This window comes from Molossus molossus, unplaced genomic scaffold, assembly GCF_014108415.1.
Source record: "Molossus molossus isolate mMolMol1 unplaced genomic scaffold, mMolMol1.p scaffold_m16_p_3, whole genome shotgun sequence".
Classification (NCBI taxonomy): Eukaryota; Metazoa; Chordata; class Mammalia; order Chiroptera; family Molossidae; genus Molossus; species Molossus molossus.
In genome coordinates, this window is record NW_023425366.1 from 109,137,208 (window position 1) to 109,209,296 (window position 72,089).

Consider the following 72,089-nt stretch of genomic DNA (forward strand, 5'->3'; position numbering starts at 1 on the left):
TTCGAGATCTCATTGCGGGCAGGCTTAGCCCAGTCTGGCTGAAAAATGTGCTTCACTCCCACCGTATTCCCATCCTCAAACCTGTGCCCACAATTACTCACAGGCTCTGTGTTGTCTTTATCTTAATGTTCCTTCATGAGTCCTAGCATACATGTCCCCAGAGCCAGAAGGGAGGAGAGATTGTGAAGGAGGCGAAGGTTGGGGTGGGGGAGGCTCTTGTGCCAGGGGGAAGGAAACATGCCTGGGTCGTGCAGTCGTCTGCCACGCAGCCAAAGCTCTCTCCGGCTGGCCGTGGCCGAAGCAACTCCAAACACCCAGCACGGAGCCCCAGCCTCCCTCCCCCAAATAAGACAGCAGTGATTCAGAGAGGCCTTGAATCCTATGGGATAAAGTTTGAAGGGTCACAGTTACAGCATCGCTGCTGGGAAGACGGAGCCCAGCCCTTCACTAGTGCCTTAGTCCTTCCCAGCTGCTATAAGAGAATATCGAGGACCGACACGTACTTTATAAACAACAGAAATGCAGTGCTCACAGTTCTGGAGCCTGGAAGACCAAAATGAAGGGGCAGGCAGATTTGGAGTCTGGTGAGGACCCTGTTCCTGGTTCACAGACACCCATCCTTTCGCTGTGTCCTTGCTTGGTGGAAGGGGCGAGAGAGCGCTCTGGGGTCTCTCTCATAGGGCACTGATCCCATTCATGAGAGCTCCACCCTCATGACCTAATCACCTCCCAAAGACTCACTTCCTAATAGCATCATTGGGGGTTAAGTTTCAACATATGAATTTTTTGAGGGGGGGATCACAAACATTTAGTTTCTAGCAACTAGAGGCCACCTTGGCTCCCTAGTTAGTATTCAGCAGGAAGAAATGATAGAAAAGAGGTGATGCATAAAGTAGCATTATCTGAGCAACTGGTGTTTTGTATGCATAGCCAAGTTCCAGCTATGACGTTCTCACAGTGCATCCATCTCCCTGGCTACTCACTGGAGAAAAGATACAGCTTAAATGGTTTTGCTATTAAATAAAAGTGAGAAAAATAAGCAATTAAGTAAAAACACTGAAAGTGGAAACAAATAAATCTAAGGATAGCAGGAGGAACAAATGAAAGATTAAAGCAGACACAAACAAATTAAAAAACAGAAAAACAAGCCTGGCCGGTTTAGCTCAGCAGTTAGAGCATCGGCCCACAGACTGGAGAGTCCCGGGTTTGGTTCCCGCTAAGGGCACGTACCTCAGTTGCAGTTTGTCCCCGGCCCCGGTTGGGATCGTGTGGGTGGCAACCGGTCGATGTGTCTCTCTCACATTGATGTTTCTTTCTCTCTCTTCTCCCCTCTCTCTCTCCCACTCCATCTGAAGATAAATGCAAAAATGTCCTCGGGTGAGGATAAAGAAAAAAAAAAAGAAAAGAAAAGGAAAGAGAAAAACAATAGAATTCATGATAAATTAAAGAGCTAGATCTTTTATTTTTTTATTTTATTTTTCTTATCCTCACTGGAGGATATTTTTTCTATTTTTTGTTCAGATAAAGTGAAAGGAAGAGAGAGAGAGTAACATCGATGTGAAAGGGACACATCAAGTGGCTGCCACCCACACGACCCAACCAGGGCCGGTGACAAACTGCAACCGAGGTACGTGTCCTTAGTGGGAACCGAACCCGGGTCTCTCTGGACCGCAGGCCGACATTCTAACCGCTGAGCCAAACCAGCCAGGGCAGAGCTAGCTCTTTTAAAAGACTCATAAAAGAGACAAACCTCTGGCAAGGTTACACTAGAAAAAAATATAAATAGCACTAGAATATGAAAGGGACTAGAAACAAAGACATGGAAGAAGATTAAAGTTAAGAGCATACTGTGTTTGAATTTATGCTGATAAAATAGTAATCAAAACAAGGCAACAGAATTCACTCCAGAAGAGGTAGAAAAATCCAGCTGGAGGGGAGATCCAAGACGGCAGTGGACTGGGTGGACGTTACACTCACCTCTTCCCTGGGCCAAACAGGAATTGCAACTAAAATATAGATCAACCTGCATAAACAACTGAAGGCTAGGTGGGTAGAAGTGTTATAACCAAGGATTTACAGAAGACGCCACAGTGAGACCTGTAGAAAGGGCGGAGACGTGAACAGAGCTGGCCGGGCTCCCACGGTTGGTGGCTGATTCCAGAGGGATATCTCAGCTGCAAAGATTCCACCTGAGGAATGTGGGCACTGCCTAGCCCAGGGCACCGGAGCTGGGAAGAGGTGCCCACACAACATCAAACTAAGAAGTTTTTGCACAGCGAAGGAAACCATCATCAAAATGAATAGACAACTCACTGAATGGGAAAACATATTTGCCAGTGATACATCTGATAAGGGGTTAATATCCAAAATTTATAAAGAACTTACAAAACTCAACACCAAAAAACCAAAACAATCCAATAAAAAATGGGCAAAGGACCTGAATAGACACTTCTTCAAAGAGGACATACAGATGGTCAACAGACATATGAAAAGATGCTCAACATCACTAAGCATCAGAGAAATGCAAATTAAAACTACAATGAAATATCACCCCACACCTGTCAGAATGGCCATCATCAATCAATCAACAAACCAGTGCTGGCGAGGATGTAGAGAAAAGGGAACCCTAGTAGCTGCTGGTGGGAATGCAGACTGCTGCAGCCACTGTGGAAAACAGTATGGAGTTACCTCAAAAAAAAATTAAAAATGGAACTGCTTTTTGACTCAGTGATCCCTCTTCTGGAAATATTTCCAAAGAAACCAGAAATACTGTTTCAAGAGAATATATGCACCCCTATGTTCATAGCAGTGTTGTTTACAATCACCAAGATTTGGAAGCAGCCCAAGTGTCTATCAGCAGATGAGTAAATAAAAAAGCTGTGGTACACTGACACTATGGAATACTACTGGGTCATAAAAAATAAATCTTACCTTTTGTGACAGCATGGACGGAGTATTATGCTAAGTGAAATAAGCCAGTCAGAAAAAGACAGATTTCATACGATTTCACTTATATGTATAATCTAATGAACAAAACAAGCAAACAAACAAAATAAATAGAACTAGATTCAAAGATACAGAAAGCAGACTGACGGCTGTTAGAAGAAAGGGGGTTGGGGGCTGGGTGAAAAGAAGTGAAAGGATTAAGAAAATAAACAACCATAGACACAGACAACAGTATGATTACCAGGGGGAAAGGGTGTGGGGGAGGAAAGGGGGGATAAATGATGTTGGAAGGAGACTTGACTTGGGGTGGCGAACACACAATACAATAAACAGATGATGTATTATGGAATTGTATACCTGAAACCTATAAAATTGTATTAACCAATGTTACCCCAATAAATTCAATAAAATTTATTTTAAAAAATGAAAAATCCAACTGAACCAAAAGTCATCCAATAAACTGATCAAGAATCTCTGCTACTTGGATGAACTACAAGGGCTCAGAGGACTGGAGTGGGGATGGAGGTGGGTGGACAAATTCTGCCAAACTTTCTGAGAAGAGATAATGTCTATATGATTTAGTTGGTTCCAGAGCATAAAAGAAGTTTCAAAGGGTCTCATTTAATCTTACAAAATTAACCCGAGCCTGGTAACCAAACGCTGAGAAGAGAGACACACAGATAGACATACCAAGGGAGAAAACAAGAGCAACACCAGCCGAAGTTATTTACGGGGAGGGTACTGGGTTGCAGTGTCCCCCAAATCCACATCCAACTGGAACTTCAGAATGTCACCTTATTTGGAAACAGGGTCTTTGCAGATGTAATTATTAAGATGAGATCACACTGGATTAGGGTGGACCCTAAATCAATAACCGGTGTCCTTCTAAGGAGAGGAGAGGACACAGAAATACACTCAGAAGGAAGGAGGCCCTGTGCTGATAATAGCAGAGATTAGGGCGACGAAGATACAAGTCAAGGAACCCCAAGGTTTTCGGGGGTGGGGAGGCAGGTAACATGGGGAAATCTTGGTCAAAGGGCACAAAGTGACAGTTACGTCCGATGAATAGATCTGGAGATCTCATGTACAGCATGAAAAAAATCCTGTTTACTGACCAAGAACCTGTGAACAACCCAAATGGCCAGTAACAACAGGGTTACTGAGCAAACTGTGGTATGTGCATAGAATACAATATTACAGAAGAGCCCAAACAAATGAATGACAGCCACATGCGACAAGTCCTAACAATAAACTTTCATGACATTTTTTTCCATAAAGTTAAGAGCAAAATACATACACACATACTTTTTTGGAATGCATATCATACTTATAAGAAACAAAGTGACTAGACAAAAAAGAAAGCAAGGAAATATTGAACACAAACCGGAAGGAGGGTTGGGAGGTGAGGAAGTAGGGTGAGGGGTGAATCTACATGGTTATATGTAAGTTATAATCTTATTGGCAAGGTTCTAGCTTTTGGGGGTGGGGGGTAGCTTCATGAGTACTTTCTGTACTATTAAATATAATAAGCTAAATAAATAAAAGCAGATCATGCATGAGTCAATGGTGAAGTGTGTTTCATGAACCAAGGATGATGATTACTCTGATTCTGTGTGCCAGTGGTCCAATAAGAAAAAAAAAAAAAAAACTCATGTCAAACAAAAGTTAGGATAGGACATGGGAAATGAGACTGTTAGTGGAGGAAACTTGGGAAGCTTGACTCTGGATGACAGATTGAAGATTCAGTTTGAAGGGATAGATCCAAGGTTTGGAGCATCAACTACAAGTCACATACAAAGGTATCTCCTAAACTGCCCGACCAAAGAAGTTAAACAGACCTACCTGGAGAACGTCTTTCCTTTTACAAACATTTTCTTCCATTTCAAAAGTACCCTCTAACACCACTCAGCGAAACCAGGGAAGAGCCCAAAGATCTTCAACAACTGAGGACACGGGTTCTGTGGCTTTTCAAGATAACTAAGCTCTCTCATCTGCTCCAAAGACTCGTCTCACGATATCTTATTCCTACAAGGCATTAAATGTGAAATAAGGCCTCGCCTGGCGGTTTGCCACAAAGGATACTTTTACAACTTCTGTAACCTATGCTCGGAGCCCCCAGAGCTCTGGAAGGCGTATCACGCTGCTTTGAGGGTTTGGTCATTTCCAGGCAATGAGTGTATGCTTTTGAAATAGGAGTAATCTTTACTGTACTTCCATTATTCTACAAATACACAAGCTGGCTCTGCTTTTCAGACTCTCAGATCTGGAAAGAACCACGACCTGTAACTCCAACCTCTGGGCCGTGTTCTATAGTTCTGGCACACAGTAGGCACTTCAATGTTTGTTGACTAAACTGGCACTGTTTTCCAAATAATGATTTTGAAGACCCTGGGTTGCAAGAGAAAACGCTTGTTGAGTGACACATTCTTTCTACAGATCACATTTTATACAGCGAAAAGTATAAAATATGTCTTTATGGGGCTTTGTCAAAAGAATAGTTGAAATTGGGGACTGTCTCTGGAAATTAAGGACACAACCATTATATGTGAGACCAGCCGCAGCCGCCATGGCAGGACATATCTTCACAGTATAGACAGAATCCAGGGAGTCGGAAAATAACACACTCTCCCTCTCCCCCGATTTAGCAACAGCGACCAAGAAATTACAAGATTAAGACAAAACCCTCCTAAGTAAGCGACCATCTCATTAAGATGACAGTCAAATTCTCCCAGTCACTTTGACGTATATATTGAATCTGTTAGTCACAGGATAGCAGCAAGAACAGACACACGGAAAAAAGGAGGAAATGATTCAGATCTTTCTCAAAAGCTTCTTGGTCAGAAGCAAGTATTGGTGAGAGAAAAGACCAAGAGGAAGTCACATTTCCCGTCCACTCAGGGCATATTATCTGAGAGGAGAAAAGTCTCGCATACTTTGCAGAAGGTCATAACCAAGTTCGGGCATAAACACGTCCATATTTTCTCAGTTGAGTTTGTTTACATTAAAAAGAAACCTCTGGCCTACCCCTCCTCTCATTGCTGCTCTTTCTTTTATTAGCTCCACCTGCCAAAGGACTTCATTCATTTTTGCCGTCTAAGCACATGTGTGTTCACAGCCCCCTAAATTAACTCACTTGCTGGTTTGCTCGTTTTCAAGCTGTAAGTCATTTCACGTGTGTGTGGATTCTGCCTGCACAGCCCATCAGCCAAGCTCTTTCTTGGCTTGACCTGACTTGTATCTGCTGAAGTATGAAGGCACCTGAGGCGTAAACAGACTTCTCCTGTCTCCCAGCTTCCCGGGAGAGGGTGGGGCAGACACAGAGAAGGCGCTTCTTTTGTCTTTTGCTACCCAGCATCACTCCCCACTCCAAACTTCTTGCCAACCTATGCTTTGCCACCTCCATTCAGTAAAAATGAACAACTCACCTACCAACACACACTCTGGGAGTGTGGGATCAGCGTATCAGTATTCGATGATATGACACTGAGTCCTTCAGGCATGTCCCCTTTGTCTGTGTTTGCACCCAAAAAACACAGCAACAGAGGAGGAAGTGAGGGTGTGTGTATTGATAAATCACAATAAAACTAGGTTGCCCCCCTCACTAAACTGTTAGCTGTATTTATTTTCTTATTAAAAGCCTTTGAGGTATAAACTTAAATAAACTGCTCATACGTAAAGTGTACTGTGCACGTTGATGATTATTGGCATTGGTATATGTTGTGAAACCATCACAGTAGAATCCCTAATATTTCTATCAAGGCAAAACGAGTTGCCTTGTGAGGATGGCCAATTTTTTGCCTTCAACTTGGAAGCCCTTTAGGTTGTAAGGGAATTTTAGCTCGTCTGGAAGCCCAAGGCTTACCATAGGGTCACTGATAGTACTTAAGAAAGCACGCCCCCACCCCCACCCCCAATCCATCTTTTCCGCAGGGGGGAGAAAAAAAAATCTCTGCAACCAACAAAAGACTTGAGACTTGCAGTCTGACTCACCCTGTCCTGGGGCGCATACTTAGGCTCTGATAAGAGGCAGTCAATCTGTCCTCCCTTTGTTTATAATGAGTCATGCTGGAAATCAGGCAGCTACTTTTTTTTTTTTCTCCCCCCTGTCATGGTTAGGCAAGAATCAGAGGGAGATACAGCCGCATTCAAAATACAGTCATCCTTAAAGTGTCTGGTGACTCCAGCGTGGCTGGGTTAGGACCTGTGACTCAAGGGGGACGCCTACCGGTGGAGACGAGGAGCGCCGCGTCTTGGCGTTGATCTGCCTTTCTTCCCACACCTCAAGGCTTAGCGAGTTACGGATTTGCGAGAGAAATGGGAAGAAGCAGCTGACTTTTTTTGTGTTCATCCTGTCCCCTCGTCCCCCCCAATTATTAGTGACAGAATGTGAGTCACAACTTTCAGGTTATGCCCACACTGGAGCAATTAACCACATAATTGCTTCAATGATGAACCTTCTCCAGCTGCAACCCCGCCCGTGGTGGAGCTCTGGGCTGGGGGCCAACAGTCTTCAGCGGCACGAATTGTGAAGGCCCAGGTTTAACAAGCCAAAGTTGTGATTCTTTTAGCCAATGCCTTCTTGGCACCGATTCGAAGGTCCCACACACACGTCCCGATGGGAGCGTGGGGGATGTTTCAACCAGCATTAATGTCATGATCGAGTCAACATAAAGTAGATTCATCTGCTGTTTCAATGTATTATGGCAAAGGGCTGCTTTGAGAACAAATCACCATAGCAACTCAGCCACCCCAGTTACAGTGAGCTCAGTACAACCAAAATAAAAATCCTTACCAAGTCTTGGGATTGGCTAGTGACTTTCAGTTTCCAGAAGACATTAGCCAGCACATATTTTGGTTTCATAAATTGCTGAAAGTAATGTTTTAAATAATAATAAAACTGTACAGCCAGGTTACAAACAGAGGGGTTCCAGGCCATGCCCTCTGCCAGCTTAAACACAAGCAGACCTCACTGCCAAACAGCAGCATGTTGTTAAAATAGAAGGCTTCAGCAAAGGCCTCAGTGTTACTTAATTGTGACTTACCAGTCCCATTCCAAGTTGGAGGTACAGGGTGCTATGAATGCTGGTTTTTAAGAAGAAACAAATCAATAGAAAAACAGGTTTTCTGTTGATGTGAAAGGGAGAAAAGCAAACCTACTCTTTTTTCCCTCCACCCCCAACGCTAGGTTTTGGTTCCATTAATTATCTGTTCCCTCCCTAGCATCTTTCTTCACACCCCGCTCTGTTTCTTCCTTTTGATCACCAGCAAACAAAATCACCTCTGATGTGTTGCTCACCCCCTTCTCTGTTTCTGCATCTGCGCTGTCCTATGGCTTCCAGCCCTCAGGCGGGCGTGTGCCCGTGGGCTCCCTGGACCACCATCCAGGGTGATCAGCGTTCTGCATTGCTGTGTCCTGAGACCTCAGTGTGAGTCACTCCCTTGATACTCTCTCCTGTTTTTGATCCTGGTTGTTGTATAATTCAGAAATTTCTTCTTCTTTTTAAAGATGTTTTTATTGATCTTTTTTAGAGAGAGAGAAAAACATTGATGTGAGAGAGAAACATCAATCGGCTGCCTCCTGCACACCCCCCACTGGGGATCGGACCCGAAACCTGGGAATCGAACTGGGACCTTTCAGTCCAAGGGATGATGCTCAGTCCACGAAGCCACACTGGCTGGGCCAGAAACGTCTTCTAGTAGTCTGTCTACTCTATCTTCTCGCCTCCTAAATTTAGGAACTGTCTAAAGTTCCGTATCGTATTTCTTTGCTTTTAACCAGTTGTCTGATGTCTTCGATTCTCACGTCTGTCCAGATGCCTACTTCATCTTAAATTGGGACGGTCTGTCTGCCTGATTATTGATGATCTCAAAATCAACTTGATAAAATTGAATTTAATCTTCTTCCCAACACAATCAGATCCTTCTCTAGATCCTGTTTCTGTGAACAGCTCCATCATTTTCTGAGTTTTAAAAGCTCGGTGTTATTTAGACTCTTCCTAGGCATATATTTTCATTGCCACATTTCATAGACTGTCCTTTCAAGATTCTTTAGTTTATGTCCTTCTTTTCATTTTCAAAGCTCTAATCTTAGTTCTGGCTGTCATCACCTGTGGCTTAGATGATTCCACCATCTTCTGAGATGGTCTTCATAGCAAGGTATCATGGTAGACAGAAAGTAGGCTTTGGAGTTTGAGCCCGTCTCTGCCATGCACTTCAATCATGGCTTTAATTTCTTAATCGCTCAGAATCTTTGTCTCCTCACTAGTAGAGCAGGTATAATCCGATTTGGGGGTTTAATGGAGGAACACACATAAAATCTCTGGCACACTGTAGAAGCCCAGTTAGTATCAGTTCCTTTTCATTTCAAGCTCACTACTGCTGAGCCAGTTTTATTTATTTATTTTATTTATCCTCACCTGAGCACTTTTTTCCATTTTTGTTCAGATCGAGTGGGAGGGAGAGAGAGGAAGAGAAAGAGAGAGAGAAACATCGATGTGAAAGGGACACATCGAGTGGCTGCCACCCGCACAACCCAACCAGAGCCGGGGACTGATTGCAATTGAGGTACGTGCCCTTGACCGGAATCAAACCCGCGACTCATTGGTCCGCGGGCGGACACTCCAACCACTGAGCCAAACCGGCCAGGGCCCAGGTCAGTTTTCAAACAGACCTCTTGATCACATCTTTCCCTTACTCGAATATTCATCCCTCTGCTGAAATAAAAACAAACTCCTCAAGCCGAGCACCGAAGAGATTCCTCCAGTGCGGCCCATGTACGGCTCCAATTCGATGCTCATGGCTCTTTCTTTAAACACCACGGTCTGTTTCCCATCTGTCTCTTCGCTAGTACTCTGGACTTGGACTGCAGGACACGGCCCACGTCTCTGATGAAACACGAGCTCTTCTTTAAGGCTCATCCTGAATTCTGCCTTCTCTCTGAGGCCATTCCCGAGCCCTGCAACGGGATGTGACGTCTCCCCCTGGCCTCTGGAGCTCGCACACCCCTCTTGGGGCATTTGCCTTATTCCACTGGCTCAGGTTCTTCATGTGACTTCTCTTCATGGCAAGACTGAGCGCCCCTTGATGTCAGGGAGCGTGTCAGCCTCGAAGCTAGAGACACCTCTGCCCTGTGTCATAACTGCCTTATGCCGAACACAAACCTACCCGATCATGCTTCCTTTGGTCTGCAAAACCATCTTTTTTTTAGAAGCTTCTGTTGGGCGTCATCCCTTCCAGAAACTGCACTGGGAAGCAAATCTTTAAGTCAGTAGGGGGCGTTCTCTTACCAAATTCTGTAGCTAGCTCGTAATTACAGACAAGTGTCCCCAAATAAGCATCATCTCAAATATTCCGCGCCACGGCTTCATTGGACCTGGTTTATTTACTATTTTCATGAACCTCTGGAAACCCCTGGATTGACATCACAAGTTGATTTTGTTTACCTGTCTCCTGGTCCCTGAGGGAGCCACGTTCTCTTGATGTACAAACATCTTCGTCATGCAAATGTTTCCTAAAATTCCTTTTCCTTTTCATTCATGAATTAGTCAGTCTCTTTAACGTGGGTAGTCAATGGCTACCCAGAAAAAAATGACAACCCTCAGATTATTCAGTTGTGCTCTTGAAAACAAAACGAGAAATGGGCCCACAAAGCCAGCATCTTGAAATGAGTCCATAGTTCTTAAATATTTGATCAATTTATAGTTTTTAGTATTGAGATCTATATAGTATTTAATATTGAGTATCAAAGTACAGTTCCTATATATATGTAAGAGGTATATTATGCAGATGTGTATTATCCATTTTCTAGTTTATAAGGTTTAACTTTAGGATGAATGACGCTGGGAATATGGTTTTATCATTACATGAGAGCTTATGTTGCCAATAGCATTTGCAAAGTATAATTTTCAAAAAGTTACAAACATGACTCATACAAACAGAAAAAAAAATATGTCAAAGATTTTATTCAATTCAATTAATGAGGAAACCAGTAAGATGTTAAGACAGATTCAAAGGAAAATTCAGGGACCCAGAGATCTATAGTTGGTCAAAGGAACGCAGAAATAAAAATACAAGAAGGATTAATGTCCCACCAGGCAATTTCTTGGGCGATGCTGCTGGACAGGTTTGTACTTGGACATGTTTCCTGAACCATCTGACGGTAGAGCGTTCCTATGAAACCTTTCTTCAGCTGAATGGTACAAAGCAAAGAAGAAAAAACTGTTAACTTATATGGAAACATTTTTGAGCATCTCCAGACCCAAATTCGACAAATACACAGTGTCTTTATTTTGTTCAACGTGATCGAAACATTTAATGACGTCCAGTTTTATGATAAGTGTAACGCCCTTACACGCTCTCTCAGGCTTTTTCTGACACCGTAAGGACTCATCGTGCTAACGGATGCACAGACTAGATCCCGATGAAGCTCAGATGCTCACAGACACAGGTCAAAGCTGGGGCGGCTTGATGCTGAGTGGGGTTCCTGCGGGAAGGAGCTGCTCGGGGTGCCCACTGCCTCTATGATGGCTTGCTGCAAAACAAATGCTAAACGCTATTTTTGCCTTTTTCTGTGAAAGTGAAAAAAAAATCCTCTTTGGATTTCTTTCGGTTAATGAAAACAGATAGTAGGAAGGTCATTCATAAAAGTGAAGTGGCATAATGTGAACATGTGAACTTTCAAAAAGTTGGAGATACCTGTATTGATAGAGGGTTTTCTACAAGTTAACCTGTCTATTCTCCTTCTTCTTTTTTTTAAAAAAAATTTCTTTTATTATTTTTCTATATTGATTTTAGAAAGAGAGGAAGGGAGAGGGAGAGAGACAGAAACATCGATGAGAGAGAGCATCAACTGGCTGCTTCCTCCACGCTCCCCACTGGGGATCAGGCCCACAACCTGACTGGGAATCGAACTGGTGACCTCCTGGTGCATGGGTCGATGCTCAACCACCGAGCCACACCGGCCGGGCTTCTTTTCCTTTTTTTAAACGCACATTTGGTGAATGTGCCAGGAGTAGTTTTTGTTAGAAAATGCTATGGCAGATTACACAAGAATTAGCAAGAATTTGACATTCGTATTAGAATAAATAGGAGGCTTTTTCAATGCACCTCTGTCTGCACCTTTATGGAAGATGATAAAGTTAATGCAAATAATGAATGAAAAAAAAAAGAAAGAGAAAACTTTTGAAAATACAGTCCTTTCACACTCAACATTTTTACTGGCCACCATTTATGTTGACTCCATGGGTTGTCCTAAGTGAAGTGGCATTTAAGAAAAAATTATCTTGCGTGGGCCTGTGGTCCAGAGAGACCCGGGTTCAGTTTCCACTAGGGGCATGTACCAAAAAAAAAAAAAAAAAATTTATGTTTATTGTTGAAAGTATTACAGATGTCCCCCTTTTATCCCAGTTGATCTCCCCTCCTCCTGGCTCCCAGCACCCACCCGCCACCTTCATCACACTATTGTCTGTGTCCACTAACCTGTCTATTCTTACAAAGTTGCAGAAGAGCCTTCCTAACAGTCAGCGAAAGGTTTACAGCCTAGAAAATCAGACAGTCCCCAGGAAGCAGGGGCAGGGAGAGCATCCAGCTCTTCACAGAAAGGGTGCTCAGTCTTCTCTTTGACCTCTTTCCAAGTTTTGCATACTTGCTCTTGACACTATTAACCACGTGACGCATGAAAACAAACCAGTTTGCTTTTTCTATGACATAACTGGAATTAGATATAAAAGTGGACACTAAGCAGGCCCCCACTCTCTCCTCCTACCACTCGCCCCCAGTGTGTCATCAGGGACTCTGGGTTCAGACTCTAGGGTTCAGTGGTGGTTTCATCATTTACTACTGGGTGACCTTAGGCAAATTACTTAATGTCTCTGTGACTTGATTTCACCAGAGCAGAAGATGATTTTAAATAGTACCCTGATAACTTTGCTATGAGATTAAATGAGATTATGCACCAATTCTCAGGAAATATGAGTTATTTTGCTACTACTAGGAAAGGGTTAATTACTCTAGTAGGGTCTTTATTATTACATTACAACATTTTGAGAAATAACCCGTCTTACGCCTTGTTAAAAAGGGATTTGGTTCTACATTTCAAAGCAGAAGCAACAATAATTAAATCACAGAAATGAGCCAATTAGTTAACTAATAATTAACTGTTAGGGGATTACAATACATTCTAGATGTGTCAAAGGATAATTCACTTCTTCCAACTTTGACGCTAAGGGAACAACAATGCATGAGTCAGGGGTGGCAGGAAATCCATCTGTTAAGATGTCCAGGCATTGTGTTCACCACAGTCATTACATGTCAACAAATGAGCCTTTTCTGGAGCGTCGTCGCGTTTCCTTCCCAAGGACAAGTGCTACAAAATGGGAAACAACCAAAAGAAAACTGTGCCGCAGCCTTGGAAAGTAGATTTGCCGAGCGCACGAAACGTCACGGCAGTGGTTCTAAGGGCAGTTCAGAAAAGAAACCAGATTAAATATCCCCTGAATTAAAAAGTATACTTACTAACAAGATGGTAAATACAATGCACTGAACATTTATTGTAATTTTTACTGTATCCACGGAATGCTGAGGAAAATACTGAATAAATACACATTTTATTAGAAACACACAAACTCCATTACAAATTGATATAAATCAGTTATGTCTCCACCCCATCCATAGTGCTGTAGGCCACCAAAAACCTGTTGATAAAGATAGTAAATTAAGCACTGAAGTTGAGAATCAAACAGGAAAGAGCTATAAACCAAAATACAAAGCAAAATAATGGAGAAAAATCGCAACTCTTTTTATATACTCAAGCCTGAGAAAAGAATTTTCCTACTGTGTTGGTTTTTAAGAGGACATTTCTAGGTTAAACTGAACACCCAGGAGAAGGGAATTTCCCTGAAGAGATTTCTGAGCCAAAGGAAAATCAAATTATGCTGGAAAAACAAAAGCAAAGAACTAATAATATCTGCCTCTCTGCCCCCACCCGCTCCTCAGATTTGCTCCAGCATAGGTTTTCCTGCTCAAGGCCATTTATTAATTTTATGCTCTCAACACAACCAAATCTAGACTTAACCCTTGGGGTTCCCAGTGGGTTGGTGAATGGGATTATTTGTGGTCCCTCGTGAGCTGGGACACAGCATTCTGGAGGTACTGACACACACGGAGACATGCAGTCTACTAAGCCTCAGATGGAAGAAACAGCAATTTATGGCCAAAAGGACATTATTTATGGCCACTATTAAAAATGATTTCTTCTTGTATAATTTTAAGGAGGCACACAGGCACAGTGATTTAAACAATTTCTTACGATATTTCATACGCTTAAGACTTTATGTAAAAAACATAAAGTAAAATAATCCTGATCCCAAGTGTTTCAAAAAAGTTAGGGGAAAAAAAAAAAAAAGCTAAGCCTGTGTTCATACGTATATTAGATATTTATGATTTTAAAAGAAAAAGGCTGAGCTAACAAATGATGCTAGAAAATAAAGGGATATAGTCATTTTTCAACTGTGCATTTCTTGTTCCTTTGCCAAAGACTGCAAAAATATTTGATAAAAGTAAATACATGATGGTGTATTAAAGGCTTTCCACACTGGGGACACTTTAAGAACTATATATAATGAGTTGGAAAGCCTTTCACCTGTAATGACCATGTTCCTACGTCAAATGCACAGGAGAATCCACATTGTCTTCAAATGTCCAGCAGGTGCAACGGCAATGAACAGACTGAGAGTCAGGGGACAATGGCTTTCTAAACACAATGAACATTGTTATCGCTGTGGTACTTGTAAGTAGGATTGTTTAAAATGGCAGCTATAAGAAGAGCTTATTTTTGAAAACTTGCAATAAATAAAACCCTTACCAAAGACAGTGCCATGTTAGGTTTTTCCTATTTTGTAATGAAAGAACAATAAAACTGGGCAGGTGGATTATACAAGAAATAACAGGAATTATATACCTCAAGCACAAGCGTGAGAATAGGGTGAAGAAAAATGATAATAATCATGACTATTTGAGATGGTACGGCTATTTTAATGTACTTTTAACTATGAGTTTAATGTACTTTTATATGTACTTCTTAAATAAATAAATATATACAAAGGGGAAAGTTAACATGTGTATCTGACATTTTTGTTTTCTATTCTTGGGGGTATATTTTTAACCCTGGGACAAAATTAGTAGCCCAAATCTTTATTCTACCTTAAATTAATTCTTGTTTCTTGTCTTCTTCTCTACTCTCCGAATCTCTGCACAGAGTTCTACAGTAACCAGAAGGGCTCTTCGATGCCCCCAATTCATTCCTGAAGTACGCTTGCACAGAGTTCAAAATCCATATGTACTTTTAGCTGTGTTAACATACTTTAACATCCCAAGAAGGCAAGGTGTCGGCATGGTTCAGTTTGGAGAGGACAGTTAAAAGTAGCAGTTTTGTTGAAGCTGAAGACCGTGGTGTGTTACATGGTCCACCGTCTCCTCTGAGTTCAGCGTGACACACAAACGTGGCCGACACGGAGCACGACATGAAGGGATGTGGCTGGCGGAACTGATGTCTGTATCAGCTCTTGAGGTAGACATTTTACTACCCATTATTAAATATGTGAACAATACCCACGTTAATAATGTTTGAATATAAAAGGTTAAAAACTGCACAAAGATGCTATGAATGCCCCTATGTACACCTCAGTAAAAAGCTGAATGAAATCAATCAGGTTTACAATGAGATTGTTTTCTTTATGAATTAAAAAAAATTTTTTTTAAAATTGATTTTCTTTAGAGAGAGAGGGAGAGGGGGAGAGGGAGAGAGAGAGAAACATCGATCAATTACGTCCTGCACAGCCCCGACTGAAGATTGAACCCACAACCTGGGTATATGCCCTGACTTGGAACTGAACCCTCGACCTCTCAGTGCATGGGATGACACTCAACCAACTGAGTCACACTGGCCAGGGCTCTTTATGATTTTTTAAATACATATATATTTCTTTAGGATTTTTATATAATCTATATATTGATTTTCCATTTACTTACAGTCCTTTTATCTCAACTTAAGGAAGGAAAACCAAATCTTAAGGAGGTTAACTATCTCATTAGAAACAGAATTCTAAAGGTTCCTCACCTCCCCGTAAAATTCTGTAAATAGGTAATTCATTTTGTTTTAAAAAGACTGGTTTCGAACAACTGAATGCTACAGCTACATCTATTCAGGTGCCTAGAAAAGGAATCAGTCAGTTTTAGGGGGGCCGTCTTGTATAGGAGAGGGTGTCCCCATGAGCGCCCTCCGAGGCGGCCGGGGGGAGAAGTCTGCAGCTGAGGAGGATGTGGAGGGAAACCGGTCAGGACCGGCAGAGGTGCGTCCTCCTCAGTGCTCAGGGGCTCCTCTGCAGACAGGGGAGAGAACGGCTGTGTGTTACCAGTCTGTGCAGGAGACACACATTTCAGCTGGTCTCACAAGTGGCCTTCCAGAAGCACTTGCAGGAACACTACCTGATCCTGACACACCTCGTTTGAAAACAACACGAGCCCTGGCGCGGGCGGCGAGGGGAGGGAGGAGAGCTGGCACGAGGAAGGTAACAAGGTGCTTAAATGCAAAGTTCAGGAGGAACCTTGGCTTCTGATCCACTGAACCAGGACACAGCACAATCGTTAAAAACATTGGAAGAGGGTGAAATACTGAGCTAATAATTAATAATGAACTATTATGGCTGGCAAAGGGCAGTTGAAAAGCAGCCACGGGGTAAGAAAACAGCCACCCTTGTTCACTTTTTCATTTTCCCTTTCGACAGAATCTCCGCGTAAGAGGTGTGAATGAAGTCATAAAGCTGCTTGGCGTTTGCAGCATTCCCCAGGACACTCGCCAGCTTGTCTTGTGACAGGCTGGCTAGTTCTGCAATGTTCTTGACGTGGCTCATCAAGGAGCGACAGTTTTTGGCATTCACCCCTGGCATTTTTAACAAGAAGTCCTGGGGGCCGGGACTATACTTTTCCGACTCGGGGAGGGTTTCAGAATCTGCTGTGACAGCCATGGCTGTCGCTGCATCAGGCTGTGGCTTATTTTGTTTCAGCTCCTCAAACAACTCGGCGGTGGCGTGAGGGGAGGGGCACCAGAGAATCCGGAGTCGGGGGAAGTGAAGGGTGAGGAGCGTGAGTTTGGAGCTGATGTCGTTGCTGGAGATCTCCTGGTGGAAGGCACCTCGGGCAATGAGGGAGAAAGGCTTGCTGGGGTCAAACTCGATCAGCAGCACTGGCCGCTTGTAGTAGCGGGACATGGAGACGCACTGGCTGTACAGGCGGCCGTTGTTTAAAGAGCCGATCAGGTCACTGATGCTCTTGCGCTCCACGCACATTTCTGGGGTCAGAATGTAATCGCCGACCTCCAAGGTCACTGGCTCGATGTCAATGCCCCGGCGATGGATCAGAGACGGGAGTTCACTTCGAAACTCACGCATATCCACCACTATAATTTGCTGGGTGCGTTTCTGTTCTTGGCCACCTATGAAGGAAAAGGAACATTTTTAAGTAATGTCACTGAGGAAGAACTTGCACAGATGGACTATAACAATTAAAGGTTAGAATCATGTTTCTGTTGTTCATCTATGATGCATAGTACTGTTGTTATTATTCCACATTATTCTATATTTTCAAAAAGGCTTATTTACAGAGTAAATAAAGGCAATTTCTCTTACGCTAAATAGAACTGAGGAAAGTTAGAATCAGGGGGCGCTTCCTTACTTACCATGGTTCCTACATACTGCATGGGCTACCATTGTCCCTCTGTGGGTCCCCTTGCGGTCCCTTATCATTGCACTGAGCACATGTCACTGCTCACGGGGTCCCCAGTTCCTAGGACACAGCCTGGCACGCAGCAGATGCCTACAAGCGCTCACTGAAGACACTGCCTTAGGGGCTGCTGTGAACAATTTCAGAGCTCTGAGTGCTTGTGCCAATGAGGCCAGGGACGGGAAAGTGGAAGAAGGTAGGAAAGACAGAAACACCGTAGAACAGAGCTTCTCACACCCTCATGCACGTGAGAACCACCCAGCATCATGCTAAAGAGCAAATTTCTCACCCCCTCCCCCATTGGTAACCACCATATTATTGTCTGTGTCTATGAGTTTGTTTTGTGTTTTCGCTTGTTATTTTCTGTTTTTTTATCCCATATATGAGTGAAATCATTGGTAAAGAGCAGTCTATACAGTGGCTGGCAAAAGTAGGTTTACAGTTATGAGTCTGCAAACACAGAGTTCACTCTTATATTATTATTTATCAATTACTATACTATTTATTTGTATACAACTGTAAACCTACTTTTTTGCCCACCCCAGACCCTGTCTGAGGTAGGGTCTCAGGGGATGCTGGTGCTTCTGGGTCAAGGACTCACAAGGGCTGTGGTAGGCAGAATAACCGGCTCACAGAGATATCCACGTCCTAATCCCTGGAACCTGTAAATGTGTGACTTTACATGACAAAAGGGACTGTGCAAAAGTGATTAAATTGTAGGTTTTAAGGCCGGGAGAGTGTTTGGGATCATCGAGGCGTCCCTGCACGTGAGAGGGGGAAGCTGGAAAGAGCTGGAACTGCGGGCTGTGAAGGTGAAGAGGGGCCACAGGCCAAGGGATGCAGGCAGCCCCCAGAACCTGGAGAGGAGAGGACCCCCTCCGAGAGCCCCCAGGAGGGATGCGGCCCTGCCAACTCCTTCATTTTAGTCCGGGGAGACCCACAGGACTTTGGAATTGTAAGATCACAATGATAACATAATAAATGCGTGTTGTTGGAAGCCACTGAGTTCCCAGTAATTTGTTACAGCAGCCACAGGCAACCAACAGAGGGCTCGGAGGACTGAACTCAAAAGGGCAGACTTGTGTGAGTAGCTTCCCGAGTGGTACCTACACGCTCAAATCTACCTTCCTTCATGCTGCCTTACATTCTGAAGTTCTGCACGAAATGTCACCAACCTGTTCAAGTTAACAGGAATCTTCTTCCAAAAGACCTAGATGCTCTGAGGCATTGTTCCCCAAAGGATGAGCCAAGGACTACGTCCATCAGAAGACCCAGAGACACTGACCCCATTTCAGATCTACTGAACTGGATGTCTATGAACAGTAAATCTACAGTTTTAACAAGCATCTGAGGTTCTTTTTTTTAATAATCCTCACCCAAGGATATGTTTTTACTGATTTGAGAGAGAGAGAGAGAGGGAGAAGGAGAGGGAGAGAGAGAGGGAGAGGGAGAGACAAACATCGATGTGAGAAGAGAAAGCCTGATCGGTTGCCTCCCATCTGTGCCCTGACTGGGGATGGAACTCACAACCTAATCTGTGCCTTGACCAGAATCGAACCTGAAACCTTTTGGTGAACGGGATGATGCTCCAACCAATGAGCCACCCGGCCAGGGCTGAGGTTATTCTTAATTACACTACGTCCAGAGACCCACTGCTCTAACTGTGCTTGACCCCACCAGAGGTTAAACCAATTCAGTCCCACTGCTTTTCTCGTGTCAGCTGGCTGAGCTCAGCTGCTGCTGTGGGGAAAGGGCAGGGGGAACGGGACGGTTGTGCTGGCCATGGTGTGCTCGGAATTCAGCAGGTCTTGGTGGCCTGCCACCGTTCTGGGACTGCTGGGCAACGACTACCACTCACCTGGGTCCTGAAGAGGTGCCAAGAGGCAACAAACGAATCCAGAAAGACAGTGGGAATGTATCTCAAACAACTCCTATCTATTTATCTCTAGTTAAACTGGCTCCTTCCAGTTAAGATAAGAACCTAATCACCATTTACAAAAGTTTCTTTGCAGAAATACATTCAGAGTCTCAACCAACCACATTTAAAGGCAGTGCTAGAACATGACTAATTCTAAGCTGGGGTGCATCAACCCCCCCCCCCCAACACACACACACTTATTTTACAGATGAGGAGCCGTAGGTTCAGGAAGGACACATGGTTCATAAATGGCAGAGCTGAGACTAGAGCATGGGAGCAGGCGTCCATTTTTAAGTTTGCTGAGAAAAAACCAAGCCTCTGTATAGAAATGCTGGAACCTCTGGCTGCCTTTACATACAGGCTGCGGGAGGGCAGGGCTCACCTGCTTTCCGAGTGTCGGGAACATCCGTAGACACGGAGCCTCTTACCAGGTCCAGGTTTGCTTCACTTCTGCCCTCCCTTTCTTCGGGGATGACCATGCTTGCCTTTTCCCTGGAAGAGGAAAACACTTTCAACATTTTTTTTCTTTATCCTCACCCAAGGACATTTTTTCCATTTTTTGTTTAGATATAGTGGGAGGGAGAGAGAGGAAGAGAGAGAGAGAGAGAGAAACATCGATGTGAAAGGGACACATCGAGTGGCTGCCACCCCACATGACCCAACCAGGGCCGGGGACAAACAGCAACCGAGGTACATGCCCTTAGTGGGAACCGAACCAGGGTCTCTCTGGACCGCAGGCCATGCTCTAACCGCTGAGCCAAACCGGCCAGGGAACTTTAAACAATTTTTGAACTGATTTAGAAATTCCAGATTTTAATCTTTTTAGATTATATGATAAAAAATGACCTACTTGAGTGTAGTGGTAAGACAATACAAGAGCACATTAGAGATCACTGTGCCCAGACAAGTAAGTGATGGGTAAAAGAAGGAATTTTTTGGTTGCGCACTACTTCCCATCTTCCAGAGGTAAAAAAGCTGCTGTTTATTTTCTGTTCTTTATGTCCGTCAAACACTTTCAGACATGAAATAAGCATGTAAAAAATGCCACAGAGAGATTATTGAAACTTTTTATAAAAAAACAGACTAATGTGGTATTGAGCATTAAAAAGAATTTAAATTATTTATATTGCAATATTTTCAGAGTAATCATAAATAGGGATTGGTCAAAAAACAATGATTTTAGAAAATGAAAACATACACGATAGAACTTTGATTAAAGAAAAAACTCCATTAAACACTCTCAATTTTAAAGGAAAATCAGTGTTAATTCAAGCAAGCAAATTTCTGACAGAGATGTATTTATTTAAAAAAAATTCTTTTTTCCTTCATTGATTTTAGAGAGAGAGGAAATGAGAGAGAGACAGAAACATGGAGGAGAGAGAACATCGATTGGCCGCCTCCTGCATGCCCCCCACTGGGGATTTGGTCCACAACCTGGGCATGTGCCCTGACCGGGAATCAAACCGGTGACTTCTTGGTGCGTGGGTCGATGCTCAACCACCGAGCCACACCAGTCTGACTCCGACAGAGATTTAAACAAAAAACCAGCATCTCGGGTTATGTGGTGGGGCAGCACTGACTCACTCACTGGCGCAGTTATTTAAAAATGTCTCTGAGCGCCCCTCTGTGCTGTGCCAGGTACTTTGGATACAAACATAGTTACAGGATAACTTGTCTTCAAGGGAGCTCAGTATCTCATATCTAGTAGATCAACAGGACTGTACATTTATAACAAAGATTTGTAATCAGGAACTACGATCATGACAAGATCACACATGAGGGCACTCCAGTCTCCTGACTAATTTGTAGTCTGTCACTGGCTGGACTGAACCAAAGGAAGAGTAAGCCAGGTTTGCTATAGTCTTGTTTTTCAAAACTAGTAAAGTATGTTCTACTCAATTCACGAAACAGCAAGTACTGCGCATTCAATGAGTGCAAAGTATGACAGAAGAGATGTGTAAGGCTGTTCTCTTCCCTTACAGGACTTGCAACAGAGTTGAGGGAAACAAAGCAACCATGGCGTGTGTGTGTGTTTGTGTGTAACAAACTGCAATTATGGAGACTAGGGTAAGGTGAAACAGAAGAGGAATCTTCAATATTAACTAGTACTTTCAACAAAAGTTAAAACAACGATTTTCCAGTGGAAGGAAATGAAACCAGATGGACCAATTCTCCAACCACTCTGGATGACAAAGGAAGTGTTAGAACAGGATCCCACTAAATGACACCACTGAAGAACAGAAATCAGCATTTTAATTTCTGTACTCTTTGGAGTGATATACAAACACAGTTATAACCAGTACAACATTTCACACACACGTGGGGGGCGGCAGTCCCCCGTATCCTCACGGCCAGTGTCACGTGCTGCCTGCTGGAAACGTCTCTGCATGACGAGGGCGCTGTCACTACGTCTGTTAGACTCTAGCTGAGGACAGGATCAATCACTCAAAAAAATTGCTCTTACATTTTTTCTTTAACATTTGGGTTAACATTGGGGATTTCCCCCCCTTTATTTCTGTTCTTTACTGGCTAGGCTTCATAGCACACATGGGGGCACTCCAGTCTCCTGACTAATGTGTATCTGCCAGTGGCTGGACAGCATGGCTACAGTGCAGACCTGGATGACCCGTGTTTCCTGGATTTGAAACCACTTACTGGCTGTGTGGCCTCAGGCAAGTCATTTAGCGCCTCTATTTCATCTGTGAGATGGGGATAATAATAGAACCTACCTCAAAGGACTGCTATAAGGATTACACGTTCTATGTAAGGCACTCAGAACAGTGCCTGGCACATACAGTGCCTTATATAAAGATTAGCTGTTGTAAGTGTATTTTTCTTATAATGTGGTAACTTCATTCCCTAATTATCCATGATTATGCTAAAAAACTGAAGATTACTTTTAAGTGATTCCACAACTGTTTCAACTAAGATTATTACATAACACAGCTACTTTACCATGAAATGTTATAACTGCAAATTGAATCTGAGAAAAAATATACTCCTGAAACCACAGTTGTGAAGAAAGTATTGTCTTTTTAACCAGCAACTTAAATGAATTAAACAGAAATTTGTCATAATTATAAATATTCAGCCCCTTGCTTTCAACATTTAGCATCATTATTCAAGTTACTCTATGTGATAGACACACAATAATTTAAAATTCAGATTCCTATTTCCACTTAATCTAAAGTACCGACTGGCCACCTCCTGCATGCCCCGCACTGGGGATCTGGCCCACAACCTGGGTATATGTCCTGATCGGGAATCAAACCGGAACCTCTTGGTGCATGGGTCAATGCTCAACCACTGAGCCACACGGGCCTGACTGAGGTTTCTTATTTTTGCTTCAACATCATCAGTGATACTTGAAGAGCTTGCACATGACAATACAGGGAGGGGCACTGAACCAGAGGTCTCTTCCAGTGGGCATTATTTACGCTCACCCATTTGGTGATCATATTTTCTAAATGTAACATTTCAGATAATCTTTCCCCTTCCTTTGAAAAGCAGTGACTTCTCCAAAACTATGTATACTCAGAATGTTATTACTAATTTTTCTACCCAGGGAGCATTTTATTATCAATACTGGGAAATACAATCTTTCTTCTCTTTACTCATCTGTAATCTACTGATCTCCGGTTCCATGAGACAATCTTTTCACTGCCAGCTCGCTTGATTCATTCTTCCTGGTCATTTTACACAGTCGCACTGCTTTTGTTCTTACGACATCACCCCTGGAGGTCCTGGCAGACGCACGTTCTCTGACTCTGACATGACATTTTTCTCCAGGGACAGGTTCGAAGGCTCTTTCAGCAATGCACCTCACATACATTCTGCTCTTCAAAACAAATACTTCTCAAAGTCCCCAGGTTTTCTAGGAAAGTAAGTATCTTAAGATTCTAAATAATGTAACTCTCTCATTGCTATGTAGTATGGGACGATCTAACTTACAATAAGTCGACAGCACCATTGAGCAAGTTTAGGAAATTATGCCAGACCATAAAGTTATATTGAAATCTGCTATGGAAATTACTGTATAGATTGAAGTGGAGGAGAGAGTCCATATTCTGGGTTCTGCTGAGTAAGATTTCTAGTAAGTGCCAGGCTTTTCCTCACCTTGTCACTGAGCCCTTTGATCTGCAGAATCACTTATATAAACCAGGAATAACATGGGGTCCCCAACACCGTGCTACAATCCGTTAACGTACTCTTTTCAAGGTTGGGTTCCCTGATATACTGGAGAAGAGGCAACCTCAAGAAGGAAGCCAGGAGCATAAAAACTCACCTCTCTCAGGTACCTTCTTCCTCACATGCGACCAGGTTCTTCGGCTACAACACTGTGCAGGAAAGTGTTAACTCAGCAGGCCTGGGCTGCTCAAACCCTGCACATTCCCAAGAAAGGCCTGTCTCCTTGGGACTGGCCTTGGCCAGCTTCTGGGAGATAAGCTCTGAGCCCCTGGAATATTCTGCCTGAGTTTTATATATGTGAGGCTTGGGGCCACACAGCACCAGTTGGATCAGATGTTTTGTGCTAAAATGTGTTTTTGCTCCAGGAGGGGAGTCTGTCAGGTTGGTACTCCGTGTCTGTGTTACTGACCTTAGGTGTGCGTCCCTGTTGACACCTTTGTGTGTGTGCTGCCACGCACTGGCTGGGAGAAGCAGGCACATCTGTGTGGCTCCCCTGGGAGAGGACACCCAGGAGCGTGTGCCTGGCCTCTCCTGGGCTTTGCCCCATGTGTCCTTCCCTTGGCTGGTTTTAGTGGGTATCCTGTGGTTGTAATAAACCACAACCGTGAGAGACCAGTTTTTCTGATTCCTGTGGGTTCTTCTAGTGAATCACCGAGCCTTAGGGTGGTCTTGGGGACCTTCAACATGAACACCAGTACCTATTACCTAATCTGAATATTTCAGCTTTGTGTGCTCATTTGTAACTGGGTGACAATTGCTTTAATCAGAGAAGCCTTAGGCAAAGGAGTGAAGGAATGGTCAGGAGGTACTGGCCCACATCCAGTGTCACCAACATCTCTTAAATCTGTTCCTCTCTCTTCATCTACGGGATCTTGGCTACCACCTTTCCTTATCAGACAACTGTAATAGCTTTCTGACTCTTCCCTGCTCCATGCATTCCTCAGTTTAATGCCAGAGAGAGCCTTTAAAAATATGTCACTTTCCTACTTAAAACTCTTATTGCCTTCAGAATCAAATCTTAAATCCTTAACAGCCCCCTGCACCTCTGAGCCTTCACGCACACCCTCCTTGCCCACCTTGTCTGCCCAGCAACTAGCACACATTCTCCATGTATCAGCTTTAATACCATTTCTTCAGTGAAGCTGTCCCTGGTCCCCACACTGGGTTGGATCCCTCTGACACACTCTCTTCCTACCCCATCTCTTTCACCTTCACAGAAAGCAGCACTCTGCACCTATTTATTATCATAGTCGCTGAGTGTTATGTCATTTAATGTTTGTCTTTTCCACTAGAGGAAAAGCGCTGGGAGGGCAGAGGCTTTACCCACAGCACTGTAACGTAAGCACTTTAATAAGAGCGCAGGGCTTGGCACATAATAGATGCTCAATAAATATTTGTGACTGAGTCTTGGGAGAGTGAAGATCTAGAAGACACAGAGAGGCACCAAAAACTTTGACAAGAACAGATAGAACCTTGTTTGTTATAACTCTTTCTGAAATATTTTTTCAACACACACACACACACACACGCCCATATAAACCATTCCATAGAGCATGTTAATAGAAAGTATATTTCATAGGTGAAAGGACTGACCAGTAACTGTATGCCTGACTAGAAGCTGGAAGAACCCATGAGGAGGCATGTCACAGTCAGAGGGGCGTTGAAGGGAAGGGAAGGCACTGCTCACGTAGTACGCCGAGTCCCCCATAGGGACGCAGTGGCCCCGACTCAGTAAGCACCAGCTTCCAGGAATGCAAGCCCCGGACAAACTGGGGCATGTGTACATTTTACGCATATACTGAGAGTCCACAACCAATGCTGAAGGGTGGTTTTCCATCTGGAAACTTTGCCTAGGGCCCTGGCAGGCTAACTGCCACTAAAAATGACCTCTGCCTTCTCACTGCCATTGACACACTGCCAATGTCTGCGGCTGGGAAGATGCGTATGGCCCAGTCCCACTCAGCCCAGGTCATAGTCTCTTCTGATCTAATGATTTCTCTGAGTCGGCTCAAGGATGCCCCGTCCAGCCCCTGCCCTGGCTTCTGAGGTCCCTAAGGGATCATCTGATCCATTTCCCCTCACCAAGCTGTGATCTCCTTGACAATACCCCTGGTGGGAGGTTATCAGATTTCTCAAACACTTGCAGGGGAGAGGCAGCCATCTGGCTGGTGAACATCAAACTTAGAAACATTTCCCTCGGATTAAACTGAAAATCTTTCTCCATTGGACATGGAATATTAAAGGACATCACTCTAAAAAACGTACACATATGTTCAGACAGACGTCACACCCTTTCAAAAATATTTTCCTAGAGTGGCCTATCGATCTGAACTGACTGGGATGGAAAAGCATTTCCCAGTAAACAGTCAAGCAGCCACCCACCCGCAGGGCATGGGAACTGTACAGGGAGAAAAAGAAAACATCATTCAGAGGAATGGAGAGATCCTGTACAGGGGGAGAGGCAGAGAGAGCTGCAAGAACACATTTCTTAGAAAAGTAGTGTTTTAGTTATGCTTCTGGTGTTTTAGGTTATATTTCTTTTCTTTTCTTTTCTTTTCTTTTCTTTTCTTTTCTTTTCTTTTCTTTTCTTTTCTTTTCTTTTCTTTTCTTTTCTTTTCCTTTTCTCTTCTTTTTTTTTTTCTCTCTCTCTCTTTCCTTCCTCACTCCTCCCCTCCCTCCCTTCCTTTCCTTCCTGCCTGTCTATCATCTATCTATCTATCTATCTATCTATCTATCTATCTATCTATCTATCTATCATCTATCTATCTATCTTTAATCCTCACCCGAGGACATTTTTGCATTTATCTTCAGACAGAGTGGGAGGGAGAGAGGTGGGAAGAGAGAGAGAAACATAAACGTGAGAGACACACATTGAGGGGCTGCCACCCACACGACCCTAACTGGGGCCAGGGACAAACTGTAACCGAGGTACATGCCCTTAGCAGGAACCGAACCCGGGACTCTCTGGTCCGCAGGCTGGCGCTCTAACCGCTGCGTCACACTGGCCAGGGCTAGGTTATATTTCTTTTTTTTTTTTATCCTCACCTGAGGATATTTTTCCATTTTTTGTACAGATAGAGTGGGAGGGAGAAAGAGGAAGGGAGAGAGAGAGAGAAACATCGACGTGAAGGGACACATCGAGTGGTTGCCACCCACACAACCAACCAGGGCGGGGGACAAACTGCAACCGAGGTACGTGCCCTTAGCGGGAACCGAACCCGGGTCTCTCTGGACCGCAGGCCGACGCTCTAACCGCTGAGCCAAACTGGCCAGGGTGGTTATATTTCTTTACAATCAGAAAACCAGCTCACATTTCTATTAAACTATTGAAAAACAATTGAAAATGATAAAGAGAGGAGAAGAGAAAAAGAAAATATGTGCTGACATATCCTGGTTTATCTTTTTTTTCTTTTTAAAATTTTAGAGGACGTTAGTAAAGCTGTGGGTAGTGAAACAAGGCAGGCCTGGGGGACGAGCCTGGCTGGGTGGCTTTGGCTCACAAAGAAGTCAGAGAATTAGGGGCCCTGGGGACAGGTTCAGGGGGTTAGCCCAGGACAAACTGCCGTGGCCGATTGCTGTCTGGTTGCAAACCTCATGGGGGCCCTTCGAGTGTAGGAGATGCCTGCCCGTGGGGGAAGAAGGTGGGGAGGGGGTGTCCTGGTTTATTTCAATGTGATCCTCCCCAACTTCTTCCCCTCTCCATCTTTCCAGAAGGCCATTAGATATCCCCACGCCCCTCGGAAAAGCCTCTGGATCTTGAAAGGCCTCCAGTACAGTTTGTGCTTTCACACTGATCTTTGTGTTACCTTATGAGTTTTTCAAAAGCTTCCTTTTCTTTCCGCAAAGCAGTGAGATAACGTTGTTCCTCGGTCGAACCTCCATAGATAAGAAAGTAAACCCTGCAAGTCAGGACAGAACTCTTTTAGATCACAAAAACATAACTTATAATCCCTGACAGGAAGAACGTAACATTTGAAATCAGCAACCTGAAGTGCTCAAATAATAAATATTTGACTAAGGATAAAAGGTTCCATTAATCACATACTGAAATTAAGCTGCCTAAACCCCACCTGCTAAAGGTCTTGTTACCACGTGGGTTTTTTTTTTTTTTCTTTTGCCAAAGGAGGAACAGAGTTCAGGTAAACATCGAAATATAACAAGGGGGATAGAATAATTCTTCCCTTATAACTATAAACAAAGCAGAAAACACAAAATCTCAGTGGCTTCTCTTTTTTCAATTTTTCTTTGCATTTCTGCCAAGCAAGCATTTAAAAAGTTAGACAGTAGTTGTAAAAACCAGCTTATGAAACTTCATGTTAGTGAAAATAAACAAATGAAAGTCTACAGGACTTTATCTTCACAAGTACTTTCTCAGCTCTTTTTCATTCACGTCCTAACAGAACTGAGTCGTTGCACATTTCACGTAGGCACACAGCACAGAAGACACAGGGATTATACCAGGCTCCTCAAGAAGTAATTTGCTACATGCTCTTCTCTTAGGAAAGGCCAGCTTTTCTACCTTGTTCGTTGCTAATAAGATTAATTACACACATCTTCTGCCCCTTTTCTTCACCTTCTATCAGACATTTCCCCTTTTCAGCCCTCAATTTTTCTTTTAGACTGCATCTTTATAGATTCTTTGAAGTGTGAACGGGGAAGAGGCCATTGGACGAGTCCGGAGGCCTTAGCTCTCCCACGAATGTGCCATGTGGCTGAGGGCAAGTCAATCCCCATTTGTGGGGTTCAGTTTCCCACTCAGAGTGAGCAGTTGAACTCCCAGATTCTGACATTTTGTTTGCAAATAGCATACTATTTTATTCTCAGGCAACAAAGAACAGACAAGCTATCTACAAAGTTGATCAACAGAAAAGTATGAAAAATGCACCAGCCTATGATTATTTTACCAGCTTCATTTAATCTCTTCATCCTGCATCATTTCTGATAGACTTCCTTCATTTATCTATACTCTGAAAGGCTGCATTAGTTAAGCTGCTAGAGAAATTTCTTTTGGCTCTGTGTTTGGTTCAGACTGTGTTCAGGATATTAATTTTGCTGTTTATTTCCCCTCAGATAATTGGAGCCAGAACACTATATTCTTTGGAAGGCATCGTGTACTCATCTGATATTTCTGAAGACTGTTCATTCGATATTTCTTGAAACTCAAGAAAACTCGGTACAATAATTCTTCAAATACTTTAGTTTTATGTGAATGTAACTCAGAGTCATTTCTCAAAATGTATAAGAAAGACATTTTAGAAGATTGAAATTTCATAGCTGAGTCACAATTATATTAATTTGGGAGGGAAGTTAGAATATTATAAATGTCCTAGACTTGTCAGAATGAGCACCCCATAGGCTACAAACCAATGCGTAGAGAATACGGAACATAACAGCAGAGCAGCAAGTAAAGAGAACGAACACAAGTTGTCCCCTGGATTCGCTGTTATGCTGCAATGGATGTCCTTCCTATGCAGACTTCCCAGAGTCATCAGAAAGCAAAATAAAGTTTCATAAACGTTACCAACATAACAACAGAATGTTAAAGATAAGGAAACGCACATAACACAGGACTTGTACAGTTTCTGTGTTAAGTCCTAAAGAACTGTGAACTTGAAGGCTTTAAGATACAGTTCGTACTCTTTACGACTTGCCTGAGAGGTTTCCCGGGTCTACTCGCCCTGTAAATCTCCAGCTGACGAACGAATGTTAGCTCTGCATCATACAGAACCACGTATCTTGGCTCTACTTCGTGGAGTACCCTTGTCAGAGCGTAGGGGTCGCTACAGCCCAGAAGTGGATGGATGATAGTGAGGGGGTCTTTCAGAATTCCATAAGCAGCATCGGATGACAAGTTTAAATCAAACTCCTCGTGCTTAATTTCTTCTAAGCCGCTTTCTGGGCTACCGGATAAGTCTCTAGGATATCCTTCATTGCCATCCTCTTCCTCTTCAAGTTCTTCAGATTTCCCCATCATTTGAGTTAATGTCAACTTTCGTTTTTTCTTTTTGAGAGTCCTTTCTTTGGTAGAAGCTCTTTCTTTGTTTTGGGGGTCTTTGGGTCTTTTGTTAGATTTCGTAATTCTCATTGAGCCATCCTCCTTTCTGAAGTTCATCCACACTTCTTCAGCTTTGCTATCCTTCTCAAAAGCTTTCCTGTAGAGTCTCAGCAAAAAGGCCTCTGCTCCGATAGCAATGTACTCTCGCAGCTGGGAACATGTTCGGTCATCGCTTGCACAAATGAGGACCTGACCTAAAATTAGAAAACAATGTTATGTTACCAATCCCCATGTGCCCCCTCACCTCTTCCCTCACAAGGAAGGCACGTTTTATCTCTTGGTGCTAAAGAGACAACATTTACAATTTGTTTAAAAAGGGTATTAGATGCAGGATTACATAAAGCTATTAGTGAAGTTGAAGCCAGGAATATTCAGTCGTATTAAAATATAGCCATGGTATAATGGAGGCTTTAAGGAAGCTCTTTTTAATTAATAATTTCCAGAGAATCGTGTACACCAAAATAAATTCCAGGTGGATTACAGAGTCAAATGTTAAATTATAAAAAAAGGAGACTATTCTTCATCTGTCCACTACAGATAATTTTTTAGGCTTAAAAGCAACAGAAGAAATAGCAGAGGAGATTGATATCTACAACTTAAGACTAACTCTATAATAAAAAACTGAGCATTAAAAAAAACTAAAGACAAAAAAATATGCAAAAATGATAAATGTTAATATATATATATATTTTTTGTACAGATAGAGTGGGAGGGAGAGGGAGGAAGAGAGAGAGAGGGAAACATCGATGTGAAAGGGACACATCGAGTGGCTGGCACCCGCACGACCAACCAGGGCTGGGGACAAACTGCAACCGAGGTACATGCCCTTAGTGGGAACCGAACCCGGGTCTCTCCGGACCGCAGGTGGATGCTCCAACCGCTGAGCCAAACCGGCCAGGGCGTAAATGTTAGTATTTTTACTACATAAAAAGCTGATACAAACTCAGGGCATAGCCTAAGTTGGCAAAGGAAATGAAGACAGTTCACAAAAGAGGAAATGCATTTGAGAAAATACTGAGCTTATCAAACATCAACATTTAATACAAGATAACCTTTTTCTCCAATCAAATTAATAAAATTTGTATGCATATACGTGCACACACACAGAAACAGACTCTCTAGTCATTGAGAGCTAAGTGAAAAAGAAGGAAACTCTTACTGCTGGAAGAAATGAAAGTTGGTAAAAATTTTCTGTAAATCAATGTGGTAATATGTCTTAAGAACTTTAAAAATTTTAATATCATTTGACTCATCAATTCTATATCCAGAAATTGTATCTATATATGACTTATGAAATAGAAAATATGAAAAAGAAAACCTGGAAGGAAATATGCCAAATTTGATAGTGGCTTCTAGACATAATTTTTTTCCTTCTCTTTTTTCTTTATATTTTTAACTTTTTCTAGGTGAGCATGTATGACTTTGGGGCTTAAACTATAGCACCATAAATTCTGGGATAATATCAAACAGCATAGTTATTAATATAAGGATTATGTGGTTGCCTTTATTGCTTTGTAGGATTTCAAAGGCTCAATAGGTACTTTAAAAATCTAGTTTCCTGCCCTGGCCGGTTTTGCTCAGTAGTTAGAGCAATGGCCCGCAAACCAGAGAGGCCTGGGTTTGGTTCCCGCTAAGGGCATGTACCTAGGTTGCAGTTTGTCCCCGGCCCCAGTTGGGGTCATGTGGGTGGCAGCCATTCAATGTGTCTCTCTTAAGTCAATGTTCCTCTCTCTCTCTCTCTCTCTCTCCCTCTTCCCCCCTCTCTCCCTCCTGCTCTATCTGAAGATGAATGCAACAATGTCCTTGGGTGAGGATAAAAGTAAAAATAAAATAAAAAATAAAAATTTAGTTTCCTGCCCTGGCTGGTGTTCAGCAGTTGGGCGTCGACCCAGCACCAAGAGGTCACTGGTTCGATTCAGGTCAGGGCACATGCCCAGGTTATAGGGCCTGATCCCTCATGGGGGGCATGCAGGAGGCGGCCAGTTGATGTTCCATGTTTCTATTTCTCTCTCCCTCTCCTTTCCTCTCTCTCTAAAATCAATAAAGAAAAAAAATTTTTTTTTAATCTAGTTTCCTTTTATTTTCTATTGTTTTATTTTTCAACTTGGTTCAGGTTTAGTCTATGTTAATCTAGTATACTCAAGTTTGAAGAGAGTAGCCCTAAAAGTTGGAATTTTTGTAGGCTAGGTCAGTGTCACTCCATATAATTGTGTAGGCTTCTTTGGAAAGATACTTGCTGAGAAAATAAAACATAAGACCCTTTAGCTTTCTCCTTGGGGATTCCAAATTTCAAGCCTGGTAAATTTATATGTGAAGATTAGCTGTACCTTTAAATAGAATTCCCGAGAACCGAACCAGTAAAAGAACCTGCTCTCATGAATATACAATGATTTAACCTAGAGAAAGTCATACCAAACGAGCAGAGAGGGGGTTGCTGCTAGGATTTCAGTGTTCGTTTGGCATTTATTCTTCTACATTTTATAAACAAAATAGTAAGCTATTTTTAAAGAGCTAAACAAAAAGATTCATTTGCTTGATTTTGAAAGCATATGTCATCATCTCCTTTTTTCCTACCTGGACCACCAAGGGCTTCACTCTCCGAATTTTCTGCCTCAATTTCTTTTAGTACTTCGGTCAGCGCTTCCCACTTTGGGTTGCTTTCTAGGACCAGTTCCTTTTTTGTTTCTGTATAGAAATAAAAGATAAGCTCATTTTATGTGATAATATTTACCCATGAAATATTCCAAAGACTTTCAAGACAACAGACAACACAAGCACCATTCCATAAGCCCATTCCTTTGAGCTTCCTCCATAATGCCAGAATCAGCTGCCTTGAAAAAGGTCTCCTTGTGGTTTAAATCAAAGACACTTCAAACCAACATTAATACAGGTTTCATAATGCCTTGAAAGAAAGCAATATTCATGGTCACTAATAAGAGATAATCCCGTGTGAGTTGTTAATTGTGATGTTATATACGACCTTCATACAAAATAATCAGTAGAAAGTAACGTATTTATTGTTTCCAAAATCCCCATGACTTTCACAATCCTGAACACAGAACAGAAGTAGACAACAGTCAAACTTTTATTTCACATCACTAATACATATATTTAAGTTTTAAAATAGGCCTTTGAACTAGAAAGAAAGTAAGTAAGCATTATCCTATCCCTTAAGAAACCAATGATATATTTATTGTTGAGTTGTATGAGTTCTTAACATATTTTGGATATTAGCCCCTTTTCAAAGATATCATTTGCAAATATCTTCTCCCATTCAGCTGGTTGTCTTTATGCTCTGTTGATGGTTTCTTCTGCTGTGCAGAAGCTTTTTAGTTTGATATAGTTTGAGAGTATCATGCTAAGTAAAATAATTCAGATGGAAAAGGACAAGAATCCTATAATTTCACTCATTTGTGGGATATAAAACAGAAAGCAACAAATGAACAAACAAAACAAACAAGATTAGACACAGATAACAGTATAGTGGTTATCAGAGGGGAAGAGGAGTCGGGGGAGAAGAGGATTAAGGGGGTCAAATATATGGTGATGAAATGAGTCTAAACTTTGGGTGGTGAGCACACAATGCAGTATACAGATGATGTATTGTGGAATTATACACCTGAAACTTATATACTATTGTTAACCAATGTTACCCCGATAAGTTTAATGGGAAAAAACCACACAAAACAAAAACCAATGATATTTGTTATACCTGGTAGATATGTATTGGAATAAAATCTGTATTTTTTTTTTTTCATTCTAGTATATTTACGTTCTCTAAAAACTAAAGGGATGTTAAAAGGTTGCACTAAGACTTTAAGTGCCCCAACTTGTAATTACTCTGAAGTTAAAAAAAAAATCCATAGTTCTTATGGAATGGTAAGAATGCACTTGATTGATACTTGGCATTTGTTATTTGGAGTTCCCTGGTAATGGATCCTAAGACTTGCCACGGTGAATACTTTTAACATACATTACATATGTTACATATAACCTATATGGCCAACAATGATTTAAAATTATAGTGTAACGTGATAAACAATTCCACACAAAATACTTAAATAAAAGACACATTTAAAGACTTAAGCCTACAAGATACCTTGTTCTTCTTTAATCTCCACTTTTTCAGTCATCTTGCCTTTTTTACTCATTTTGGCATCTGGAACACGATAAACCCTTGCTCGAGCATTTACAAACATTGAGGTGCTGGAGTCAAGAAATAACCAACCTAATATAAAGAGTTAAAAAAACAACAAAAAAAACACCTTCAATTTACAGTTAATTTAAAAGACTCTCTGATGGTCACATGACCTATATATACACCTGGCTGCCATCTTGTTCTCTGAACCACACTTTCCCTTTTACCGTGGCCTCTGTCATGGTTTGGTTAGACCAGTGATTTTCAGAGTACGGCCTACAGGCTCCTGAGGGTCCCCAACATATTTTCAGGGGGTCTATTTTCATAACAATACAACTATTCTCATAATAACACTAACTGATTATCTGACTTTTCACACTGTGATTTCCTGTGATGGTGCAAAAGCATTAGTGGGTAACACGGCTGGTGCCTGAGCACGATCAAGGCAGGGGGACCAGTGTACCAGCAGCCAGTGTATTCTTCATGTCAATGCATTTGCAGCTTATCACTCAACAATGTCCCTGATGAAGCAGCAAAATTGGGTAATCCTATTAAAGCTTGGCCTTAGGGGCCCATGGACCACACTGGCCTAGCCAAACAGGGAGAGAAGCCGCAATAGTGGGTGAAGGATGTAACTGATAGGAAAGCAAGACAGTGGCTAGTCATATGTGTGTTTCCTTACAAATCTCTCATCTTTGGCCATCAGATTCTAGCTGATGAAACCCCACACGACCTTACTGTTTCTGCAGGAAAAATGAATTTTAAATTCTTGTTTTTTTCAATCCTCACCTGAGGACTTTTTTTTTTATCCTCACTCGAGGACATTTTCTCGTTTTTTTGTTCAGATAGAGTGGGAGGGAGAGAGAGAAAGAGAGAGAGAGAGAGAGAGACATCGACGTGAAAGGCACACATCGAGTGGTTGCTACCCATACGACCCAACCAGGGCCGGGGACAAACTGCAACTGAGGTACGTGCCCTTAGTGGGAACCAAACCCGGGTCTCTCTGGACCGCAGGCCGATGCTCTAATTGCTGAGCCAAACCGGCCAGGGCTTTTTTTCATTTATCTTGAGAGAGAGAGGAGGGAGGGAGGAAGAGAAACATCGACGTGTGAGAGACACATCAAGTGACTGCCACCTACACAACCCCAATCAGGTCCAGGGACAAACTGCAACCGAGGTACATGCCCTTGGCGAGAACTGAACCCGGGCCTCTCTGGACTGTGGGCCTACGCTCCAACCGCTGAGCCAAACCGGCCAGGGCTGAATTTTAAATTCTTAACAACTAAACTTCCAGAATGCAAGCTATTTCTAGGTTGGGGACTGCCCGTATTATACAGTCTTTTCTAGAAATAAAATTGCCCAGAATGGATATGAATATTTATTATTGCACAGAACAGAAGTTAAGTAGGTGGAAACATTAGCTATCAATAAAACCTATATCCTTGTGCTAGGAACATATAATGTAATTTGAAACCTTCGTATACCATGTAGGTGAATATAGCACTTCCCACACCTGAACAAAACCTCAACAAAACCCAGAACTATATTCAAATCAGCTCCTAGGATAATATTCATATTTTTATCTCCCACCTGAATTTTGACCAAAAGCCTTCTCGGTTGCTCTTAGAGATTCCAGAAGATTAAGGAATGTGATACAATCATACTGAGAGAGATACTGCAGTAAAGTTCGTAGTATCTTCAAATCTTGAACCAAGGATTTAGTCTTGGCTCCAAGCTGGTGCCACAAAGGATCTAAATAATGGCGGATTGTCTAAAACAAGAATAAAATTTAGTGTTGCTAAAATATGTTCAAGATAGTTATTTTGAAATACAGATTATACTTTCAACATACATCATCCTTTATAAACCTAAAAAATAGTTAAAATGATAAATTTTGTGTTATGTATATTTTATCACAATAAAAAATATCCAAAATATTATCTTTGAAGGAGTTGGACAGAAAATTTCAGTTCATGAGATTCTAAAAATGTTTAATTTTTCAAATACAATGCAGAGTGTCTTATCAGCAGAATCTTTATGATCAGATAGAGTCAATTCATAATTATCCACATTTACATGACTAGTCAGAAGAGAAAAGGCATGATAAACATCAGATAATCAATGTTTTCTTTTTTAGAAAGAGTCAAAGCATGTAGCTCATACATTTGATTTCTGCCTCTCCAGGATTGGATAAAGTTGTGGGATCCAGTTGGACAATGGAGCAGAGGGCATAAACCAGGGAAACTACATGGTATTAAATTAAATAACAATGTACCTTAATTTGTTGGTGTAAAAGATGTTAGTTGTTTTTTTTTAAAATGTGAATCATGGTTGAGAAAATACTGTTAAATTACCATTTGACTTGCTAAACTGACTAAATTGTTAAATTAACAAGCTGACTAAATTTGGGTATTTTTAAAAATATATTTTTATTGATTTTTAATAGAGAGGATGGGGGAGAGAGATAGAAATATCAGTGTGAGAGAGAAATATCTAAAGCCTGCCTCCTACATGCCCCCTACTGGGGAGCGAGTCCTAAGTCCAGGTACTTGCCCTGATCCAGAATCAAATCAGGACTGCTCGGTCCATGGGAAGACAATGAGCTCAGTCCACTGCTCAGTCCATGGGACAACGCTCAATCCACTGAGCCACACTGGCCAGGCTAAATCTGCATATTTTTTAAGATCCTAAAAAGCTGCCTAAAACACACAACACCTTTATGTACTGTGAATACAATGTAGATATCTACACATTCACAGCTATTATATATGAACATTTCCTTCACAGATTGATCCTGTATCTTAAAAGGATAATACTGGTAGCATGATATGGAAGCAGTATCACTATATGGCATCTTATCTAACAAATTTAATGCTGCGTAAATATAATATTTGGATGACCTATAATTTATTGTCCAAACCAGGACTTTTGTAAACATGAAATAATAGTTCATTAAGATACCATTAATAGTTATTTCATGATAAGGCAGATACTGGGACTGTTCTAGATAAACTGGGACATATAACTACCTGTCTCTTTTGTAAAATCATCTACAAAAGTTAAATTTTCTAACAAGATGCAAGTTATACCTATATTTAGATTTGGTTACTAAAACAATACTTTGACTTTTACTAGCCAGGGGAAATTAAACATAGATTTAGTGCAAAACATATTAGACTATGTCTTATTTTTCTAGGGATATAGACATTCTATTAAAAGAATGTGAACAGGTGTGTGTATGTATGTGTGTTTGTGTGTGTGTGTGTATGTGTATGTGTGTGGTTTCACCATACACTAAATGATAATAAGCTTTACTTTAATAATAGAGGAAATTCATTTTATGAATCATAAAATTAGTTTTATGTATCACTATATCACAGTAAAATAAATTATTTTTTTGGAAGAATCAAAGAAATGAAGAATTAAATTTTTCCTTTTTTTATAACTACTTTGTATTATTTCCAGTGACAAAGAGGTTGATTTAAAGTTTTAAAGAAAGTAACTTAGTCTACTAAAATATGAAAAAAAAGTTGCCTGGACTACTTAAAACGTAAGCATTTTATGGATTTACAATTCAGTTTTAGACATTTACCTATCTGTATTAAGATTAATCTATGATAAAAAAATTAGAATAAAAATTCCTTAAAATCTTATTTTCTCAGTTTAGAATATAATTTTAAGGCAATAAATGTCACATTCCTCAGTAATGAAAACTCATCCAAATTATTTTTTCTCTAAACAAGAGATGACACACTTTGAAGCATTCTTATGTTAAACTCTTCTACCTGTAGATATCCAAATGTTGTCATTTAAGAGCAAAGGTTATTTATGCTCCTCTTAATTATATTTAAATAAGAGATTATCAATGCAGAATCAGAATTGTGCTTGCGTGCCAATTCACATATTTTACTACAAATGATTACTTTCCAGTAAACCAAAGAAGCTATACTTTAAATCACCTCCAATTTAATTATAAACAACAGCAAATTCCTATTAAGAACACTGAAAATATTAAAATCACTTGCATTCTTTAAAATTATAACATAACAAACTGTGTTTAAAAAGGGAAAAGAAATAGAGTACCTTGTCAAAGGGTTTTCCAATAGCATTCTCTAACGATAAATCTTCGACTTCCAGCGACGGGTTATGGCATTTTAGTTCCTTTAGACACGCATTTAAAATGTCCAGTATAGCAGTCTGTATGGCAAGCATGGCTGGTGTCATAGAAACATGAATTTCTACCACTTCAGGTTTGTGCTGCTCTAAAAATGAGTTAACTGCTACATGGAACCTAAAGAGATAAATATTTTTCAAATATTTTCTAGAGTTTCAACAGGTACATTTTTGTTTTTTTGGTAAATGCAATTAAGGAACAAATGTAACAGAAAGTAAAATGATAATGTTTTCAGAAATACTTTTACCTCCATGAATGGCAATTATTCAAATAGGGCAGGGGTCAGCAAATTATGGTCTGGGCTAAGTTTATTTTGATAGTCTTATTGGAACACTGCCATGCCTACTCTTCCTATGCTGCCAATGGCTGCCTTCATGCTAGGACAGCAGAGTTGAGTAACTAACAGACCACATAGCCTGCAAAGCCTAATCTTTCCAGTCTGGCCCCTTCCAGCAAAAATTTGTTGATCCCCAAAACAAGGTATAATCAAGAAATAAAAAAAAGACAACTACTCTTAAATACCATATAGTATACCCAAAATATCTATTAGCATGGGTTGCAAAATGTTTGAAAATTGAAACCTGTTTTTCCTAGAAATTTACAGAAACTCTTCAAAATCTTTGGGCATTACTTCCCTGATGGGTAATTTTCAAAGTAGAAGAGGGAATTTTAGCCAATAAATCTGTAGTTCACCTACAGCTGCTCTGTATGTGAGTCTCTAGATAGATCTCTGGGGGTTTTACTAAGTGGACGAGAAAGGATAATGTGGATGCATTTGGATGGATTTGATGGGCTACCAGAAAAACAACTATCAAATCTCTTTCTCTTTTAGTCCTGGCCGGTTTGGCTCAGTGATTAGAGCAATGGCCTGTGGCCCAAAGGGTCTCAGGTTCGATTCCAAGTCAAAGGCACATGCCTGGGTTGTGGTTTGATCCCTGGCCCCAGTCATGGCCCTGTGAGGAGGCGGCCAATCGATGTGTCTCTCTCACATCAATGTTTCGCGCTCTCTCTCTCCCTCCCTCCTTCCCTTCCACTCTATTTAAGAATTAATGGAAAAATATCCCCTGGTGAGGATATCACAAATGTGGTGACCATACAGTATTTATATTTAGATGGACTTGTTATGAACCTGACTAGCATGCATCAAGTCCAAATGCAGTATATTTGACATTACATTAAAGTGCAAAATTAAATGACAGCAGATTCTCTTAGAAATTGATCACATAATGCTATTTACCTTGGCCACAGATACAGCTTCTTAACAAAAAGATTTCTCATCACTCTTTCCACATGACAGAAACCAGTATCAAAGGCAACAGCGTTGTCTGTGAAAGCTTTAATAAAACCACGTTTATTTTTCTGGCGAAAGAGGCGCAAGATGAACGCTTCTTGACAAGACTCGATTATTCTGTGAGCTCTATACACCAAGATGCCTGAGGGAGGAAATTATAATTTCAGTTACAGAATAGACATGTAATTTTCAGGCTTACTCTCATTCACTTGTTCATCGCACTTTTTTTGAGTGCCTACTAGAGCATGGGCAAGCACTGTTCTAGGCGGGGGATATAGCTTCAAAGAAAACACGTAGTCCTTACGTCACTTACATTAACAATATAAATAAGTAAAATATTCAGTAGGTTATAAGGTGATAAGAGCTGAGGAGAAAAAATAAATCAGAGGAAGAGAGGTGGTTTGCAATCAGAGGCGTGAAGGGTGGTGGTTTGCAATGTTAGATAGGGTGGCCTCACTGAGGTTATGAGTAAAGGCTGGACAGAGATGAGGTGAGCCTTGTGGACCATGTGGACCAAGAGAGTTCCAGGCAGAGGAAATGATATGAGCAAAGGCCCTGGGGTGGCACAGTGTCTGGCCTAGTGGAGGAAGAATTTCTGAAAGCTAAGTTAGCCGATAATTCTCCTTTCACACATGATTTAGATGTGGACTACACAAAATCACTGCATTTTAGAAGTTTGCGCAATATCTGCATCACCTCTTAGAATAATTCAATTTTAAGAATCAGAATATTCAATTGAGAGGTAAATTAGTCCATTTAAAATAAAAACCTTTAATAAGTATGTTTAATACATGTGTTTTTTTGATGTGGGTGTGGTGATGACACCTCTGAATCACAAAAATAAGGACAATTATACAGTCAGCTCTTGTTTATCGTGGTTAATCAGTTCCAGACTCTACTGCGATAAATGAATTTCCGCCAAGTAGGATTCTTTATTTATATACTACATGTTTCTTTATTTATAGAACAAGTACTGGACCACATGGTCTTTTGGATATATATAGAATTTTAATGTAGTTTGATTACGGATAAATTAGGGAGAGACATGAGATGACATATAAGAGTACACAGACATCATTTCTGCATCAAAAACTCAATTATTCTATGATAATTCTCATTCTTTTAGATGTACATCAAGCCAGTTACTTATATATATTTGCTATAAATGTATTTGCTGTCATCACTTCTAGTAGTTCAATAAACTCAGTTCAGATTCTACTATTTTAGTGTTTAAATTCTGGATCAAGGTGGATGGAGCTAACATTTATTCTACCTAAACAAAGTGCTTTTCAAATATGGTAAAAATTAATAGCATTATTTAGGAATTTGTAGACAAAGGATTTTCAATCACCCCAGTATAAGTGCATAACCAATTTACTGCTCAGAAGAGATTCTGTACCTAGTAGGTGGGTGTTTCCAAGTTACTCTTCTGGGCCACAGTTGGCCTGGATTGAAATATCACATAAAATTAAAAATAATAGAAGTAACTTCTAAAGAAAAGATGAACCTCAGTTTAAGAAAATGTGCTCCAAAAGGTTGTCATTGTTTTGGAACCCAGAAGGAGGAAGGAGAAAAAAACTAATATTATATCCAAGGCTCCGAGGATAGGTATTTTTATAGAGTTTTATTATTTAATCCTCACAATAATTCTATGGGGTAGGCATTATTATGAAACCAGGAAAGGGAAGCAACTTAATCAAGATCATCCAACAAATAATGGGAGACCAGAAGTTCCAAATCATGTGTGTCTGGGAACAAAGCCTGGTTTTTCTTACCAAGTGACACCACCTGAGAGCCCCCTATTTAAACAAAAAATAAAAATAAAAACAACATAAGGTCAAATTTCTGGGGCAATTCTAGTCCCACAAAAGTCTACTGAAATTTTTTTTTTTTTTTATCCTCACCTGAGGATATTTTTCCATTTTTTGTACAGATAGAGTGGGAGGGAGAGAGAGGAAGGGAGAGAGAGAGAGAAACATCGATGTGAAGGGACACATCGAGTGGCTGCCACCCGCACGACCAACCAAGGCCGGGGACAAACTGCAACTGAAGTACGTGCCCTTAGCGGGAACCAAACCCGGGTCTCTCTGGACCGCAGGCCGACGCTCTAACCGCTGAGCCAAACTGGCCAGGGCTCTACTGAAATTTTTTATGCTCCCATAACATTTGTATCTCATCTCATATTGTACTGTAAATAGTTTACATCAGTCTCCTCCCACTAAACTGCTTGAGGACAGGAACATCATAACACACAGTAATTATAAAATGCTTACTATGTGCCGTGCGCAATGCTAAGAATTTTACATAGTTTATCTCATTTCACCCTGACAATAATCCTAGCAGGAAGATAGTATTACTGTCCCCAATTTACAGATGAGTTAACTGAGTCATACAGAAAGTAACCATTAATTAGAAACTACCTATAAGCTCTATTTTGGACATTTATTCGATTCAGGTTGCTCTCTGCCTAAGTAGATTGAACTATTATTGAAAGAGCAATACTGACATCTAGTGGTAGTTTCAATATATATTTTTTTCATTTTATCTACTTAAACTACTTAAAAGGAGCAAACAGTAAAAGGCTTTATGATGTGTCAAGATTTCTGGTAATTAAAAGCCAATACATCTTTTGTCTATTATTTATTAGGTATTTACTATGTACCAGGTAATTAAGAAGAGAGAAAACAGGGGTTCATGAAAAAAATTAATAAAAAATTATGTAACTAGCTTGTAAGCAGTGGCATTACCACTCAAAGCCAGGTGATTCTGACTGCATGGTCTGTGCCATGGCTTATAACAATTATAAATGTTATATAACAAAACTTCTTCTCAGTCAGTTCACCATATAAAGAATTCATTCATATGTTTCTTTATTAAATATTGTTTGAGGGTCTCCTAGGTTCAGGGTACTATGACAGATAAAGGGGAAGAGCCATTATGAATTTCCCAAGTCTCTCTGCTCCCCAGAAGTTCACTACAGATCACAATACAACCATGTATCATTCATCCAACAAGTATGTGTTTAGTACTATGTACCAGATACTTGTAGCTTGGGATGAACAAACTGTTCCTTGTGTCTACAAAGCTTGTTATCTCATGAGCAAGACAGACAAATAAATAGGCAAACATTTTATGGTGTTCTGAGAGCTATGAGAAGCACAGGGTAACCTGAGGGTGCAGAGGTAGAGCCTCTAAATTAGTTTTGGAGAAATCAGAAAAGGTTTCCAGAAGAGCAAATAATAATAATAATAATTCCATTTCTATATTAATTCTAGCTAAAACTGAACCATTCTTCTCAAAATAATCAAGCAACTATTTGGTTAAACTCATACCATGGGAAGAATACTCTTTAAAGAGGAAAAGCAACTATTTTAGGAAATATACTAAGAGTATTTATACACATTTCAAGTCTGATTAGGTTCTAAAAGCAAATGCCACCCAATTACCATGTATTTACAGAATATGAGCTTAGAAAACAAGGAAAAGTCAATTTTATATTTATTTACTTATTCAGGCCACAAATATTTACTGAGCATCAATGTGTCAGATACTGTGCTAATGGCTGAATGGACAATGTTGAGCAACTACATCCAGTGCCACTTACAAGAAGGTTCTAGTTTAGAGTTTAGCAGAAGGGGACAGACAAAAAGGGGGGGGGGGCAAATTTATATATGACGAGGGTTCAAATTCTTACCGGTAATTAAATCTGAAGGTATTTTATCAGTCAAGAAATCAACCACAAGTATTCGACTTGTCGCAAATATCACACCTCCTTGTGTGTAAACCTCATAGCGACTGTTGCTTGCGATTTCATTGGTTACACGGCGAGGGAGGTGTTCCACTCCTTCTATCTTCAGCTGATTGATAAAATACTCCTAGATCAAATGAAACCTGATTAGTAGGCTATTTAATACAGGGGGCAGTTTAGTTTTTGTATTTAACACAGGTTGCAGGTATTTGTATTTAAAATGACATGCTGCCTTTCTCAGAGAGAACGAACTTAATAATGAATACACACACTAAGTTACTACTTTATGTTGATCAAGCAGCCAGTCTCCATTTAACTAGGGCTTTCTTGTTTCTGTTTTGTTTTTGGGTTTACACTAAGGAATCATTGCACTTGTTATTAGCATTTGAGCAACAATACAAAAGGCTTTGAAACCTTGGGTTAAAAGACTTCTGCTACCTGGAAAATACTTCCCACCAAAGCCAGGTTTGTACTGCTTGAGAAGATATCCAGGGGATCCTTTTCCCAGGCAATGTAGACTATTAGTTCTTTCAAGATCCACCCTAGAGGGAATGTCATCTTGTCAATGTGGCCCGTGGCCCTTACACCTTCAGTTCAATACTACTTTACTGGGGTGGGGGTGTTGTGCTAAGCCTATGTCAAGCACTGGACATACCTACATGAATGGAACAAAACCCCTGTCCTCAAGGAGACTGTGGCCACTTTTCTCAGCTGACATTTTCCTTCTGGCCACCTGCTCTACCTCCAGGCTCATCAGACTTGTCAGACTTGTCAGGCTGTCACCTCTCGACACCCCCGCACAGGTGTACCCCCCTCCTCCACCCAGGTACCCTCCCCAATATCCTCAGCTTCCAGCTCCCTTCCCTTCTGATGCTGTGCCCCACTTCCACAGCTCTGGTGAACTCTCTTACTCTCTCCTCTTCCCTACAAGGTTCTCCTCAGCTTCAGCATCTTTCACGTCTCCCCATCATCCTCAGAGGGTCCTCCATCCCCATCCCCCCTTTCATGGATCCCACTCCTGTGACCCCAGCAAGCCCTCTAAATATCCAACTTTGACTCCCTCGTTATTGCTATCCTCCTCCAGCCATCCCTGACTCCTTCAGGGGCCTCCCATGCTTCTCTCCGCCCCATCCTCATCAAAGGGCTCTCCTACTCCTCTCAGAGCCCCTCCATCGCGCTCACTGTCCTTGGCCAGGGACCCGCATCTTCCTCGGGACCCCCCCATCCCTCTCAGTGTCCTCGCGCCCCTGTCAGGGACCTGCAGCCCCCTGTCAGACACCTGCATCTGCCTCGGGGACCCCCCACCCAACGCCTTCCCACCCGCGTCAGGGACCTGCACCGCCCTCATAGGCCTCGCCTCGGCGCCGGGGCCTGCATCCGCTCTGGAGGCCCCCAACGCTCTCGGGGTCCCCTGAGCCCCGCGCCGGCGGCCGCACCTCCTCGGCCGGCTGCGTGTTGAGCACCAGCACCAGGCAGGCCGGGTGGCAGTGCAGCCGGAGGAAGTGGTAGAGGAGCCTGTCGGCGCCCAGCCCGCGGGCGCACACTACCAGCCCGTCCGTATCGAGGAGTTCCAGCACCAGCTGCCGCTCGTATTCCAGCAGTGGCGCCATAGCCGTCAGTCGAGCCGACAGTCGCGGCTCCATGGGCGCCCTTCCGGGCCGCGGCCGAACGCAGACGAAGAGAGCCGAGCCCGAGAGGACGAGCGTCAGCCGAGCTCCGCCGAAGAGAAGCCGAAGCCGAGACGAGTGTCTCCCGAAGGGAGCCGAAGAGAACCGAGCCCGAGAAGCCGAGCGCTGGCCGAAGAGAAACCGAGGCGAGACGAGAGTCTTCCGAACGTAGCCGAAGAGAACCGAGTCCGAGAACGCGAGCGCTGGCCGAACTCTGTCGAAGAAGAGCCGAATGGAGCCGAAGATTCGTAAAGTCACTGGGAGGAGCTAGTGCTCCCGACAGGTGTCCCCTACATGCCTCAGGCTCCACCCTAGAGCCGTCAGTCATTCCTTCTGGTCTGGTGCCTTGGATTTGAGAGTCCGGCGCCCTACACCAGAACCTAGAACACAAACTTCCAAAAAGTGGGAGAGGAGAATGAAATCCAAGGAGCATAGATCCCCGACCTTGACAATTGAAAAAGATAATCGTCAATCTTCCAAGTGTGCCTAAAACGAAAATGTTTTGAGTAAGCAGAATAGTTCACTAATTTTAGGGCTCTTGTTTCTCTCCGAGGTCGGAAGTCTCCAATACAATAAGGATTTAAAGTCTCAACCACGTGTTCCGCAGCAGCCCTGTCCTGCCTTCCACTAGACTAGAGGGACACCTTTGGTAGTATTTATTTGTTCTATATCTAGAAATGCTTGTTAATCTAATGAGTGGAATTGTTCTGTTTAGAAATCTCTTTTCCCCAACCTTCGTTGTTAGAAAACAGAAAATTAAGTAAGCGGGAAAAAAATCATTGGTTATTCTATTACCCTAGAAATAATCTCTGTAACATATAATCTGTACTTTTAGTATATATACTAATGTTTACAGTCTCTCACCACAGAGTTCTCTTTCTGATATGAGATAAGAAGTAACCCTGACTCAAACCCCAAGTTTGTCACTAACGTTTGGCAAACCTCTGAGTGGTGTTTAACATCCTTTCACAAAATCCTTTCATATGGTGAGACTTCTGTAATGAGAATCTAGGTCGCTAATACCAAGGAAAGACTCTCCCCCATTTACTGTGTGGTAAGGAAGGAAACTATTCAGTGCAAACAGCTCAACAGTGTTACAGCACACATGTGGAACAGCATCTGCGTTGAGGCCCCTCTCCACTCCTCCTGCTTCGCTCTGATGCACTCTGGATTATTGATATGTCTTTGGTGGTTCAACTCCAGCCAGAGAAACACAATCTCCAGCCACTTGTGGAAGGGAAAGTATGCTCTCTTGGCCAGAGGGGAGCTGACTTTTATAGAGCGAAATCTCTGCCCCTGGTCTTTGACTGGTCCATCCTTATGCAAATGAGGACTGCAAAGCCTCATAGTTTGGTCTAAAAGAAACTGTTCTGATTGGTCAGGATGGAGTCCTTCTGATTGGTCTGTGAAGGTGCTAATAATGATATAGCTGCATAACATTGATTTGACAGAGAAAGTCTCAGCCCTATTGGTTGAAATACGATTCCAGGAATTTCTTTATAAGGGTTGGCTCAGCCGGCAGGAACACGGTGCAGGCAGGCAGTTCAGTGCGGAAGGCAGGCCCCTTAGTACAGGCTTCTCCCTGAAGCACAGCTTGCGTGAGAGGACCTTGTTTAGAAACAGGCCCCTGTTTAGAAATAGCTGCTACTCTACCTTTTTAAATTTGAGCCCAGTGAACCACCTTCTAAGGTCGTCTTAGTAGGTATGTTCTTTCTCAGGGTTGACACTTTCCACCCCCCCTGCTCCAGTATTATAGACCATATTTCACGGAACATCTTTGCACATAAATTCATCCATGCCCCCGAGATACACTTTAGAAATAGATAATTACTGGGCTAAAGAGAAAACACATTCATAAAGCTTTTCATTACAGTCACAGTGCCACATCGCCCTCTAGTAAGCCTTAAATTTACATTCACATCAGTGATTTACAAGAGCATCTGTTTCCTCTCCCTCGTCATTGCTTAACCTAGTATTTTACTTATATGTTCTCAAGATTAAAACAGCATATAGTAATTCCTGAAGGCTGGTTAAATGGAAAGGGATGTTTGCAGACATTCTATATACAGCATTTTACTTTTTAAAATATTTTTTCTTTATTGGTTTTCGAGAGAGAGGAAGGGAGAGGGAGTGAGAGATAGAAACATCGATGAGAGAGAACATCAATTGGCCACCTTCTGCATGCCCCCCACTGGGGATCGGGCCCACAATCTGGGCATGTGTCCTAACCAGGAATCAAACCAGCAACCTCTTGGTGCATGGGTCAACGCTCAACCACTGAGCCACACTGGCTGGGCTACATACAGCATTTTCTATGAGACAGGTATCAATCTCTCCAGCTCCAAGTGAGAAAATGGAGGCTCAGGGAGAATATAACTGGAGCAAGACCACCAAGCTAGTTAGCATGTGTCTGAGATTTAGTTCCGGACATGGGAAGTAGGGACTCAACATATAGTTAGGAGATGCAGTTGGAGCGACAGTGCTGGCATTCAGACCTGATTCCTAAACTGTGATATGCAGAATAAGGACTCCCCAAATATGTCCCCATCACAATCCCTGGAACCTGTGATTATGTCCCTTATGTGGCCAATAGGACTTTGCAGATGTGATTAAGATAGAGATTTCAAGGCAGAGAGATTATTTTGGATTATCAAGATGGGTCCACTGTAATCACAAAGGAAGGAGGGAGGTAGGGTCAGAGAAGGAGATGGGACAATGGCAGCAGAGGTTGGAATGATGTAGAAGAACCACATGCCAAGGAACGCAGCCATAGATGCTGGAAAGGCAAGGATGTGAATTCTCCCCTAAAGCCTTCAAAAAGGACCCAGCCCTGCCAACCCATTTTGAACTTCTCACCTCCAGAACCAAAAAATAATAAATCTGTGTGTTTAAAAAAAATGTTTTTTTCCTCTATTGATTTTCAGAGCGAGAGGAAGGAAGAGGAAGAGACAGAAACATTAATGAGAGAGAACATCGATTGGCCACCTCCTGCATACCCCCAACTAGGGGATCAGGCCCACAACCTGGGCATGTGCCCTCACTGGGAATTGAACCGGCAACCTCTTGGTGAATGGGTCAATGCTCAACCACTGAGCCACACCAGCCGGGCATAAATCTGTGTTTTAAGCCACTACATTTGTGGTAATTTGTTAGAGAATCAGCAGGAGACGAATACATAAGCATTCATGATTTCTACTACACTGAGCTCTAAAAATAATCGAAACAAGACAAAACATGGATGGGAGTATAGAGTGAAGCAATCATTTCGGAGGGTGATGGGTCAATGTATATAGAAATTTAAAATATTTGTGTACACCTGAGATATATTCACCCAATGAATTGGGTACCCACTATGTGTCAGGGACTGTACCAAGTGCTGAGGGTTCATCAGCGGACAAAGCAGGCAAAGTCATTGCCACCATAACACTCATATTCTGGTGGGGAGCTTATGTACAAAGATGTTTATTCAGCCGTGGCTGGTTTGGCTCAGTGGTTAGAGTGTCAGCCCGCGGACCAGAGAGTCCCTGGTTCAGTTCCCGCTAAGGGCACATACCTCGGTTGCAGTTCTTTCCAGGCCCCGGTTGGGGTCGTGTGGGTGGCAACCAGTTGATGTGCCTCTCTCACATCGATGTTCCTCTCTCTCTCTCTTCCTCCCTTTCCTCTCTCCTGCTCTATATAAAGATAAATGCAAAAATGTCCTTGGGTGAGGATAAAAAAACAAAACAAAGCTGCTTATTCATTAGGTTATTTTCTGAACTATCATTATTGCTCAGGTATTTCTCCTAAATGTTTATTACTAAGAGACTAGTCAAAATTTCTTCATGCGTCCCTAATAGTGGGGTATCATGCAACAATTAAAAACTGTGGCAAGACACACCATGCATGCTATTATATACTGAAGGAAAAAAAAAAGCATTTGCAGATCCTTCCATTTGTCTACAAACATCAGGAAACAAACAATACTTTCTTGTGACTGCATAGAAAAGCTATTAACCAAAGCATTTATTTCTGGGGAGTTGAAATAAGTGGTTGGCATCAGGGTAAGACCTTGATTTCAGTTAATTCCCTTCTGTTTTGTTTGACTTTCTTACAATGAACTTATCTAAATTATATAATAAAAACAAGAGAAAAAATTTCTCGGGTGCTATATAAATACTTCATCATCACTAGAATATATTACCTGGTGAATTCTACATTTGATATATGTCTGGTGGGTAATAATGTCAAAAGTTGGTATCTGGGGAAGCAGACTCCTGTAGCTTCTAACAGATTGTGTCTAGACATTTTAGTTTTGTCCATGGGGAAATGTGAAAGGATACTTCTCCCCCTGTCACAATATCCCTGTCACAATAATTCTCAACCTCTCTTTCTTTTTTTGATAGTTTGATCACCAGAGCCAAGTTTCAGTTTTACCCGGGAGGACACAGGGCAGGCTGTCATCTTTTGGCCTTTGGCACTGGGCTGAGAGTGAGATTAAGCATTATTTCCCTTCTGACCTCAGATAGACCCCGGCACATCTCAGTTACCCTTAGCTTGGCTGCCATAGGTAGGCAACTGTAATTTCCCTTAGTGACCTCAGTCTTTCACTTACGTATGTGGAATGATTACTAAATCCAGAGGCTGGAGAAAGGATAAAGAGCAAACTGCTTCTTGAGATGAACTCCTTATCTAAGGCCAGATCACCACTGAGCCTCTTAGAGTTCGCTTGCGTGGTTTAAGGGTTCAAGCTCTCCGTTTGGCTGTCTACTAGATGTGTGACCTCATGCAAGTTACTTAACCTCTCTGTGCCTGAGTTGCTACATCTTTAAAATGGGGCTGATAATATGACCAACCTCATGGGGTTGTTGTAGATTAATTGAGATGAAAAGTATAGCAGGAAATGGCTATTCGACCAATTTAAATTCTGAAATGTAATGACAGCCGCATAACATGATCCAACCTATTCTAGCCATGAGGCACATGTCCCGCTAAGGACGGAAACCAAACATTCCCCCTTACTTCTAAGGAGCCTTTGATGCCTGGATCTGCCCTGCCCTCTACTAAGGGGAAAGTAGTTTGTGGCTGTGAGTCATCTGAGCCCTGGTTTTAAAATGTCTTAAAGATGATTGTAAGAGGATAAGAGGAAATTAGGAGGTTTTATGTGGGGGACTAAGAGAGTGTGGGTTAAGACCTTGAAGGAAGGCTGGGGTGTGGGGAATGAGATCAAGCAAGGAGGTTTCTAGGTGGGGATGGAAAGTCCGGGGACCAGCTCTCAGGGAAGCTGTCTCGCCCTGCCTAGAAGGGCAGGACTGAGAAGAGGCCACATGTCACAGTCTTGCTTGCCCAAGAGCCTTCCATCCCGAGTCTATAACCCCTTTACCCCTGAGTTTGTATGTCAGGGTTGGGGTTTGCAACTCTGGCAACCCACGGCCCAGCCAAGTTGACACATGAAATTAATTATCACAAACAGAATTACAATATATCTGTGGTATTGAAATTTCGTGGATAGGCAATTCGGAGAAATAACGTCTTCAAAGGTAATGAACAAAAATTTTGAGAAACACAGGGCTAGAATGTGCTTTTAATGATTATACAGGTTAGGACAGCTAACCAGCTAGAGATAGGTGGGCAAGCGACTGAACCATTGTAACAATACCTAAACAACAGTTATTGCAGGCTGGCAGTGTGCAGACACTATGGTTAGACTTTTACAGGCATGTGCAGGGTGCATCTCTAACCCTGGCCTGGCTCCAGCTCCTCTGCTCAGCTCCTTCCTCTCCCCCTGCTACCAGGATCCCCTCTTTTTGAGATCAAGGTGCATTATGGAATAGTGTCCATTAAGTTAATAAGGTAGGTACTGTTATTTTCCTTGTTTTACAACTGAGGAGACTAAGACTTAGAGAAGTTAAGTGGCTTGTCCAACATCAACCAGCTAAGGGTGGAGCATAGAGCACAGTTCATCTGACTTCTAAACGTGTATCATTCATTCACCCCCCCTTACTGCCTTCTTAGATGCCTGATGCTGCAAGGCTTCGAATGCCATCCTGAATCATTTAGGCTTGAGCATGTCTCAGATACATGTCTTTTAACATAAACTCGGAATACTCTTGGATCAATCCCTCATGATGGCAGTCGGAGGTTTGTGTCTATTGGTTGCAACAATACTTGTAAAAGGCTCCTGCGAATTCAGCAACACTTTCATGTAGACTTGGGACCTATCAATCTCAACAGCATCTACAAACATTTGCGAAGCTTTAATATATAACCTTTAATATATAATAGTAAGAAGTTTCTTACTAATTCTGTCCCCAGCAATGGTTGGTACACATAGGACTGGGGCGGCAGCTGTGATACCTGTGGACTCTGCCAGGACCTGACCTCCACGGGAGATTCATTGGTGTGTATCACTGACATTAATTCTCTGAAAATGAAGTCACCTGCGTACTAACACAGTACTAATGCTGTATCATAAGCCCACTGAGAGAAGATTTAGTATTTAAATAACTAATTATTCCTCATGGAGGCAGAAGGAATTTAATCATTAAGCTCATCTTTTCTCTTGGAAAGGACTTTTGATGACTGTAAGTAAAATGAAGGTATTTTTACTGTTTCACAAGCCATTCATCAGTGACAGAAAAGGGGAAAAAGAAAAGAATGAAGCTGAACACGGAAACTAATTACCTGTTCCTTTTTGCAAAGACAAGTAGGCTCTTCTGAAAATGAAAGTGGTTCCTTATGGATTAAGCAATTAACCTTTTGTAGAGATTTCCGAGCAGCCCAAAGAGACTCCCCCATGGGGAAAATAATATTTAAGTCAGGCAAGTTTTTTGAAGTGTGTTTTTTCCTTATTTATGAATTCATGGGGACATTCCTTTTCCTTTTCTGCAGCCTCTCTTTTAGAATGTCTTCTGAGAAGGGGCAGAGGACAGGACCAGCGATGTCATTTGCAGGGGCCAGTGTAAAATGAAAATGCAGAGCATCCTGTTAAGAACTTACGGAGAATTTCAAGATGACAGCAGGTGCTGTCAGCCAAACTCAGGGCCCCTCTGAGCGCGGCCTGTGAGGCGGCACACGCCTGGAAGCTGGCCCTGGCAAAGGACTTTGACTTTGCAGACGACAATGTTCTCAGAGTTGTCTGTCAGTAGGCACTGATGACGCTGTTGTTATAAATATTTGCTTGATTTGGAGTTAGAGTCTCTTGTGGGAGATGGGAAAGTTGGTGGTGATGGAGGGGGGCCATTTCTCTGGGCATCTTATTCGCAAGGGGACTTAAATGTAGACATTTGGCCCTGGCCGGTTTGGCTCAGCAGTTAGAGCGTCAGCCCACGGAACAACAAGCCTCGCTTGGATTCCAGTCAAGGGCACCTACCTCAGTTGCAGTTTGTCCCCGGCCCTGGTCGGGTCATGCAGGAGGCAACCAGGTGATGTGGCTCTATCACATCGATGTTTCTCTCTGTGTCTCTCTCTCTCTCTCCCTCTCTGTCTGATGATAAATAGAAAAGTATCCTTGGGTGAGGAATAAAAAGTAAATGAATAAATAAATAAATAATAATAAATGTAGACATTGATGTTTTCTCTAAATTTAGTTCTACTTACAGTCTCATAGAAGCACAAGTAGGGGAAGAAGCACAGGTGGAAGAAGACATTACATTTGAGTTTGGTGATTATTAGACCACATCGCTTGTAGTGACCTGTGACTTACTATTAAAAGAAAATAATACATGTATTTTTGATTGTAGGACCTTGTCGTTGGGGTGGAGTATGTATATAAGATTAAATCTATACATTATAAGTAATAGGTATCATCCTAAGCATATAGGCAATGATACTTTGATTATCAAAAATATCCTAAATAATAATATTTTGCTGCAATCCCAGTCCCCAAACCCTGTGGCTTCTCATTAGTCAGAAACAGTTGCCCTGGCTGGTAGCTCAGTGGTTAGAGCTTTGGCCTATGCACAGAAGAGTTGAGGCTTCGATTCCCAGTAAAGGGCATATGCCTGGGTTGCAGGTTCAACTCCCACTCACATTGATGTTTCTCTCTCTCTCTCTCTCTCTCTCTCTCTCCCCCCCTCCCTCTCCCTTCTTCCCTTCCACTCTCTCTAAAAAAAAAATCAATGGAAAAAATATCCTCAGATGAGGATTAACAGCAACAACAAAAAAAGAAACAGTTGATTTTGTTAAGTGAATAAAGCAAAGTGCAAAATGATGTATAAGATACTTTTGTACATAGAGATTTATGCTTGAATATACATAAAGAAAACCTGGCAGTACATATAAAAGCCAAAACTGTTGAGTTTTCTATTGGAAGAAATTGAACATATGGGAATTAGAACAAGAGGAAAAAATTTTCTCCATTGTTTATCTCTTAATTTTTTGAACCATACAGTTAAAAATGTATTAAAAACTAGCCCTGGTCAATTTTTCTCAGTGGTTAGGGCATCGGCCCGTGAACCAATGAGTCACAGGTTTGATTCCAGCCAAGGGCATGTGCCTCGGTTGCAGTTTGTCCCCGGCCCTGGTTGGGGTTGTGTGGGAGGCAACCAATAGATGTGTCCCTCTCACATAGATGTTTCTCTCTTTATCTCTCTCCCTCCTACTCTACCTGAAGATAAATAGAAAAATATCCTCTGGTGAGGATTTAAAAAAAAAGTATTAAAAAATAAAATAAAATTAACAAATAAAAATTGAATTCTATAAAAAGAGATCAATTATTATATAGTGTACTAAGTTTTGGGTGAAAAGTACTAATTTGTTAAATAAATGAATCTAAATTATAGCCTATTTAAGAAAAACATGTTGTCCTATATTTTTAAAAAAAATTTTTATCCTCATCCGAAGACAACTTTCCATTTTTTGTTCAGACAGAGTTGGAGGGAGAGAGGAAGAGAGAGAGAGAGAGAAACATTGATGTGAAAGGAACACATCGAGGGGCTGCCACCCTCACGACCAACCAGGGCCGGGGACAAACTGCAACCGAGGTACACGCCCTCAATGGGAACCGAACCTGGGTCTCTCTGGACCGCAGGCCAATGCTCTAACAGCTGAGCCAAACCGGCCAGGGCTGTCTTATAATTTTTTAAAATATTTTTTCTTTATAGATTTTAGAGAGAGAGGAAAGGAGAGAGAGAGAGAAACAGAAACATTAATGAGAGAGAACATCGACTGGCCGCCCCCTGCACACCCCCCCCCCCACCTTGGGGATCAGGCCCACACCCTGGGCATGCGCCCTGACCGGGAATCGAATTGGCGACCTCTTGGTGCATGGGTGGATGCTCAACCACTGAGACACACCAGCCGAGCTGTCTTATGAGTTTTTTCATGGCCTGGTCTTTTCTTGACCTCTGAGAAGCTTGATTTGGAGTTTAGTACTTACATTTTTCTTAGAAATGCCTTGGGGTGAATGCTTTCTCCTTAAAAAACAGGTTTAGAAAATTCAAAGTTGGCTCATTTCAAAGTGGAATAGATAATTATTTAATGTTGATCCAATCATTTCCCAGTTTTACTTTCACAGGAACCCATGATACATGGCACTGACATTTAGAACAGGAATTATGTTTAGAAGACAAGACAACTGCTTGGAATGACAGAAAGGAAGAAATAGTGTGATCGTTTCTGTATCGTTTCTGTGGGAGAACTGAGGCTGTGGAAGGAGGCTTATTCATGGGAATTACTCTTGAAGATAAATGAATCGAAAGGTTAGCTCTTTACCCAATCTGGAAAAAAGAAAGTAAATGGCATTCTTTCTCTTTTTATCTCCTATGCCACTTTCAGATAAATCCTTGATTTTTCAACCATGAATTTGATCAAAGAAAATGTGGGTCAGTCAGTGTAGTGGATGCTGGGGGTGCCGCTCACATCCCCCTCCCCACAGTCTGTTCAAAACTAGTGCATTTACTGTCCTGTCTGCTGGAAGTGCTGGAGGCGGCCAATTCTCATCTGAGTCTCTCTCTGAGACTTGCTCTCAGCCGAGGAGGGCCACCTTGCCCAAGGCCTCCTCTCCTGCCTGGCCATGTACACGGGGCGTGGGAATATTTGGTGATTGGCAGAAACCCACACTGGTTCCTTGGCTTGTGGAGCAAGGACTGTCATAGTGGGAGCAGGCCAACAGCAAAACGTGCCCTCCCCTTTACTCTAGCCATGTAGTAAATAAAAACCAACATCGCAGAGGTAGCCATACTCATCGTATCTCATTTAATTCACTGGTCTGTCCCCTACAAAGTTGGATGAGTCACGGTGGGTGAGAGTGAGTACGGTGGGTGAGAGTGAGTACGGCAAACTCAACACAGTGGTAGCCCCGGTGGCAGTGGGTGGGGCTTTTGAAAGCTGCCTGCAAACTCTGACATCCTTCCACCAATAGGTGCTGTCCACATCTGCTGTCCTTGAATCTGGATGGGACTTTGTAACTGCCTGGATGAATAAAATGTGGCAGAAGCGACGATGCTGTGTGACTTCCAAGGTTAGTTTAATAAAGACCATGTTGGCCCTGGCCGGTTTGGCTCAGCAGTTAGAGCGTCTGGCCTGCAGACTTATGAGTCGCGGGTTCGATTCCAGTCAGGGGCATGTACCTTGGTTGTGGTTCGTCCCTGGCCCTCGTCAGGGTCGTGCAAGAAGCAACCAGTTGATGTGTCTCTCTCACATCACTGTTTCTCTCTCTCTCTCTCTCTCTCCCACTCTATCTGAACAAAGATGGAAAAATATTCTTGTGTGAGGATTGAAAAAAAAAAAGACCACGTTGGTGTCTCTTGGGACACTTACTCTGGGACCCTTCAGTTGCCATATAACAAGTGTGGCTATGCCTGAGTCATCATGTAGAGAGACTACTTGGAGGTGCATATGTGTGTGGTGTGTGTATGTGTGTGTGTGTGTGTGAGAGAGAGAGACAGAGCGAGAGACAGAGACAGAGGGACAGAGATTGAGACTTGCTTAAGGAAACTTAAACATTTCTGCCCTTAGCAGTTTGAGCTTTCCCAGCCCAGGGGACAGACACATGAGAGAAATAGCCTTTGCAATAGCCCCAGTCACCAACTAACTGTAAACACACAAGAGACGCTGAATGAGAATTGCTTAGCTGAGCCCTGCTGGCCTCCAAAATTGGAGCAAAGTAAATGCGTTCTCGTTTCTAGGCACTGGCATGGTTATTATGTAACGGCAGATAACTGGAACATCGCTGCTGTGCCAGATGTGGTATCTTTCAAGTCTAAGCAGTGACTCTGTGGGGTGTACTCATCCAAGGAGTTTCAGCCCAATGCACTGGCAAAAACAGGCTCTGGAAACAGACTGCCATGCCTTTGAGCCCTGCTTCCGCATCTTACCAACTAATTGGCTGCAGGCAAATTTCTTGAACTTCAGACTTTGTTCATCTATAAAATGTGTATACAGAAATGAAAGGGAACTCAGGAGAATGTTTGAAGATTAACTGAGTTAACCTGATGCATAGCTAGAGCTCAGTAAACATTAGGAGGAGGATATTTTTGAATGAAGTAGATTCCTGCAAGAGCAGAGCAATTTGGTGACTATTGATGTCAAGAGACAGTACACAGGTAATTTTGTTACTATGAGCTGCAGCTTCAAAGAACTATATTTCATATCAAATTGTCAGCACTCTGAGAAAACACATATTTCTCCTCCAAGCTTTTTATTCACCACATAATTTGTTCCTAACACCAGTTGTATATTAAAATATATTATTAGAATTAAGTAGAGAAAACACATCAGGATGAAACTTTTCTTCAATCCTTTTTCCAGCAAAAATTACTATGGTTCCAAAGAAAGAAGTTTGCAATTAAATAAATGGAAACTGAATATTAACTTTTTGGGTGAATTTATTTTGAGTAAGCAATAAATCCAAGGGAAGGAAGTGAAGATAGATATAGAGATTCATTTTGGCTTAAATATAGATGCATTTTAGAATATATGTATTTATATACATACAAACACACACACACACACACACATATATATACACATACACACACACATATATATATAATTAGATCAATGAGTTTGTGCTTTGCCAATATCTAGCATATAGGGTATGTGTGAATACAGCTGCAAAAACTTGACCTTGATTTCTGTGAATATAATAATTAGGATGCTTCATTATTTTTATTTTAATTGACTTACATAAATAAAGATTTCCACCTTGATGCAATCAGCAATAAATTATGCAGTCTTTCTCGTCTTTTCATGCTCTATTCCCAAATATAGCTCCACAAATATAGATACTGTTAACCACCCTTTGGGGATGTGAGCAATTGCTTGTTTATTTTGTTGAAGGAAATAATTTACCTTCCCATAATATTAGTGTGAGTCCCTAATTCCATCAGATAAAGAATTTAAAAGACTCCAAAATGATTCAAGACTAGTTAATGGCATCTTAATGACCTCACATCACTTTCAGGAAAAACAAAGTAGGAATAATGACTGATAAGGTCTAGGGAATAGTGGTGTATTTACGGGCTAACTCTTGAAAAAGAAACATAGGACTCAAGTCAAATATGTTGACTTGACTTGAGGGAGGTGGCTTGTTGAGGTGAGAGGGGAAACACTGGCTATCAGGAGAAAGAGGGACAGATGTAAGGACAGAGTGGAGAGGGCCAGTGGGTGAACTGGTCTCCTCTCTAACAAAGCAAGAATGAATAGTTTAATTCTCTGGGAGAAGTTTCTCTTACAGGTGAGAAGAAGGAAAGAAGTGGGGGAAAGACTACCTAAAGTTGAACAAGGAGTGGGTGAATCATATTTTAACTCTAACTAAGCGTGACAGGCACACACTGGTTCCAGAAACAACGGCTTTGACGTTGCTGCCCATCACCACAGATGTACAAGCACGTAAGAAAAAACCAACGGACATACAAAAGAGTACCAGCTTTCAAGAGTGGCCTCAAACTCAGCAATCAGAACAAGTCACCTTGTGAACTAGAGGTGCTTCAAGAAATGGGAGAATACTAAAAGTTTAGAATATTTCTAAATTATGTTTGAACACAATTATTTGGAACATTACACTGATAAACACTCTATATGCACATGGTCTTAAAGAGGGAAGAGGTAGAGATTGGTGAGGTTTATATGGAGAAAAAAATACATGACAGGTAAGTTAAAATCTTTAATGGACACATTGTCTATTGACAGCTTATGTATTGCAGAAAATGGAATCAAGGAAAAGGGAGACATACAAAAAAAATTTCCCCAAAACTAAGAGGAAGAGGATAAAGACATGAACATCAACTTAAGAAAAGATAAAAGCACAGTAGAGCAGAGGGAGAAGAATTTCATAAGAAATACACAATATAAGAGAAAGAATAATTCAAAAGAATAATAGAAGTTAACTATTTTAGCTGCATAAGGACTTAGGTATTAAATTTATGGTTTACTGGCTGTGGGAAAAATGGGCTAATGAAAACCAACGAACAGAGTATAACCCATACAGCTGTATAACCCATCAAGGCTAAGGAGGTTTTATACTTGACTTTTTCAGCATCTATGCACATATGTATGGACAGGGTGAGCAGAGGCATCTTCTACTGGCTCACAAAGCTGATGGCACACACCTCTTCTCACCTCCTCATTTGGTGACATCACGTTGTTTTTGGAGAGCTGGTTTACCAGCACACCACTGTACCTTCTTTTCTTCATATAGAATGAAAGGGGTTTGTAGAGTGATGACACTACTATTCTGGTGAAATAAATTTTCTTTTTTTTAAAGCAAATAAAGTTTATTAGTAAATACATGGTTTCATTGGCAATCATAACTTCACTTAAACAGGAGACAAAAATCAAATCAAAAGAATAAATGCTGGCTAATCATCAGAAAATCTGTGGCCATTAGGGCTATCACGTAGAAATCCAAAATCACTCAGAGGCCAAATCTTAAAGAAGATATGTCCTCTTATTAATCCATATGGAATAGGTCCATAGTACCTGGAATCTGTGGAATTCTGTAGATTATCACCTTCTAACCAAACATGGCCCATGGGCACACAATTATGGCTTTTAAAGAAATTTGATGAACTATTGGTGAGCATTTTGTCTCCTTTCAAACCAATTACTCTTTCACAAATATTTGACTTTAGATCACTTGGGCTTTTTGCAATCACAATGTCACCTCTTTGGATACCATAAAAATGTCGACTAAGATTTCCTGCAAAGACAATATCTGAATTTTGAATTGTAGGCTCCATTGATGGTCCAGAACACATGACAACACCACCAACATATTCAAAAGCACAATGAGCTATACAGTCATACTGAATAGTATAGCCCACAAGTTGAAAGGTTTTTCCCAGAATACCACAAAGCATAGTTCTATGTAGACTCTGTCACCATTGGCCATAGATCTGTTCTACAATACATTCGATTTTTAGGGTAGCTGCAGGGCTTCCAGAAAAAAAGCATCTAATGCATGTCTCAAAGCATACATGGGTTATCCATGGTTTCAGGATTCCTGGATCCTGCAGAAGTCTGAAATAAAATTTTTAAGGAGAAGAAAAACAAGAGCCTTGGCCAGTGTGGCTCAGTCAGCAGGAGTGTCATCTCATACACTGAAAGGTCCTGGGCTCGATTCCCCATCAGGGCAAATGCCTAGGTTGTAGGTTCAATCCCTGGCCCTGACTGGGGCCGTGTGTGGGAGGCAACCAATCAATGTTTCTCTCTCTCCCTTCCCCTTTCTCTAAACGTCAGTGAAAATGTCATCTGGTGAGGATAGAAGAAGCAGCAGCAGAAGCAGCAGCAGAAGGATAAGAAGAAGAAGAAGAAGAAGAAGAAGAAGAAGAAGAAGAAGAAGAAGAAGAAGAAGAAGAAGAAGAAGAAAAAGAAGAAGAAGAAGAAGAAGAAGAAGAAGAAGGAGAAGAAGAAGAAAGAAGAAGAAGAAGAAGAAGAAGAAGAAGAAGAAGAAGAAGAAGAAGAAGAAGAAGGAGAAGGAGAAGAAGAAGAAGGAGAAGAAGAAGAAGGAGAAGAAGAAGAAGGAGAAAAAGAAGAAAATGAGTATGTAGATAGGATAAAAGACTACTTATTAAGGAAAAAAACAAGGCTGATATTTTTCTTATCTTCAAAACCAATGATCAAAGACAGTAGAACAGTTCATATGGAGTTTGGAGAAGAAAAGATGTTGGATTTAGATTGTGATAGCTGGCTTCCCTGCCGTCAGGTGAAAATGCAATGAAAGGATCTCAGACACCATCAAGAAGTACTATACTGTTGCCCTGGTCAGATTGGCTCAGCGGTTAGAGCATCGGCCCACAGACCAGAAAGTCGTGGGTTTGGTTCCTGCTAAGGGCATGTTCCTCAGTTGCAGTTTGTCCCCGGCCTCGGTTGGGGTTGTGTGGGTGGCAACCAGTCGATGTGTCTCTCTCACATTGATGTTTCTCTTTCTCTCTTCCTCCCTCTCTCCTTCCCCCTCTATCTAAAGATAAATGCAAAAATGTTCTCGGGGGAGGATAAAAAAAGTAAACTGTTAACATACTCCTCTTGAAAACACTTATCATCATATTCCAGACAACTGAGAAGTAAATTAAAGAAATTAAGAATGTGGAATTCATGGAATAAGATTACCGCTTACATTAAATCTCCGGATCGCATGCCGACGCTCTAACCGCTTACATTAAATCTAAATAATTAGTGCTAACATAGCTATAAAACAATTCAAATGTTAAAAGCATTCTAAAGAGAAGCACACAATGCATAAATGTATTAATCAAGGTTCTCCAAAAATACAGAACCAATAGGATGCACATATATATATAGAAAGAGATTCTTTATAAGGAATTGGCTCAAGATCCAGGAGAGCCAGTCATGGAGATGAAGTCCAAAGGCAGTCTGGTGAAGACTGCCCTCTTACTTGGAAGGAGGTCATTCTTTTTGTTCTATTCAAACCTCCAACTGATTGGATTAGGCCCACCTACATTATGGAGGGCAATCTGTTTTACTCCATTGATTAAAATGTTAGTTTCATATAAAAACACTCTTAAAGAGATTTCTACCATAATGACCAAATGTCAGGGTACCCCAGGGCCCAGTGAAGTTGATACATAAAATTAACCATCACTATAAATTAAGTTCTTTAATGACAATAACCAGGATCAAAAAGGACTAATGATATTCACAAAACTGGGAAATGCTGAAGAATGGAGTAAAGACAAGAAGTGCACTTAGTCCTGCCCAGTTTGGCTCAGCAGTTAGAGCGACGGTCTGCAGACCAGAGAGTCCCGGGTTCATTTCCGCTAAGGGCACGTACCTCGGTTGCAGTTTGTTCCCAGTCCCGGTTGGGGTTGTGTGGGTGGCAACCACTCGATGTATCTCTCTCACGTTGATGTTTCTCTCTCTTCCTTTTTCTCCTTTCCCCTCTATCTGAAGATAAATGCAAAAATGTCCTTGGGTGAGAATTGAAAAAAAAGAGAGAAGTGCATTCAGTGGTGTACTGGTAAACCAGAGCTCCAAAAACAATGTGATGTCACTGAATGTAGAGGTGAGAAGAGATGTGAATAATCAGCTCTGTAAGTCAGTACAAGATGCCTTCAGCACACCCTGTCCATGCATATGTGCATAGATTCTGAATTCTCACTTACTTTTTCTCTCACTTATGCTTCATTTTTTTTTTTTTTTTGCATTTGCTTGATAGAGCTTCCTCTATTATTTTAAATCCTCACCTGACAATATTTTTTGCATTGATTTTTAGAGAGAGTGGAAGGGAGGAGGAGAGGGAGAGAGAGAGAAACATCAATGTGAGACACATTAATTAGTTGCCTCCTGCAGGTGCCCCATCTAGGGTGGGGGATCAAACTTGCAACCCAGGTATGTGCCCTAGACTGGGAATCAAACCTGAGACCCTTTGGTGCTTGGGCTGACACTCTAACCATTGAGCAACGCTGGCCAGGGCTTTCCTCTATTATTTTAATCTTCCTTTTTGGTATATAAGTTTAAGTAAAATTGAGTTTTATTTTTTAAAACCATATTTGAAATTTCTAACCATTTGACAATTTAAACCACTTACGTTTATTGTCACAACAAACATGTTTGGTCTTACATCTGACAATTTGTTTTATGATTACTGTTTATGTCCTTGTATCTTTCAAAAATTTTTTTCATTCCTATTTTTTTTCTCCTCAGATATTTTTGAGGGTTTTTCTATAACAGTTTTCTACAGTGTCCTTTCTTCTTTAAACTATCACCAATATGGATTTTAATTCTTCTCTTAGAGTTTAAATTATTTTTTAAACAATTTCATTTGGGTTTCTCTCTTTTGCTTTTTTGTCTTCATCTCTTCTCACTCCCTAATTTTGTTTCATAGTGGATTATTTTTCCTTCCTCCCTCCCTCCCTTCCTTCCTTCCTTCCTTCCTTCCTTCCTTCCTTCCTTCCTTCCTTCCTTCCTTCCTTCCGTCCTTCCTTCCGTCCTTCCTCCCTCCCTCCCTCCCTTCCTCCCTCCTTACCTCCCTTTCTCCCTCCCTTATCCAGATAGATATAATATTACTATTTACTGAAAGTATTTTTTAAAAATTTGTCCATTTTTTAAGAAAATCATTTAATTTATGTTCTTCCTCTGATCTTTAGGGTAAATAATTCTCTTTTCTTGTGCTTTAGTACCTTTTGTATAGGCCTCCAATGGGAATCATAATTTTAAGGAAGAAATCTTTGCATGATTTAGTTAACCATTCTACCAAAATCTTGCCTATGAACAATAAGATCTGTGATATTTTATGACAATGAATTATGAGTCCCAAAATACAGAGCACTCAAAACAAAACATATCTTGTGTGTTTTTTAAAATTCTAGAACAAAAGTAATTTTACAGTAGCTTATGATCTGTAGAACTTATTTTTATCTACTGAGAAGAAAGTGTAGATATAATAGGGATAGTTAGAAATGTACATAGAAGAAAAATATTTGGTATAAAAATTGCCTCATTTGGTGGTAATATTTTATTAAATTTAAAAAAATTGTTATTTTTTATTTGAGATTTTTGTTATAGTCTATCTAAAGTTTGATAGTTTAATCTTAATTCATTATATTTAGGGTGTTAACAACACAAAGCAATTTGGATATTTATAAATCTGTTTAGAGCACTCAGTAAAAGCATTCCTTACTTACAGTTGTCCTGCCTCTTCCTACCTTTCTCAGGAACAGTGAATTTTAAGTACATCAGTACCAGAAATTTATGAATATACAATATCTATGCTCACACATCAGACTTAGCAAGTCCCTTGTAAAAGTGGAACAACTTCATGCAAGATGTATGCCATTTTCCAAATGTTGTTTGTGTCTAAGTGTTCCTATAGAGAAATGTGAAAGGTGTCTATTTTTATAGGCTCAGAAGGCACATACATTTTGGGCGCTGTGAGTGAGAAACACCTGCTGGTGTAGGAAGAGCCACAGATACTCTATTTTGACTTCAGACCAGCTACCAATATTTGACAAGAGCACCTGTGCTGAGAATTAGTCAGTTTCTGCTCTCACATGTGCTGCTGTGTGATTCTCTGCAATGGTAACTCGTTCTTGTGGCCAGTGTACAGGCAGGCTGTGCCTAATTAATGAACTTAGTATCATTCTTCTACCTCTGGAGGAATTTCTGCCAATATACACCAGGTGAGTATGATTCAGAAGTTCCTCTTAATTCACTGCTTTGGGGTAGCTCATTCTCTAAAGTGGCAGTATGCTCTGGGAACAGAACATGGACTTTGGTCATGCAGATCTGGACTGAGCTGCAGCAGGGACTTAAAAAACAGTGTGACCTTGGTAAATCACATAGTCCATCATTTATTTATAGAAAAATTTATTGATTAATTTTAGAGGGTGGGGGAAGAGAGAGAAATGTTGACTTGTTGTTCCACTATTTATGCATTCATTGGTTGATTCTTGTATATCCCTGACAGGGGATTGAGCCTGTAACTTTGCATATTGGGACAATGCTCTAACCAACTGAGCTACTTGGCCAGGGCCAGCCCATTATTTATTAAGCACTTTGTCTTAAGTCAGATTCCCTAGAATCAGACCCTGAGATGAGGATCTCTGCGTGTATCAGCTGGGGTTCAAGCAGAGAGGCATAATAACGACAGGAGTGATATAGAGTAAGGGATTTACTATAGGGTTGAAAAGTAGAACAACTGAGAAATTATAGCCAGGAGCAGTTTCTTCTGAGTCTCTCTTACCTTACTGTAAATTCAGGATAATGATACCTTCCTCCATCAACAAATCATCAAACAAGTGCTGGTGAGGGTGTGGACAAAAGGGGACTCTAGTACACTGCTGGTGGGAATGCAGACTGGTGCAGCCACTATGGAAAACAATACGGTGTTTTCTCAAAAATTAAAAATTGATCTGCCATTTGACCCAGTGATCCCACTTCTAGGAATGATAACCCTAAGAAGCCTGAAACGCTAATCAGAAAGAATATATGTACCCCTATGTTCATAACAGCACTATTTACAATGGCTAAGATCTGGAAACAACCCAAGTGTCCATCATTAGATGAGTAGATAAAAAAGCTGTGGTACTTGGCAGCCAGTCGATGTGTCTCTCTCACATCGTTGTTTCTCTCTCTCTCCCTCTCACTCTATGAATGCAAAAAGTGTCCTCAGGTGAGGATTAAAAAAAAAAAAGATGTGGTACATATACACAATAGAACACTATGCAGCTGTAAGAGAGATCTCTTATCCTTTGAGATGACATGGAGGGCCCTGGAGAGCATTATGTTAAGTGAAATAAGCCAATCAGAGAAAGACAAATACCACATGATCTCACTTATTTGTGGAAAATAATGAACAAAATAAGCTGATGAACAAAATAGACCCAGAGACATAGAAAGGAGTACAGTTCAGACTGAAAACCTCAGAGGAGAGGGGTGGGGGGTGGTGGATGAGATAAACCAAAGAACTTATATGCATGTATATGTAACCAATGGACATAGACAACAATGCGGGGGGTGGGGGAGGAGGTGGGATCAGGAGGAGGGTGTCTGGGGGGGAAAAAGGAGAAACATCTGTAACAAAAATAAATTAATAAACATTGCAAAAGAAAAAAGTAATATCTTCCTTTTTGTTGTTGTAAGGGAAGAATGAAGGAGCAGTACATAGTAGGTGCTCAAAAAGTACATTTCCTTCTACAACTAAAGCAAGATCTAGGCACAACCTAAATTAACGACTCCCAGAATTTATTTTACAGATGGACACAGTAACTTATAAAAATGGGTGGCTGCTCACTTTTTATTTTGCCAAGTGAGGACATTAGATAAGCAATTCCCAACTACGCTCACCATCAGTTCACAAAAGTAATGAAATTTTAAAACCAAAAAATGTAAGGAGGCCATTAATTATGGTCAACTTAGCAATTGTGAAGGACCAAATTGTCAATTTAATATTATACTAGCATGTTTCTTGTTTTTCCCCTTATATGACAGGTCAACGAACAGTGTCATATACAGGTGCATTTTGAAGAACAACTGAACTGAGTAGTAACTAAATTCTGTCTCTCTCTTTCACTTTTGTGCATCCCTTATTCCTCTCTGCTTTCTCCTCATTGGTTTGCAAATATCTGTTACCCTTCCCCTCCCCTTTTCTTTCCTTGTGAAGATATCCCACTAGGTGATAGTCACTATTTTCCATCCCCTGTCCTCTTCCTTGACACCTAAAAGACTCCATTTCCCAGCCTCCGGTGGTAAACAAAACCATGAGACTAGTTCTGGCCAAAGGACTGGGTGGGAATAGAAGTGTTATCTGTTACTCCTGGGTGAAAGCATTTAAGACCCAGTGGGAAAAGGAGAAACATCTGTAACAAAAATAAATAAATTAATTAAATAATAATAATATAAAAAGACCCATTGGACCCATTGGGTGATTCTCCATGTTCTTTCTCCCTCCAGAGCAAAGCAGCTGTTGACGTGGAACTGCAGCAAATGGAAGCAGTTGCAATGTGGAGGGTGGGACAAGAAAGAAGCTTGTATACAGCTCTTGAGAATCTGGTATTACTTATTACTGCAGCATAACTTGATTTTGCTCTAACACCAGCACTGAGGCATGTTTGACCCAGCCTGCATCTGATTTTGTTAATAATTACTACACAGAAATAGATCTGAAAAAAAATTCCTGATTTCCAATTTTTTATTTTTTTAAACTCCAATATTTTCTTCCATCTGACCCATCCTGGAAAGCTATGTTGAAGTATCTTATTGGTGATATAAATTAAAATCTCATAACTTAGTTGGAGGAAAAAATGCAATCAGCCCTGAATCTCCTTTATTACTGATCAGACACATTTTTAAACTTGCTTTGTTTCTGGGCATTCTCGGAGAATCTGGACAAATGACTTCCCTCTTGCAGTTTCCCCGGGGTCTTGTTATTCTTTTAAAGCTCTTATTACACCAGTGTCAAGTAAATACAGCATGATATATGTCTTCAGGTTGTTTTCAAACTGTGCAATTGTAACAGTGGAAAATTGTAACCCACCCCACCGTTCTTTTGACATTGTTTCTGTAAATGCTGACTCTGCCTAATATGTAGCTTGTGGATAAACAGTGTGTCTGTATAGGAGTCCTAGGAATTAACTTGAGAAGATACAGACTCTGACCTTCAGTCATCCCAGTTCCAAGAGATTTGCTGTCCTTCAAATGTAGAACCAGATGACAAAGAACCAGTATGACACATACTAGATGATCATTTGACTAGTTTCGAGGACCTTATTGGAATGGACTGTGCTGAATTTCACGTAGAGAACTTTTCAACGCCCCCGTTTTGATTTCTTTGCCTCTCCCTCCTTATAAAGACGTTTGCCTGCACTGAGATGTGGAGATGGGCTTTGTGACAAGAGTCCTCCATCTCTTCAGGTGACTGGCACTTCAATAAAATCACTTTCCTTTTTCATCAGCATCTGTCTCCCGAGTTTGGTTTTTGTGGCGCAGACAGCCAAACCTTGGTTCCAGTTACACAATTGACAGTTCTCTAATTGACTTGGTCCAACAAGGCAGCCAAGACCATTCAGTTTTAAAGGTTAAATGGTTGATTACTGCTTATTTGCTCTTTAGGCATTTATATGCATCTACTAAATCTTGGTCTCTGCATGGAAGTAGGGTTCAGACTGACAAACCTCAGAGAAAGTGGGTGGGAGGGAGGGAAGAGAAAAACCAAAGAACGTATATGCATGTATGCATAACCAATGGACATAGACAACAATGCTTCGGGGAGGGGGCGGGATCGGGAGGAGGGTATCAGTGGGGGGAAAAGGAGAATCATCTGTAACAAAAATAAATTTTAATTAATAAAAAACCGTTTTGGTCTCTGGTAAAAAGAGATGAAAGGTGGCAAGTGTGTGCCTAAAATTCAGGGTGCCTTGGAGTCACACAAAGGACATTGGGTTTTATTCTGAAAACAGCACCTGCATGTGCACATGCTCATTACTAAAAAAACACAAAAAACAAAACAAAAAAAAAAACAAAAAAAACACCCAACAACAACAAAAAAACGGAGTGTCTTTTCCTGTTAGTTTGCAGCAGTCTCTGAGAGGCACTGTCATTGGCCACTGAAACGTTCTGGCTAGAGGAAAAGAATCATGCTGATTGGCCAGGACTCAGTCGCATACTTACTCCTGAACTAATCATCTAGGGCAGGAGACAGCAAATCCCAGCCCAAGGGCAACCTGCTTATTTTTTGTTAATAAAGTTTTATTGGAACACAGTCATACCCATTCATTTTTGAGTGTTGCCTATGGCTACACTGATGTTACAATGGCAGAGTTGAGTAGTTATAACAGAGCCTTGTGGCTTACAAAATTGAAAATATTTATTGTCTGGACCTTTACAGAAAAAGTTTGCCAACCCGGTTTTCTCATGCTACCACAACAAAACCGCAGTCTTTTATTAACTAATACTTCTGGGGGTTGGAAGTATGGGACTGAGGTGTCAGTAAGTTTCTTCTGAAGCCTTTCTCCTTGGCTTGCAGATGGCTGAATTCTCCTGTGTCTTCACCTTGTCTTCTCTCTTTACATGTCTGTGTCCAACTTCCCTCTTATAAGGATGTCAGTTATATTGGATTAGGGCCCACACTAATGCCCTCATTTTAAATTAATTACCTCTTTAAAGACCTTATCTCCAAATTCAGTCACTTTCTGAGGGTCTAAGGGTTAGGACTTTAACAAGTGAGTTTGGGGAGGGGGCACAATTTTAGCCCCAAACAAGAAGAATATGGGCCATGATGGGCTATGGCTGGGTCCCACGTCCCACTCTGAGTGCGGGGTTGAAAGTGAGGGGAGGTAATTTTTCAGTGGAAACCAGAATGTTATCATCAAAATACAGAAGAATGGATGCTGGGTGGTTGAAAAAAAAAAAATTTGCCGTGAGATATATTACCATTAGTTTGAATCCTCCAGAAGAGAAAAACATATGGGTCAACTGGAATGAGCACTGAAGAAAAAAAATTCATGTTTGGCCGTGGTTGAACTGACCTGCTCTATGAATCAAAGTGCTAGGCTAGTGGGAAAAACATACACAACTCTGTTCGAATGCAAAATAAAACAGCAAAACCAAAAGCCATAAAGACAAAACCTTTAAAAAATTTTTTTTGCAAAACAGCCATTGTTTGTGCAAATGCTGGCATTAAAGATAAAGGGAAAATAGAAAATGTACAAGATCAAGTGCTCGCAAATTGTGGATTTATATGAATTGCATGGATTTCTGCCGGGACCAAAGGTCCATGTTAGCAAGTTAGCGAGAGTTCTTATAATGGCAGACTTGGAGGGGCAGGCTGCCAAAAAAGAAAAAATTCAGGCAAAAGGTACAGTTTGTTATGTCTGGGAAAGGAATTCTTGAGCCAAGAAGCCAGAAAGGAGAAAGAAAAGAATGACTCAGTTCTGAGTGGCTTGTTTTCTTCACAATTTCCAAGAAGAAAATTATTTAACTAAATTAGGATAAGTGTTTCTGCAAGTGCAGTCCCCAGAGTATTAGCATCAGCCTTACCTGAGACTTGTTAGAAGTACAGCTAGATCTTCAGGCTAACCTTGGAATGACCAAAGCGGGGACTCTTAGGGATGGGGCCCGGCAATCTGTGTTTTAACAAGCCAACCAGTGCCTCTGGTGGATGCTAAGGTTTGAGAATCACTGGGTTAGTTAAGTCACTCATATTCAGAATAAAATCTTTAAGCTAGAGACTGCTGTATCAGTTATAATAAGGTTCAGCAGATGCATATACAAGAAAACCTAAATAACATGGCTTAACAAAAAGAGGTATTTATTTTTCTTGTTCAGAGGTAGGAGTGTAGAACTGGTAGTGTGGCTTTATGGTCATCAAGGACCTACACTCCTTATACATATTTTTTGCTTCACCAAAATATAGGCTGTCATAGGCAAAGTGCCTCATGGTTCAAAATAGCTATTGGAAGTCCTGCAATCACATCAACTTTTCCAGGCAGGAGGCAGAAAGCAAGGCAGAAGGAAAACAAGGTACATCTTCTAGCTAAATCAGTCTTCTTCTTTTTTTTTTTTTTTTTTGGTACAGATAGAGTGGGAGGGAGAGAGAGGAAGGGAGAGAGAGAGAGAAACATCGACGTGAAGGGACACATCGAGTGGTTGCCACCCGCACGACCAACCAGGGCCGGGGACAAACTGCAACCGAAGTACGTGCCCTTAGCGGGAACCGAACCCGGGTCTCTCCGGACCGCAGGCCGACGCTCTAACTGCTGAGCCAAACTGGCCAGGGCTAAATCAGTCTTCTTTAAGAAGCCTCCCTGGAAACTCTACCTAACGACATATTTTTGTATAATACTGGCTAGTTCTGGTGGTAAGAGAGGCTGGGAAATACTCCTCTTGAGGTTCTTTTAATAGAGAAGAGAGGAAGTGAAAATTGCAAGGCAACAAGCAGGCTATTCTATAGTTGCAAACTGACTCAGGCTTAGGGCATTGCAAATTGGGGAGAGGGAAGTATGTCCTGGAGGGGGTTCTTTATTTTTAAGAAAAGAGTGGCTTGCCTTCTCCCCACTTTCCCAGAAAGGGGATACAGATTTGAACAGAGGCATCTAGAGAAAAGATTTTGGTGGAGAACTGCAGACCTGAGTTAGGGTAAACCGGATCGGGAGCAGGGAAGATGGTACCTGAAGGATGTGCTCCTTGTAAAGGGTCCATTTTTTAGAGAGCTTTCTTTTTCAACTCAAAGCAAAGCCCTGGCAGTGGGGACTTGAAACATTTCCTTCCTATATTGAAGTGTCCTTCTGCAGTTCTTCAATAAAGAATATCACAGGCCAGTAACTGCACACTTTGTGGGGGTGACCTTCGGGACAATGAGGAACACTGCAATAGGGAAAGAGAAGTGTTTCAGAGCAGACAGACTCAAGAATGACAATTGTACTTCCGTGTACTTGTGGCCAGTGTGTAACATGTACCCCCCATGGCACATGAGATAATTTTAGATGGTACATAGAAATAACTTCAATAGTATCTAAAATAAATGAATTCAATGGAATCAGCTGGAATGCACACCCTTTGCCCTTCCATCATTCTGCCTGGTGCACGGATGTGATATCTGGAGCTCTAGCAGTCATTTTTTGACCATGAGGCAACATTGAGGATGAAAACTGTATACTAAGGATAACAGTGTAGAAAGAAAGCAAATGCCTAGTTTCATGATGTACATGTACCTCTAGCCTTGGTCGGTATACCTCTGGGCTTGTTTTAGGGGTGGAAAAGGAAACCCTGAATTTGTTTGAGCCACCGTCATCTTTTAGGGATTTGTCTGCTGGACACAATTCCTAATTGAGGCACAGACGACATTTTCTGTCTCTGTGATGTGCTTGTAGGCACATTAATCACTGTTGTTATTAATGTGAAAAATGGCAATGTTTTATTAAGGGGGAAGTAGCCTCTAATATTAAGCTAGTGATACCAATAATGGGCATTTGTAGCATGCCCTGACGTTAGCTGCAAACTGTCTTTACTCTAATAGAAGACACTTTCAGCTGTAGCTGGGATCTTGGCAGTGACTGTAGGATCAGTGCTCTGATTTGCTGGTTGTTGGAGAGGCTGTGCAAACTCGGTTAAACTGGCAATAATGCTCCTGCTACATTTGAGAGGCTTTTGTGCATAAAATAAGATGATTTCTTTAAAAATATTTTTTCCTTTTATTGATTTTTTTTTTTTAAGAGAGAGAGGAAGGGAAAGAGAGAGAGATGGAAACATGGATGAGCGAGAACATGGATTGGCTGCCTCCTGCATGCCCCCCACTGGGGATTGGGCCCACAACCTGGGCGTGTGCCCTGGCAGGGAATTAAACTGTCAACCTCTTGGTGCATGGGTTGACACTCAACCACTGAACCACACTGGCCGAACAAGATGATTTCTTTAAACAAAAATGGTGCATGTCAAGGTGGGAATCAGGTCACAGGGGCACTTGAATAGATGTACACAACAAGTTGACTGGGAGTACAATTGCATGGCAGGTTTCTTCATTCCACAGAGCGTGGAGGTGAGCTCAGATTGCGCCGTTGTGTGGAAATGAATGAGTGGACTTGGCTTTCCTTCTGGTAAAGTGCATTCTCAACAGGGTCACTATTGCCCCCAAGGGGACAAATCCTGGTTTTTGGTGTAAATAAATCTTATGCTTTTTATATATAAGGCACAGATATAAACACAGTAGAAACATTTTTATCCAGGATAGCTATGATAATAATATTTCAAGGCAGGAGGGGAGATTAGGAAAAGAAAAGACTAAAAAGGCTGATTGAGGGTGGTGACAACGAAAATAAGATTGAGAAACACTGGTGTATCTAGTGTGGTAGATTACAGTAGGTCCCAGTTCTTCAACCCTCGTTCCCATTTCTGGACTTTGGGTTCAGCCGTGTCATTTGCTTTGGCCGGTGGGATGTTAGAGCTTGTCACGTGAGTAGAAGCTTGCAATGTGCTGGTGTAGTAGGACATGTCCTCTTGCATTCTAGTGACCGTGAAACCTCTGCTCCTTCACTTTGGGGTCTTGGAGCAAACTCAGACTGAAGGAACTCAGAGCTTGGAGCCAGAGTACCTCGCTGATTGCAGCCTTGATCAGCCAAACCATCCAATCAGCCGACCTGTGAACACAAGAAGAAATGCTTGTTTTGCAAGCCACTGAGATTGGGGGGGAGTATTGGTTATGCTGCATTATTGTGGCAGTAACTGCCTGATAGATCTGGAGTTCCCTCACAGTGGAGTCCTGCTTTCTGAAATAATCAGTTCCACTTTTCATTTATTTATTATTAAAAACATTTTTGT

At 41.5% G+C, this 72,089-nt stretch overlaps 2 protein-coding genes across 2 annotated transcripts; both read right to left on the minus strand.

Annotated features, from left to right (window-relative positions):
- Window positions 1-15,968: 15,968 nt before the first annotated feature.
- ERCC4 (ERCC excision repair 4, endonuclease catalytic subunit) lies at window positions 15,969-44,882 on the minus strand. The gene is made up of 11 exons (XM_036280812.1): window positions 44,670-44,882; window positions 43,180-43,360; window positions 39,432-39,627; window positions 38,104-38,311; window positions 35,611-35,791; window positions 33,982-34,110; window positions 32,457-32,567; window positions 29,479-30,076; window positions 27,634-27,726; window positions 20,022-20,131; window positions 15,969-17,434 (listed from the first exon to the last, which is right to left on the minus strand). Exons 1-11 carry the CDS (start codon window positions 44,874-44,876, stop codon window positions 16,701-16,703), a joined length of 2,748 nt encoding a protein of 915 aa, XP_036136705.1. The 5' UTR covers window positions 44,877-44,882; the 3' UTR covers window positions 15,969-16,700.
- Window positions 44,883-58,588: 13,706 nt separating this feature from the next.
- Window positions 58,589-59,203, minus strand: LOC118642794 (mitochondrial inner membrane protease subunit 1-like). The gene has a single exon (XM_036280748.1). The coding sequence runs from the start codon at window positions 59,177-59,179 to the stop codon at window positions 58,679-58,681; it is 501 nt and encodes a 166-aa protein (XP_036136641.1). The 5' UTR covers window positions 59,180-59,203; the 3' UTR covers window positions 58,589-58,678.
- Between the last annotated feature and the right edge of the window lie 12,886 nt (window positions 59,204-72,089).

Bases quoted from the DNA above. Each gene is read 5' to 3' on its own strand.
- LOC118642794 (XM_036280748.1), bottom strand. From the start codon at position 59,179: ATGCTTTGTGGTATTCTGGGAAAAACCTTTCAACTTGTGGGCTATACT.
- ERCC4 (XM_036280812.1), bottom strand. From the start codon at position 44,876: ATGGAGCCGCGACTGTCGGCTCGACTGACGGCTATGGCGCCACTGCTG. The intron at 27,727-29,478 runs GCAAGTCGTAAA...CCTGACTTGCAG, and splicing joins AGACCCGGGAAACCTCTCAG to GGTTTACTTTCTTATCTATG. The intron at 17,435-20,021 runs GTGAGCCCTGCC...TTTCCTTCATAG, and splicing joins TCCCGACACTCGGAAAGCAG to GTGGCCAAGAACAGAAACGC.